Source organism: Callospermophilus lateralis, chromosome 2 (genome assembly GCF_048772815.1).
Source record: "Callospermophilus lateralis isolate mCalLat2 chromosome 2, mCalLat2.hap1, whole genome shotgun sequence".
NCBI classification, from domain to species: domain Eukaryota; kingdom Metazoa; phylum Chordata; class Mammalia; order Rodentia; family Sciuridae; genus Callospermophilus; species Callospermophilus lateralis.
The window spans coordinates 154,414,387-154,486,475 of NC_135306.1; the positions used below are offsets into that span (position 1 = coordinate 154,414,387).

Here is a 72,089-nt window from a genome sequence, read left to right on the forward strand (position 1 = left end):
ATAAACAAGAAAAACAAAGGGAATCAATGAAGAAATAAATCAAGAAGGAAATATAAATGGGAAAAACTTCTGACAAGGTCTTCTAGTATCCTTACAAATTATAGCTATTGTTTCTCCGTGTATACTAGAAGGAAATATTCTTTAGTAACACAAGTGTACTAAGATGAGTTTTTTATTCAAGCACCCACATTAACATAGAGTTGACTTGTAGATGAAGCCTTCCTGAATAAGATAATCACTATGACAGTTCTGGAGATGTCCAAGGAGGGTCAAAATCATCCCTACCCAAAATGAAGGAGTTAAACAGTCTGGCCAAAACTGCACAAGGTGGACTCAGTTCTCAAGGTAAATATCAAACAGCAATAAATTTGAAAGTAACATAGTTTCCTTTATCAATCTTTGCTCAGAGACAACCCACTTTCTCTTGGGAGTGCTCTTGAGTTTTATTTTATTTTCACTACACTTTTACTCATAACCAAATTTTCTTTTTGGATTTTCATTTCTGACTTTATTATTATTTATTATTCTTAAGATTAATTCTTATTGTCATTTTGTCAGAACATAAGAACTGAGGTTTGGAACTTCAATTCCCCTCTCTCCTGTAACAGCAAATGTGGTGCCATAGCTCGGATTAATACCGCCATCTACAGGACAGACTTTTGAACTTCACCTTCTTCATCTCCCAGCGTTAATGGAGATGGTATCTAATTAAGCTTCCAATATCTTCTGATTTGGACTTCTCTATGTAATATTTCCTTTGTAAAAATTTTCTCCATCTCATACCCATATTCTGTATACCTTGTGTCAGCTTGCTGCACTTGTTCCACTTTTCTTGCAGTCAATAACTACATAAGCACCATGGATTTTCTGGCTGGCACACTTATGCTCTCTTCTTGTGGGTGTGTTTGTGGCATCTTTTTCAGCAAGGTTACTAAGGTCACAGCAGTGGCAATGACAACAACTCTATCATTGTGCCTGTTGTCTTATGGCATATACCTGACTCACATCAGGAAGGGCATTAGAACATATCCTTTAGAGAATCAAGAATTGGGAGGGTAATTAAATCACCATTTTTTTTCTACTTATGAATCAACTCACTGGACACTAGAGAGTTTAAGATATCGCAGAGCTAATAAATCGTTTCTTAGTTTTTTATTCTTCTCTTCACCAAAAGTTTAGTTTTTGTTGTAGCTGTATAGCAACCCTGCATGGCCACTATGTTCCCTCATGTCTCTCATTTAAAGAAAAAGCTGAATGACACTATAATCCTTGTTCCTTTTTTATGGCATTTATTCAATTGTTATTTTCAGACTTGCTATGTTTCCAACATAGTGACCCCAAATCCTCTACTCCCCTTCACATTTCAACATCAGGATTATGCTACTCCTAAAATTCTGTACAAAAATAATTGAGGGTCCCTTTCTCAGGTTATATCAATTTTCTGTTATAAAGATATTAAAGATGTTTCTTACTGTAAATAATAAACTTGAATAATAAAGCTTTCAACAAATAAGTCATGAGTTGTGGAACTTGGACTATTATGATAGAATGAGTTCTCAGGAACCATGTAGGGATATCTCCTGGTTCTGGGTTTAAAATGGAATAAATGGGAGGGATGCCTTCATACATTCATTATTCTTATTCATAAGTATTACTGAGGGAGCCCCTGGGGGCTCACCTCTGACTTAATTTGTTTTATAAATGGGAAATCAACTACTAGATAATATTTAAAAATTGGCAACAGGCACAGGGACTTCTTGAGATGATCTACTCCAGGTAGTCTCCCAGGTTTTTATAACTGAGACCTGGAGAAAATTTCAGGTATCAGTGAAAGTAGTTAAAGAGGGATAAGACACAGGTGCAATTATTGGCTGTGACTCTCAAGGTTTACCCCTTTCCTCCTCAGAACCCTGGATCCCCTGAAGACATTTTTTATTGTGCAAACAGCCATGGCATTGGAAGAATGATTGCTCAAATAAGGGAAGGACCACAAATATTCTTTTTTATTTAATGTGGCAGAGTGGCCATTGGAGAAATCAATGCCCCAAAGGCCATGGGGGCCTTAGATCAGATGTTCTCTAAATGGTGGCTCAAGAATTAGGAGGACTTCAGAATCAGCTGGAGCCCCAAACAGTCACCATTGGTGGGGCTGAATGGAGGGTAATTCTGGAAGTAGGAAATAGTGCTATTAAATTCCTTCTGGGTGCCAACTATAGTGTTTTGCCACCATTTCCTGGACCTTTTTCTGCTAATTCCTGTTCATTATGGGAGTGAGCAGAATACCCAAACTAAGGTAGTTTTCTCTTCACCTATGTGTAGTTAGAAAGATATAATGTTCACTCATTTCTTTTGGGGGTGATGGATGAATGTCCAACTCCATTATTGGGTCATGATATCTTAACAAAGATAGGAATTTTTCTAAATTCTCTACTCAACACACCTAGTTCTTCCCTTTTAATAGTGGCAGAAGCAGTTGAACAATAAGAACAATTGATTGATGCTATCTTGTTGGGTATTCCCCTGCAAGGGAATGACCGCATAGAGTAAAATTACAATGCTTAATACTAGAACAAAGGAAGAGATGTACTCATTACAAATCACCACCTTTGAAGATTCTCGATCGATCCTGTGTGGTTGGTGGAATTTGGGTTCCCTCTACGTGAAGTCGGCTGGCTGCGAAATAAAGCTAAGAAAAAGAAGGTGAGAGAAAAACGACATGACATTTGAAAGCAAGGGCAGGACAGCTCTTCAACACTAGGAGTCGAGCTTCCACACTGGAAAGAGAGTGAGAGCCTGGGTTTGCTTTATTTATATGTAGGAAACATCAAAGACTTTCTACAGAAGTCCTTAGCCAATTAAAATAGGAGGTGGGCTGTCCAGTTTTCAATTCCAGAACAATGAGATTAGTTTTCCTAGCTGAGCAAAGACAAGAGATCACGTGCATTGCTCAATCCCATTAAGTGGGAAGAGCCACAAGATAGCTTGCAATGCCAAACCAAAAATCTCCTTGGCTCACGGCTGAGTGAAGATGTTAAATAGCTCAGGAGTGGCTTCCCACAGATGATGTTACCTTATGGCCTATGATTGTGACTTTATTACACCTTGGTTATTGGAAAAATGTAAATTACCTTTCAAGTTTTCATAGACATTAGGTTATAGTTGAGTTCATCTACTCCTCATTTTCCATAGTTAATGACAGAATGTCAAAGACATAAAATTATTTACTATCAAATTTGGGATAAATACATATGTCTTCCATCCACTACAGGACATGTAAATCATAGAGCTCCAATCTATTGGGAGCAATGTAAGCACACATGATAAATGGACTAATTCAGATATAAAATAAGGATGGACTCCAGAATATTTTTTTTCTCTCCAGAATCTTAATATCAACATAATTGTGATTTTACAGACTAATGGTTGGCTTGGAACTAATTGGTTCTTTTAACCTGGAATTAGATGCCCACACCTAATGGGACACAGTGGTTCTGTGGGACCAAATTATGGCCCTGTCTTCTATCAGGCTGGTTGGGAAGAAGTATTATAGGGTTTCCATGAATGCAAATAAGATGGACACAAAATATAGCAAAACTTGCATATCTCCAGAATTTCAAGCATAGATGGGGATGTCTGCTTTTCATTGGTATGATCATTTAACTTCACTGTTTATTCCACAAGTTGGTCAAGAGGTTGCAATTTGGCATGTAGAAGCTCTGACCAATTATACTCAAAGAGCTCTCAATGACACCGTGAAACCTATTTCTGTCCTTAACACAGATGTAGCATTCAGAAGAAATACTGTTTTACCAAAGCAAATGGCTTCAGATGTTCTCATATCAGCACAGAATTTTACTTGTGTCATCACAGACTAAACGTCATATTTACATTCCTGATAATGTGATTCAAGTCTTCAAAGATTTGCACTCTCAAATCAATGCTAATTTTCACTAGCTTTGTTATGGGGACAGCTTTTCAGTTCATGGCTTTCTGCTTCTTCCTGGTGGAAAAAAATTACTGGTATCTATAATCATTATCATACTCATTGGTAAATTTAGATGTTGCTGCATCTATTATTGCATTAATCTTAAATATTTTTGCTCATAGGACATCCATTGTCCAGATAGCTTTCAATCTGTTTCTCCTGAATCAGAGATTCACTATGACCCTTTCCATAGGCCTTGTCATAATAAAAACATTTTTCTCACACATCACAAGAACTGGATATCCCACCTTATAGACCTACATCCCTCATCAACAGGAAAGAGTTAATGATTTAATTTGTTTGCTCTTTTTCCCCTATATGATTTAGGATCTCCAATTATTGAGGGGGAGAAATGTTAGGTAGTAGTTACTAATGAGCAGTGAAATGTGAACCAATAACATAGCAGGTTCATGTGGTTTATTTGAATTGCCTGTGATGAACAATCAAGTAGCCTGTAGAACAACAGGTGTACTAATTCTGAGAATAAACATATGGAAATGAAGGGTCTCCATTGATATACATTAAGTAGGAAAGATGAATGGGTCTAACTTCTTTCAGGGTCTACTGATGTCATTGTAAAGTTAATATTTATGGCAAAAAAAATTCTCAATATATTTCTGAAGGAAATGTCATTAATAGTGCAGGCACACTAAGATGCTGTTTGCCTGATCATTGACCCCAGCACCCATATGAATAGAATTGACTTGCAGATGCAGTCTCCCTAATTAAGATGGTCACCATGACAGGTTCAGAGAAAATCTACTCAGGTAAAAAACTTTCCTATCTTATGTGAAGGAGGAGTTGAACATCTGATTGGTGAAGACTGAGGAAGGTGGATTCACATTATAAAGTCAAAAATCAAAAGCAACAACACTGTAAGTATCGTGTGTATTTTGTCTTCTCTGCTCAAAGATGACCCACACTCTCTCCTTAGACTATTTGTTGCTTGAAACTTACTGTCCTTTCACTATATTTTCACTCAAAATAACATTCTCTTGCTTTTCTTTTCATGTCTGGCTTTAAATTTTCTTTGTTGGGACAAAAGAACCAAACTTCAGTTCCGCAATCTTCTGTGAAAAATAAATAAATATATCCCCCACAAACAAAAACCACAATAAAGTTCAAAAAGAATGAAAGTGGAAGTACATGAACTTTTTTAGTGATTTGCTGTGATGCTTTTTCACTTTTTATTTCATTTTGCTTAGTAAGACAATCAGCTGTTTAAACTGGTCATTAGCTGAAAGGTTTAATTTCACTGTATGTGCTGAGCAGGACTTTAAAGCTTCCATTTTGTGTCTAAGATTAGAGACAGCATTTAGGCATATCTAGATGACTTATATTTTATTTATGTGGTTTGGGGCAGTTGGCCTGAGGGTATATGCACACCAGGGCTTCCATTTTTATGTCTCTTTAACAATCATTAGTATATAAATAAAGAATAAAACTATAAAGTTTGGAAGATAATATAGAATAATAATTCGTGGCAGCTGAATATTACTTAGAACACATACATAAAAAATATACCATAAACATGACAAATCAGACTTTAAATACATGTATGTACACTGAAGAGATTTATGAAAATGAAAAGTCCTTCCACAAATGTGGAGAAAGTCAAAGAGGTACTGAACATACTTTAGTGTTTTAGAGAAGAGAATGTTATTATCTTTAAATCTTTGTAATGTTTAGCTTTTACAGTGTCCTAAGCCCCAGGAATCCTTTGGAGGAGTGTTATAGAGATCAATTTCCTAGACCACAACACAATAATTTTGGGTGACTTTAACACACCTCTTTTATCACTAGGTAGATCTTCCCAAAAAAGCTGAACAAAGAAACTATAGAACTCAATAATACAATCAATATATCAAACCATCTATATTTGCAAATATCTTCTCCCTCTTGTCTTATATTGGATGACTGGTTCCATTCTTCTTACCATAGACCTTGACAGTGAACTATGGAAGGCCATTCTCATCACCCCTCCTTAACTAAAGAAAACATGTGCTCTCATTGATCAAGTTCTCTCCACACTGGTTGCTGTCTTTTCTCTCTAGTAGTTAATATCTGCCTCTGTGTGTGCATCATTTTCTTCAATTGTAAAAAAGTCAAGCTCTTGAAATCTAATTTTATTCTTTAAATTTACACTTTTATTTTTAACTGTTGAATCTTGATCATGTGTGTTGGTTTTAGAATGTGATATTTTCATGTATCTTCACGTAGTACAATGATCACATCAAGTAATTAACATATCTGTAAGCTTATATATATAGTTTATTTTTACAGTGAGAGCATTTAAAATCTATTTTTTCCAGCAATTTTTAAAAATCAAAAATATGATTATTGACCATGATCACATTGTTGTATAATAGGTCCAGAAAACATATTTCTCCTGGCCAACCAAAATGTGGAACACTTTTTGTCAACACCTGTGTATTTCTCACACCACTCTTAACCCTAGCCTGTGGGAACTATTCTACTTTTCACTTCAAACAACTTTAAACCCTAAGAATTTTTCCAACTTGGGTTTTATATTCTTTTGCCTGGGTAAATTTCCCCCAAAATTTTCACCTGCACTAATTTTTCTATTTTATAACTATTGACTTATTCTTTAACTCATCCTACTATGACTTTGGCTGATGTACTACAAAAGTCAATTATTCTTTCCAAAAATTAGCTATAACCTCCAAGAAACTTAATCTATAAAAAATTGTGCCCATCTTCTTTGATTTGTGAACAGTGTTTCCTTTCTGAATCAGTTACATCTGGGTTTTAAATGTAGGATATGACTGGTACTAGGTGCTCTTTCCCCTTCTTCTTCTCACCATCTTCACTTGCTAGGAAATCTGTGCCAATAATATTATCTCCAATGATTTCAAAATCAGATACAGATGACTTCATTTATTGTCAGTTTGTTCCTGGCTCTCTAGAACTCTCTTTCCTCTTGTCCCCATTGTTCACTTGTTCAAGTCACATACTTCATGGTCAAAATAACTAATCTGTACTTACTCTCTTCTACACCTAATCCTTCTATAGGTATACGAATAACATCTCATTCCATTTCACTGAATATTCCAGGACCTTAGGATTATTTTTATGGCATAAGTATCATCAATTTCACCTATAAATGTGTTCTAAACCCATCCACCTTTAGTTTTCATCTTTCACTGTCCTTTTGCTTCAATCCAGATGTAGCCCTCTCTCCCTTGATGAATTACTCTCACAGCTCCCTATCCAACTTATACTTAGTTTTGTCACATTAAATGTGTTTCCCACATTGTTGCTATGCCTAAATTACGTGTGAAATCTTCCAGTGTCACCATATTATTTCACATAGATTTGTTAAAATTCTCAGGCTCCTGTTATCTCAAGAACATCATCTCACCACCATAGCCCATTTCCCCCCATATCTTGGGGGTTTCAGCAACCCTTGTTATCTTTTTTGCATCAACTGTGCCATGCCACCTCTCATGTTAGCATTTTTAAGTTCTCAGAATACTTTCATTTCTCCCCCCTCAAACATAATGATACCTAAATCCTACTCAAGCCTTTAGTCTCTGATAAGATGGTATTACTTCAGGAAATCCTGACAGTAAGATTAATTTCCTTCATTATATGCTTTCACATTAGAGGCACTTTTGTTTAAAGCACTTATCTCAGTCTAAAATTCTGTCTGCTTGCTTTTATATTAGTAGAGAATAAAATACTCTTTTGATAAAGAATAATACTCTCTTTCTCCCCTACTAGATCATGATTTCCAGGAGATCAGCAATGGTAACTTTATCAATTACTTTAAAAAACTCTACCATGTTCTTCTACAGTAGAAGCTCTCCTTCCACTTTCTTCTCTAAAAAGATTTAAACAGTCACTCTAACCACAGGATTTTAAATATTCTGAATTTTTATCCATAACAACAATTCAAAATTTCTCACCTATAATAGGAATACCTTGGTTTCATGAGTGGAACTATTCTATTTAAGGAGGTTCTTAGGTCATTTTAATAAAAACATATCTCTGAGCTAAACTCCTTTGCACCTTTGGGATTTAACATCTTAGGGATTCCCTTTCTCTGTGGGCCTTTCTCTCTTCATACTTCCAAAGGAGACCTATTACCCTAAGATCACTCAACTGTTTACTTCTTGCCATAAATTCTGGACATAATGTGTGCATCATATCTCTTTTGAGAATACATCTAGAATCACACCTAAGAGTGCCCTCTACACAATGAAAGTGCTTGCGTTTTATTTCAATGAAAGAGTATAAGCATGAATAATGTTAAGCAAAAGAATATCAGTTTTAAAAAGAGCAGAATGCAGGGAGAACTGTGAAGATATGAGAATCCATTGTGATGAGGCAGGTTACAGAAGCAGTAGACCTGTAGAGGAGGGTACAAATGAGTGAAGTGAAGGAAGAAATCCCCAGGATGAGGAAGCAATTCAATGTGGAAAATGCATCTGGTTTGCAGGATTCAGGCTGGACTTGTTCCGTGAGCATACAGGATAAAACAAAAAGGAAAAACAAAGATTTTGAGGACATATAATGAGTGTAATTTGGAACATGATTCTGAGCATCCCCTGATACTTCCCTCAATATCTGGAGGAGTCATTCTTGCTTGCTAGGCAGAACAAAATTCCAATTAAGTGATTATGAAGTTTCAGTTATACAGAATAACTTCTAGAGACCTTCTGTAAAACATTGTACCTGTTGTTAACAATACTATATTATGTGCTTAAAATTTTAGGAGGGTAAATATATTCAGTTTCCTGAACACAATAACTTAGAAAAAAATGTAATGCTAGTGCCAAATACTGTCTTTTGTAGCTATTTAGGACTCAACTAGGGAAAAAAGTGCTAAGGTAGGGGTCCATCATATGACTCTTAACTTGAAATATTTAGCTACCATTACTTAATTTTCTGTCAAGCTATTCTTTTGCAACCACCTTAGAAATACAGACAAATAATTACAAAATAGGATAAAAGGAAATATTTCTATCCTCACTCTGCACTGTATTTTGTTTCTGAAAATCCTTTGAAATTTATTATAACAAATTTTGGTAGGCTATAATAAAACATCAGTGGATATCTATATCAACTTGGAATTAATGGAGTGGCTAAAAAATTCAAACTTTTATAATTCCACACTAACAAATCTAGTTATTGTTAGTTGGTAATCATTTCCATCAGGAACATTGGGAAAATATGAAGAGAACAAGCACATCTACTTGCTTCCAAAATTTTTTGAAAAAAAGAAAAGAAGTTTGAGAAAACTAGAATCTTGTTTATGTGGTTGTTCCAGCTTGGGGTAATTGAGTATGATACAAATGAAGATTTGACATTCATGTTGAATTTTCCCTATATAGTTAAACATTATAATTGCCTTTTTTTGGGGGGGGGGCAGTAATGGGAACAGAACCCAGGGCCGCATGCATGCTAGGGAAGAGCTTTAAAACTTACCTGCATCTCAGTTAAAACAGTTGTGACTTTTAAGCTTCCCTTCCTTGGATAAAATCCTGGAACTTTCTTGTTATTCATCTTAAATTACAATAAGATGAACCACAAAATTAATTTTGTTATGGACCCAATCTGTATGAAGAAAGTTAAAAAATAATGCTTAATAATAATTATGCCCAGAGATAGCAACACTATTATTTTTTTCTCCTAGGAAAATATGTCTGCATCTTTCAAGGACTCCAATAACTCCAAATTCTAGGTCTCCGAGTTCATTCTGATGGGATTCCCAGGCATTCACAGCTGGCAGCACTGGCTCTCCTTGCCTTTGGCATTGCTCTATCTCTCCACAATTGGTGCAAACATCTTCATCTTCACCGCCATCTACCAGGACTTTTCTCTGAAGCAGCCTATGTACCTTTTCTTAGGCATCCTCTCTGTGGTGGACATGGGTCTGTCCACCACCATCATGCCTAAGATCCTGGCCATCTTCTGGTTTGATGCCAAGGCCATTTGCCTCCCAGAGTGCTTTGCTCAGATTTATGCCATTCACTGCTTTCTAGGCATGGAGTCTGGTATCTTCCTCTGCATGGCTTTTGATAGATATGTAGCTATTTGTCATCCTCTTCGATACCCATTGATTGTCACCAATTCCTTCATCACCAAATCTACCCTGTTCATGGTTCTTAGAAATGGCTTGTTTGTCATTCCAGTGCCTGTACTTGCAGCCCAGCATCATTATTGTTCCAGCAATGAAATTGAACATTGTCTGTGCTCTAATCTTGGAGTCACAAGCCTGGCTTGTGATGATAGGAGGCCCAATAGTATTTGTCAATTGGTTGTGGCATGGCTTATAATGGGCAGTGATCTAAGTCTTATTGTACTGTCCTATGCCCTGATTCTGAGCTCCATCTTTAGGCTGAACTCTGTTGAAACTGTCTCCAAGGCTCTGAGCACTTGCAGCTCCCATCTCATCCTCATCTTCTTCTTCTACACGGCTGTTGTATTGGTTTCAGTAACTCACCTGGCAGAGACTAAGAATGCTTTGATTCCAGTTCTACTCAACGTGCTGCACAACACCATCCCTCCTTCCCTCAACCCTGTTGTTTATGCACTTAGAAACAGAGAACTCAGAGAAGGCTTCCAGAAGGTGTTTTGCTTAGATTTACAAAAGAAGTAAGACACTAGAAATCTTCTCCTTGGTGTACATGAACTTTAGCTTCTTCTATACTGTTTATTAGACTTCCAAAGAGAAAGAAGGAGTGAATGAATGTCTTTCAGATCCCTTTTCATCTGTTTACCTAAATAATTGTGAACACAATTATTTACCAAAGGGTAAGAAAAACTGTTACCATCATTCTAAAATTGTCAAAAGTAATTGTATGTAAGAATATGGAAGAGCCGTCTGCTAAACCAATCAAATGGATTTAATAAAATCTAAGTGGTTATTCATATTCATTCCACAAAATAAAAATAAATACAATCACAAATATATATTCACACACTCAACCTAGGCAATAAGTTACTAGGATATAAACTACTGGGGTATGATTCACATCGTATTCTCAGAATATTATCAGTACCCCTTCTTCATAATCTTCAAACAAGAGATAAGAAGAAGTAAAGAACAATACAATTTATCTTTCATTTCAATCTGGTCCATGATGCTTTACCTTATACTCTAATCTTACCTGCTTTCTTCTAGGTCCAGGATCAGAACATATCATAAAATATCTGGTGTGTTTTATAGGATAAATCTTGAAATATGAATAGTAATTGGTGCTCAGATCTACCAGTACTAGAAGTCTATCACACAATGTGTACTGTGACTCTCCTTCAGTTTAATTTAAAAAAGGTATTTCTGTTGGGGTCTTAGGTATAAATAAAATAATTTGAACTGCCTTTTCTATTAGTCTGACTAGTAGATTCGTTTGACTTGAATTGGTTTTATGCAAAGACGATGAAGAGAAAACATACAATGTTTATGGATTCATGAAACCATTTATTTTAATGGCATTATATTTCCTGACATATAGTTGAAAAAATGTGTATAATTATATAAGCAGGGACTTCAGTAAAATAGAACAGAGATGACAGTTTTTTTCTCTATTTTTTGATTGAAACATTATAGTCAGACATAATAGTTGGGTTCATTTTGACAAAACCCTTTGTACAAGGAAATTGATTTCAACCTCGGTTCCCCCACTAAATACCTTCCTTCCCTATTTTTCTTCCTCTCCTCTACTGATCTTCCTTTTACTCATTTATTCATTTTTTATTGGTGCTTTCTTCATATACATAAAGGTGAAATCCCTTTGGCACATTTATATGTGCAAATAAAGTTATTTTGTTAAATTCACCCAAATTTCCTCCCATTTCCAATTCTTCCTTCTTCTCTCTCATGCTCCACCTTCTATTCCACAGATCTTCCCTCTATCCTACTGGTCTTCCTTCTATTTATATACAGTGTTTATTTTTAAATTGGTGCTTTATACATGCACATCAATGTGAAATTCACTGTAATGTTTTTAGATGTTCACTAAATGTGTTTTGGTCAATTTCATTCCACAATTCCTCTCTTTTCCTGTCCCTTCTCCCTTGCCTTCAATTCCTTTACTCTGCTCCACTCATCTCTTTTGTTTTCCTGAGACCTTACCTTTATTTCCTTATTTTGATCTAGATTCTGCATGTGAGAAAATCATTCAACTCTTGATTTACTGATTCTGGATCATTTCATTTTCATGTTCTTCATTTCTTCCATTTACTGGCAAATGTCATTATTTCATTCTTATTTATGGCTGAGTAAAATTCCATTGTGTGTATATGCCATATTTTCTTGATCCATTAATGAGGCATCTGTGATTAATGGGTTGATTTCATTATTTGACTATTGTGCATTATGCTGCTATAAATATTGAAGTGGCTGTTTAACTATAGTATGCTAATTTTAGTTATTTTGGATAAATATGAATAAGTGGTATAGCTAGTTCATATGGTGCTTCCATTCCTAGCTTTTTGAGGAATCATCATACTGTTTTCCAGAGTGATTGCACTAAATTTCAGTCCCATCAACCATTTTTCCCCATATCCTCCCCAATATTAATTATCATTCAAGTTCTTGATAATTGCCACAGGGACAGAAGTGAGAAGAAATCTTCATGAAGTTTTGATTGCTAGAAACGTTGAATATTTTTTCATGTATTTGTTGGCCATTTGTGTTTATTCCTTTGAGAAATATGTATTTATTTTTGCCTTTTGATTAGTTAGATTGTTTGGGTTATGTTAGCATTGAGTTTTTTGTGATCTTTATATGTTCTGGATATTAATCCTGTCAGAAGAGCAATGGGGCGAAGATATATTTTTTCCATTTTATAGGCCCTCTCTTCATGCTTTTAATTATTTCCTTTGCTCTGAAGTAGGTTTTTAATTTAATAACATCACACTTACTCATTCTTGGTTTTATTTGTTGAATATTGGAGGTATTACTTATGAAGTCATTACCACACCTATATGATGGAGTGTTGACCCTGTGCTTTCTGCTAGCAGTTGCAAGTTTTCTGGTCTAATTTCTAAGTCTTTGGCCCATTTTGATTTGACTTTTGTGCTGCATGATAGGTATCTAATTTTATTCTTCTACCTATGAATTTATAGTTTTCTCAGCTCCATTTGTTAAAAAAAGAGTTTTCTACTCCAACATATATTTTTGCACCCTTGTCAAATATCATATGTCTGTAAGTGTGTGGGTTTGTTTCTTTTCCTTCTATTCTATTTCTTTGGTCTTAGGAAAGTTTGATGTTAATACCATGCCATTTTGTTATAGTAGCTCTGCAGTATAATTTGAGGTCAGGTGTTGTGATGTCTCCTGCTTCACTTTTCTTCTTCAGAATTGTCTTGACTCTTTGGGGTTCCTTACTATCCCAAATAAATTTTAGGACTGCTTTTGTTTCTAGTTCTGTGAAGAATTTCACTAGTATTTTGATTGGGATTGCACTGAATCTGTGGGTTTATTTTTGGAGTATAGCCATTTTGACAATATTATTTCTGCCCATCTAAGAGCATGAGAGGTCTTTCCATGTTCTGAGGTCTTCTTCCATTTCTTTCTTTATGTTCTACAGTTTTCATTGTAAAGCTGTGTTATCTTCTTTCTTAGATTAATTCCAGTTTTGTTTTGTTTTTTAGTTTATTTTAAATAAATGTTTCTTCTGTTTTCTTTCAGCCGAATCATTGTCAGACTGTGGAAAGCTATTGATTTATGATGTTGATCTTGTATCCTGCTACTGCTGAATTCATTTATCAGTCTAGAAGTCTCCTGGTGGAATTTTTGGGGTATTCTAGATATAAGATCTTATCATTAATAAATGGAAATACTTTGAGTTCTTCTTTTTTTAAAATATATTCCTTTAATTTTCTTCTCTTGCTTAATTGCTTTGGCTAGAATTATGATGAATATGTTGAATAGAAATGGTGATAGTGGAAATAATTTTTTTGTTCCTTACTTTAGAAAAAACAGCTTTCAGTTTTTCTCCATTCAGTATGATATTGGCTTTGGCCTGTCTTATATAGCCTTTATGATGTTGAGATAAATTCCTTCTATCCCAATTTTCTGCAGTATTTTTTTAAAACATGAATAGATAATGGATTTTATCCAAGGCCTTTTATGCATCTATTGAGGTGATTATATGATTCTCATTCTTAATTATATTTATTGATTTGCAAATGTTGAAACCACCTTGCTTTCCTGAGATGAAGCCCACTTGATCATGGTTTACTATCTTAATATGTTTTTGAGTGTGGTTTGATACCATTTTTTAAAAGATTTTTGCATCTATGTTCATCAGGAATATTGTTCTGTAGTTTTCTTTCCTAGATGTGTTTTTGTCTTATTTCAGTATCAGATGGGCTCCTTTAGTATCAGACTGGTTTCCTAGACTGTGTGTGGGACTTTTCCCTCCCTTTTCACTTCATGGAATAATTTGAGAAAGACTGGTATGATTTCTTCTTAAAAGGTCTAGTAGAACTTGGTTGAGAACCCATCAGATACTGGGATTTTATTTGTTGGAAGTCTTTTAGTTGCTATTTCAATTTAATTGCTATTTAATATTAGTCTGTTTGGATTTTCTGTATCTTCCTGGTTCAACTTGGTCAGGTCCTATACATTTAGAAATTTGTCAATGTCTTCTAGATTTTCCAGTTTTTTGGTATAAATTTTTAAAAAACTTTCTAATAATCCTCTAAATTTTAGAAGTATCTGTGATGATATCTACTTTACATCTCTAATTTTATTGATTTGGGTCTTCTCGCTCTTCCTTTTGGTTTATTTTGCTAAGGGTATATCATTCTTATTTAAATTTTTTAAAACCAACTCTTTGTTGTATTGATCCTGATTGCTCTATTTTCAGTTTTATTAACTTTTATTCTGATTTTGATTATTCCCATCCTCTATTAATTTTTGAATTAGTTTTCTCTTCCTTCCCATGGCCTTGAAGGAAGGCATAAATTGATTTATTTGGGTTCTCTGTACTATTTAACATTGGTACTAAATGCTCTAAAGTTTTTCTTAGGACTGACTTCATACAGTCCCAGAGATTTTGAAATGTTCCATCACTGATTTCATTTGTTCTAGGACTTTCTTGATTTCTTTTCTCATTTCTCCTATGGTCAATTCTTCATTTAGAAGAGTGTTATTCAATTTCCATGAATTTGTATCATTTATCTTATTCTGTTTTTTTTCCCTGTTGATTTTTATTTTGATTCCATCATGTTCTGGTAAATTCAAGAAAATTATATCATATTTTTTTGTATTTGCTGAGACTTAGATTTTGACCTAGAACATGGTCTGTTTTTGAAAAGGTTTTATGAAGTCATGAAGGTAAATTCAGGGTTTTTTTGTGTGTGAAATATTCTTTAGATATCTATTAGGTCCATTTTATTATAGTATTATCTAGGTTAAATATATCTGATTGTATACTTTGTTGAACCATTTATTGGTGATAAGGGTGTGCTGAAATAACGATTAATGTATTGGAGTCTATCTGGGATTTAATGTCAAAGAGTATTTTTAATGTAACTGGATACATTAACTTTTGGGGCGTATATATTTACAATCAATATATCTTCTCGTTGTATTGTTTTTTTTTTACCAGTATGTAATGCTCTTTGTCTCTTCTGAATAATTTTGGTTTTAATTCACCTTTGTCATATATGAGAATAGCTATACTAGCTTCTTTTTAGACTCTATTAATGTGGACATTTTCCCTATCTTTTTCCCTTCAGCCTGTGTCTTTACATATAAGATGAGTCTCTTTCAAACAGGATGGATTTAGAAAATGGTTTTGACTCATTCTCCTAATTTTTATCTTTTAATTGGGGAGTGCAGTCTAGTTATGTTCAGTGTTAACATGGATATGTGTTTGTGGTTTGCTGCTATTTTAATTTTTTATATTAATTCTGTCTTGAATCTCATTTAGATGATTAGTCTTCTAATCCATTAAGCCATTTCCACTACTGACTCTTCAATTAAAGTTAGTCTTCTTTCCTAAACTATATGTTTTCCCAGTTCCTTTTTTCTTTTTATTTTTTTTATCTGCCAATCATTTTCTCCTGTTTTTGTTTTTTTTGTTTTTGTCTGTGCCACCCTTCCTCTTTGCTACTGCCACAAAAAGGAAGCTGCAACTGAAGCTGGCACTTCTCTAATTATTATTTATATTTGAGTTTCTGACTTTCTCCCTCCTACCCTTTCTCTACACACACACACAGACACACACACACACACACACACACACATATAAATATATATACATATGTATGTATATGTATATAACACCTCAATATTAAGTTTCAGTGAGTTTCCTTAGTCACCCACATCACTGAGAATCAATCCTCCCACTTTGTAAGTCTGACAATGAGGAGCTGCTGGGAAATATGGCAATTCCTCCAATCGGCCATCTTCTCTCAGAATTCTAATTTTTTTCTTAATGCATTTATGTATTATCTACACTTCTTGCATTTGATTCTGTCATAGATTTTCATAGTATGGAATCAGAAATAACTTCTTAACCATCACTGGATTATGAGTATTTACGTTTTTCAGTCTGTCCAAATAAATAATATGTGATGAACATCTTTGCCCACAGATGTGCTCATGCACAGACACAGATGCTTTCCATAGTGGAGCTGCAGATATTTTATTTATACTATACACATAGGAGTTGGCATGGTGGGTCATAACCTATGAACATTACTGCTAGTGGGGCAGCATTTTAGCTGGTGGTCAACTTTTCAATAAACTGTGGAACCAAAAGACAATAAAATCATATTTTGAAGTGCTGAGAAAAAATTTTGTCAACTAGAATTATATATCCAATTAAAATATCTTTCAAAAAAAGATAAAATAAACACCTATTCATATAAACAAAAACTGAGAGGAAATACAAAAGTATGTTAGACAGAATAAAGAATAATAATTAGTGATATAAACATAGGAAGGCAGAAATAAGTACACTAATCAGGAAAAATATTTAATTAATTATGAATGAATTTTATAAAATGGCAGAAATAATATATAAATTCTTAACTTATGTACACATAAATTATAAAACAATTATCACAAAAAGGGGAGGGAATGAGTCAATAGAGCTAAAATGTTGTGAGGTTCTCACATTGTTAAAGTGATAAACATACTATTTTAAATAGACTTTAGTGAGTGAAGAGTGTATGTTGTAATATCTACTTTAGCTTTTGCAACATGATGAAAGGCTGAATAACAAAAAGCTACATAGGGCAAAATGCAATAATAATAGTGATTATATCTATTTTATTAGTAAAAAAAAGAATAAGAAAAAAGGATATGACTAAAGTAAACAAATAGGAACAAAAAGAACTTGGAAAAAGTTTCTTCAGTAATTAGATCAATATAAGATGATAAAGGACTAATTGAAATAAAATAATTACTCTTAATTACAAAAATTGAGAAGACAAATACTTAGAAATACAAGAAAGAGTTGGTGTGGCTATTGTAGACAAGAGAAATTTTTTACGTGCTCCAAGTTTATTCATTTTTTGTTAATAACTCAAATTCATCAGGGATTCACCACATATACAAAAGTCCCAGTAATACCTGTTTATATTCCTTATACAACATCATAAGGAGTAAACCTCATTACTTCTCCCTCTTTTTGTTACTGAAAAATTATTTTAACGAAGATGCACCATTTTTCATTTCTCAAATGCTGATATGATAGACAAACTGATACTCAGCAAAATTTTAAGGAAATAAACAAGGCATGAGGTAGTTTTTATCATGATTAAAGTTGATTCAACTTCTGCTCTATTTAGCATTCATTATTCTCCATTGGGTCCAGAGTCCATGCAGCTCATCTATGAAATAAGAGTGTGTTTTTAAAGTTTTTTTTTTTTTTCGTTTGCTGTTTTTAAATTTTTTTAAGTCTTTTTTGTTATACATGACAGTAGAATATATTTTGACATATTATATACATATGAAGTATAACTTCCCATTCTCGTGGTTGTACATCATTTGGAGTTACACTGTGCTGGGAGCCATCAGCCAAGTAGGTATGACAAATTCCTTGCCAGCTTACTCCCATGCTGTCTAGTGGAAGGACTTCTGAAAGGTGACCTTGCTCAAGGACCAGGGCAGGATCCGTGTTTAGGGTGTTCCCCCTTTAGAATAGGGCGGTTTAGCATAATAGGAGATTAGGGTGTTCCCCCTTTAGAATAGGGCAGTTTAGCATAATAGGAGATTAGGGTGTTCCCCCTTTAGAATAGGGCGTATCCTGCTGCTGAGTTCCTCTTGAGTGCTTAGGGTCAGACAGTATATTTTGGGAGACAGAAGCCCATGCGGAGTGGATTTGGGCAGAGAACGTGGATTCCCCCAGAGCGTGTTTGTAGATGGCCGGTGTGAGTTCGGGAATAAAGAATTGCTGTTTGAATCTACAAGCTGTGTGGAGACTCGTGATTTGTGCCCAGCCAGAGACTGCGGCAACACTGGTTGTGCATTCTTATATGAACGTAGGAAAGTAACAGATACCACAAGTTTTAATACAAAAAAAATAAGAGAAATAAAAAGCAACAGTTTGTATATGACACTATCAATTCCACACAAATATAAAATACCTAAACTTATCAGTGTCTAATATTACAAACTCACATATTCTTGGGCAAAGAAGAAAATGATGAGACTAGAAGGCAAAAATTGACAAGTTGGTAGTCAAATCATAGATGGATATTTTAGTATATCTTCTCAGTAACTGACAAACAAGGGGTTAGAAAAATCAAATTAATATAGAAGATCTGAGAAGATAAGCACAGAAAACAACACCCAATGGCTTTAAGTAATTTGCATTATTTTTCAAATAATGTAAAATGTTTACAAAATAAACAAAAGGAGAGTATTAGAACCACTTTTGTCAATGAACTTGAAAACTGAGAATGTAGATTAGATGAGATTCATGTTACATGTACTACAACTGATGTAAGAAATGCAAGGTGATAGTAGCTTTGCACTTATATTGAAATTGTATTAACTACTTGATACAATAATATCCATGAACTTGTATGCATACTTGTGTGCAAAGTTATCCAGGAACAATAAACTGTGGCCAAGCAAGGCTATTCCAGTAATTAAAAGTTGGTTAACAAGATTATCAATTTAAGATACTACAAAGTAAAATTATAGAGAAAAAATATCACCATAGTTAAGTAGATCAAGATAAGTATTTGTCCCAATTCAAGAATGGTTCAAGATAAAAACACACAGAAAGCTAAGATTATAAAGGGGTATCTTTAACTCATAAACCCTATGTACTATAGCAAATTTCATTATTAGAAAAATATTAAAATCTTTCTCCTAAGAATAAAAACAAAACAAAGGTGTCAACTGATGTCTCTTCATCCAACCTCATAACACAGGTCTGGGAATAAAACATACATATTAGAGAGATATGACATGATCATGCTTTGGGAGAACCAATATTTTTTTTTTTTTTGAGAGAGAGAGAGAGAGAGAGAGAGAGAGAAAATTTTTTAATATTTATTTTTAAATTTTTGGTGAACACAGCATCTTTATTTTATTTTTATGTGGTGCTGAGGATCGAACCCAGCGCCCCGCGCATGCCAGGTGAGCATGCTACTGCTTGAGCCACAACCCCAGCCCAAACCAATATTTTTGATATGCCATTTTCTCACAAATTTATCTGTAGATTAAGTGTCACCACTATGAAAATTTCAACAGACTTAAAGGAGAGATGATTGACAATAATAGCAACTAGTGATGCAAAATTATTTTTTTAAATGGAAAAAAAGAAGATAAACGTTTCCAAACGATAAGCTAGGATGAAAGGGAAAACATCAAATATCAAATATTTAACAAAAGATTTCAAGCTTTGCCAAACAATATCAAATTAGATATAATGAAGAAATTCATTGAAAACAACTTATAAATAATGCAAAAATAAATTAGAAAAGAATTATTTAAAATGGAATAGAAATTGAAAGCATAATCAAAAGTTTTCTAATGATTTCACTGGTAACTCTGAAATTTTAAAAATAACTACTATAAATCTCATCAAAGTCAGAAAAAAAAATAGTGGAGGAGAGAACACTTTTCATCACATTCACAAGACCATCCTATTGTGGATACATAGAACTTATAATTACATGGAAACAAAAAATTAAATAACAAATGTGTCATAAATGCAGAAGAATTTTTTTGCAAGAAACTATTTTAAAAATAAGATAAAGTAACTCATAAAATTATTATATCTAATGACACTGTCAACTTTATTTCAAAAAGTTGGTAAAGAAGCTGGTAAAAATTTGGAAAATCAGCTAATCTATTTATCATATTAAATGAATAAGATAAGTATACTATGATAATTTCAATAAAGACAGAAAGTTAATTAAAATTAAAACACCCACTGCTAATTCCAATAAGTAAGTAATCAAGCCAATGAGCAAAAAAACCCTTAAAACATGGAACAGAAATGTTTTCCCATAACTTGATTAATGGCAATTTAAAACCCCACATCTGGCATATATTTATTGGTAATATAACCAATGCTTTCCTTCTACCTTCATGGACTGTCAAGGAAGCCCTTACACCACTTTCTGTTTGATGCTCTACTGAAGATTCTACACAGGGTAAAAGATAAATTAAAGGCATAATGATCATGAAGTATCTAAAAATATACTTATTTGCATATGACTATATATATATATATATATATATATATATATATATATATATAATACTGAGAAACTGTTAGAATCAATAAATGATCTTAGCAAGTTAACAATACAGAAGGTCTACATTTAGCAATTATATTTTGAGTCAATGAGTGAATGATTGGATATATAAAAGTATTCTTCTTAATAGCATTATAAAATGTAAAATATGTTGTAATAAATTAACAAAATTTATATTGTGAAACTTCAAAGCACTGCTGAGATGAATTATGAAAACTTATGTAGTGTGAAATATCTTTATAGATTTAAACTTTCAATATTCTTCAGACATTTCAACATGAGAGTTTATTTGCAGATTCAGTGCAACTCAAAATAAAATTCTAGGAAGCATCTTTAGAATGTTACAAGTTGATCACACAGAAATGCAAAGTACTGAAAATAGCACAAATGAACTTGAAAAGGTTGAATGAAATTGGAGGATTTAGACTACCATAAATAAAGACCTTTATAAAGGAACAATAATGAAAAGTACAATATTGGTGTGAAAAAGATAAATGGATCAAAGTAGTCACACAAATGTCTTCAAATAGACCCATATAAATTCAGTCAATTATTTATTGCATTTAGGTGAAGAACATTCAATGAAACAAAGAAAATCTTTTCAACAAATATCATTGATAATTTGATGTTCACATGGAAAAAAATGTAAACTTCACTATCTTACCTCATGCAAAAAATCAATATTATATCCATTTATCATGGAATGAAATTAAATCATGTTAGACATATATGAAAACAAATGTTAAAATATTCATTGTTATTTTTAAAAAATCACAGATCGCAACTTGGAAAACTTCAATCTGAATGTAAGAAACTCACATTAAACTGTTCAGTAGTAGTTATTAATAAGCAATGGACTGTGAACTAATAACATAGGGGTTTATTTAAATTGCCTTTAATGAAGTAACTTGTAGAACAAGAACAGATATGCTAAGTCTGAATAAATGTATAAAAACAAGGGTGTCATCTAAGAAATTCATCAAGAAGGAAAGATCAATGGCCCTAACTCCTGACAGGGTCTTCTTATGTCATTATAAAGTTAGGATCTACGACCATAGCTTTCTCAGTATATCATAGAAGGAAATTTTCTTTAGTTGCACAGGTGCATTAAACTTAAGTCTGTGTTGTCATTGAACCCAGCACCAGCATTAACGAAGCATTGACCTGTAGATGAAGCCACTTGAATAGGATCGGCACCAAGATAATTCAGGGGAAGATCATGTAGGGTCAAAAACTGCCCCCCACCAAATGTGAAGGTTTTAACACCTGATTGGTGAAGACTGCAGAAGGTGGACCACTGTTTTTATTTTATTTTACTTTTTTTACTTATATATGACAGCAGAATGCATTACAACTCTTATTACACATATAGAGCACAATTTTTCATAGCTTTGGTTGCTACCTGTCATTATCATCCATCATGACCATCTCGAGTCAAAGAGGCCAGGATCTCTGCGTGTAGTTATAGCCCCACTTTCTGCAGAGAAAAGATGTAGGTTGTGGCTAATGTGCCCATGACCAAGTGCACCAGGCTTGTCTATTTATAATTTGCCACTCATTTCTCTGCCCTTGATTTTCTTCTTGATGACACTCATCTCTCATCAAAGCCATCTATAGGACCTATCTGTAAGCAGAACATATATTATATCAGGATTTAGAAGCTGATTCTCTGAGTCCTACATCTCTTGAGCTTTTCACAGTTTTTGGATTGTTTTGTTTTGTCTTGTGTATTTTTCAGTGGTCATGGAAAATTGATTTTTTTAAACAAGATTTTTAAAAATATGTTTCTTTTTATTTACTTATATGTGGTGCTGAGGATCAAACCGAGGGCCGCACACATGCTAGGCAAGCACTCTACTGCTGAGCCACAATCCCAGCCTGGAAAACTGATTTTTAAATAAACCTTCATAACTTTATTCCTTTCAACTAAAGGGAAAAATATATCTGGCCACATGAGGACAAAGAAGATGGAGAAATGCTGGAGCCACAGATGATGTAAGGATGGGAGGGGAGGAATGGACAGCAGAAGACACCCTGGAGAATGTCTAGGACAAAGCCACTGGCCTGGGGAAAAGGATAGAGGGGGAAAATCAGGACAAGACTAGGGACAGAAAAATTTGAGGATTCTATACTGTTTGGCTAAGATATTCTTCAACAAGGGTTGTATCTCTGATGCCTTCCTGGCATGATCACTCCAGCCAGGAATTACTTGCCTCCCTGATTCCCACATCTACACATTTGGGAATAAGAGTCTTTGGCAAATTCAATTTACTAGGCCTCAATCTAGTGCCATATTTAGACTTTGAGTTTTTTAAATAAATTTTAATGTCTATATTTAAGTGGTTATTGTAGTGAAATAGGGCTACCCATCAGTCTCACTGCCATAACAGAAGCTATGATCTACTCATTCAACAAATGTTTCATACAGCACAAGGTTATTGCCTGCAGTCCTCAGTGTTCACATTAGATCTTTCCTACTTGTTCATCTCTATTTGCAACTTTGGATCTTTTGACCTATGCCTCCACATTTCCACCCCCTACCTTGATCCTAATAATCATGATTTTATTTTCAATATATGTATTTTGACTTTTTAATAAAAGATTCTACATATAAGTGAGATCATGCAGTGTCCTTTTTTTCTGCTTCTGGATTATTTCACTTAGCATATGTCCTCGAAGTCCATTCATGTTTTAGCAAACGGCAGGATCTCCATTCTTAAGACTGAAAATACACACACACATAAACAGACACCACTTTCTTTATCTGTTCATCTTTCTATTCAGCTTTAACTGTACCTTCTCTCTCTCTCTAAGCTCCTCCAGACCTTGCAAATATTCACCATTCCCAGAATCCCTAAGATCAATCAGCCTTATCTCTTGGGAGCTCAGGGCAATCTCCAGAGTCAATGTCACACATAATAGTAATGGTGCCTTTATGTATCAGGGGAGAATCAATTCTGGGCACCCTGGGAGTCTTTGCTTTGGTTATTTAGTGGACCACAACTTGGATTCTGGGGGCGGGAAAGTAAGGAGATGCAGGGTCATGAGTTTGGTCTCCACAACCAATGTAATGTTTGCTAAAACACACATGCACACATATGTACATGCTCACCCAAGCACATTTTCAACAGGTGTCTTGGAAAAGCTGCCCACTCTCTCACTACCTCACTTTCAGGTAAGTAGTTCCAGGTAAGGGTAGACTTCAAGTTCACATTCCCATTGCCTGCTCCTTGAGCTCAACTATTGTGTAACTCATTCTTCATCACCACTACAAAATCTTCATCAAAAATATCCCCACTACCTCTGATCCTATATTTACTAAAAATGTGTATTTTTAAATGTTTGAAAACAGGATTCAACATAACTTTGAAGTTATATTAATTTTAAAAATTTGTTGCTAAGTTTCATCTTTTACTTCCTGAAAGGGGGAATTTTATTGATTTAGTTTCATGTTTCTGTTCATTTTTGTTTTGCATATATTAAGCTCTATTTCTTGGTAGAAATAGATTAAATTCTTCATTTATTCACATACATTTAATAACCAAATTTTATTAACATATAATTAATCAGTCTAGCCTTAACAAAAGATTGATCATAAAACATCCTCTTAGATACTGATGCTGTTGTACTACATTATTATTGCTATAATATTACAGTATAGTCTTATACTACATGACATACTGTCAAAATTTCAGAATCATTTTTGTGTATCTTACCATTCTAATCCTTGTTTTCCACTTTGAAGCTCTTGATTTTGTAATACTGAAGATCAGGTCGTGTCTTTATTGCTCCCCTCAGGTACTTCACCAGGGTGCTGCCATGACTACTTGCAATGTCACAGGCCACCCTTCTTTCTTCATTCTCCAAGGCATTCCTGGGATGGAAGACAAACACAAATGGATATCTATTCCCTTCTCCTCCATGTACTTCATCACCGTGCTCGGAAACTGCACCATCCTCTTCACCATTTCCACAGAGCGCTCCTTGCATAAGCCCATGTTCCTACTCCTGTGCTTATTGGCCCTCACAGACCTGGGCATGTCGACAACCACCATTCCTAAGGTACTGTGCATCTTCTGGTTTGGCCAGAGTGAGATCAGCTATGAAGGCTGCCTGGTCCAACTGTTCTTCATCCACTCCATCTCTGCCATGCAGTCAGCCATCCTAATGACCATGGCTTTTGACCGCTATGTGGCCATTTGCAAGCCCCTGCACTATGCCACCATCCTTTCCAATAATCGCATTGGGGTCATTGGCCTAGTGAGTTTGGTGAGAGCCATCCTCTTTATTCTCCCCATGCCCATCCTCCTCCAGCATATGCCCTTTCATGCCAACCGTATCATCCCCACCACCTACTGTGAGCACATGGCTGTGGTAAAGATGGTATGTGTGGACACCACAGTCAACCGGATATATGGTTTGGTGGTGGCCCTGCTGGTTGCTGGATTAGACATCTCTGCGATAGCCTCATCTTACGTGCTAATCATCCAAGCTATATTGCGCCTCTCTTCTAAGGAAGCCCACCACAAAGCAGTCAACACCTGCACCACACATATCTGTGTCATGCTTATTTCTTACACGCCTTCTCTCTTCTCTTTTCTTACGCACCGCTTTGGCAGAGGTATTCCACCCCACGTCCACACCATTCTTGGCAATCTTTACTTCCTTGTACCTCCAATGCTCAACCCAATTATTTATGGAGTAAAAACCAAGGAATTTCGGGATAAAGTAACTAAATACGGTTGTTGGAGGAAGGAGCCTATAACCATTGCCCACAGGCAGAAACTTGTTTGATAATCCAGCAGTTGTGGGTTCACGGAAAAAAAAAAATGTTAAATGAATGCCATGTAGGGGGCAATTGACTAGAGATAGAAACATGTTATGCCAGTAGATTAGCTGATGGGATGTTTATATTTGGACAGAGGGCTAAGGGGCAAGACAATTTCTTATTCTCATTAACTCCAAACAAGGCAATTAAGCCCTGTGAAATAAAATAATGACACCTGCTTTCCATACCTGATAATGCTTGAGCAAGTTATACCTGATAATATGTGCAAAAAGCATGTTGAACACAAACACACACAAAATACATGTAAGATGGGGTGGAATGTTTTCATATGGAGAGAACATAAGAGCAGAAAATAATTTGCCCATCACTGATGAATAGTATTCTGTCTGCCAAGGCAAGGCCGAGGTGCATGTAGACATGGGTGAGTGTTTGTATTTGTGTGTGAAGGAGAGGGTGGGACGTGGAGAAGTTTGTCTGAAGGGAGTGAGAAGGGACAAGGAAAGTTTGAAATTGAAGTTAGAGTCACTATTTTATTGCCCCTACTGAAGAAGTATTACATCTGGGCAACTGGACTTGCCACTTCCTTGTAGACCTAGGGAATGTATACAGGAAACACAATATCCAATTTCCAGAGAAACATCTGAGGAAAGTGGATAAATAGGAAGCTCTTAGAATGAAAATGTTGATATTCATTTTAACTAAATTCATAGTTGTGCAGACTCCTAGAGTCAGTTCTTCTGCTTGTCTCTACTAATTCCAGCATCTGAGAAGAATCTTCTTTGAAGACACAACTCTGAGAACATTCTGTTAAGGGTTACAGTTATGTAACTATGAATTGGAAATTATTATGAAGTGGTATATAAGAATTGTCTAATTTAACAATCAATGTGACTGAGCACAGACCTAAGACTTCCTTTGGGATCAATAAAGGGTTCACCTTTTGAGCCCACTCCACAGATTTTTTTCTTAATTTTCCAACTTTTAGTACCAAAATATCTATTTTTATTAAGAAAAATAAGTTTTTGCAACTACAGTTATTTCAGGTAGCTTTAGAAGATATTCTTTTTTTTTGAGAGAGAGAATTTTTTAAATATTTATTTTTTAATTTTCGGCGGACACAACATATTTGTATGTGGTGCTGAGGATTGAACCTGGGCCACACGCATGCCAGGCAAGCGTGTTCTACCGCTTGAGCCACATCCCCAGCCCTAGAAGATATTCTTTAAAAATACATTTAAAAGACGCCTGGTAGAAAAAGAACTTCTGCAGGTATGCATAGTTCCAAAACTTTACTTCTCCGTGAGTCTTACTTTTCACAGAGAACTAAATAAGAATGTTACTACTACTACTATTATTTTGCTATCTATTTTTTGCACTGTTGTTAATGACATATGTGTATTTGGCAAAGCATTCAAATGTGGTAGGATATACACTAGAATGAAAAAGTCTCTGTTTACACAGAGTTATATTTTATGGTTCTACAGGAAAACTACAAACCTCGTTCTTTTAAAAATGTGAGTAGTACAGAGGATAGAAATTGAATTTGTTCAGGTCAATTCAATTTGTTAACAGAAGAGGATGGAGAGTAACCAAATATCTTTGACTGCAATATAAGAAAACCTCATCAGAAGCAACGCAAACCTTATCAGACCTTAGAGGAGTTGACCAGGAACGGCGGTCTGTTGATATCGGTTACAATGTGGCAGAGCTATCTCAAAGGTAGTCTGTTTTTAAGGAAATTCCTGCTTTGGATTGCTGAAATATACCTACAATTTAATTAGAGGATGTTTAAGCAATGGTTGACAAATTAAAAGTGAAAAAAGATTTCATATGGTAGCAGGTCTTCTCCCACCCCATTCTATTTATTGTCTGCCACCTGCTTCAATATAGTATTAATGGGAATTAATATTGTTTCTATATGTTCTTAAAAAGCTATTTTATTTTTAATACAAAATTTTTTTTAAATAAATTTTTAAATATTTTTAAAAAATATTTTGGAGGTTATGGAAACAAGGTCTGTCACCATTAAGATAATCAGATCTTCTTGTTTACATAAACCCCAAATCCTAAAAACTCAGACTGGGGCATTCATATGTGGATAGATGACACAGATTGGGTCATTATAAATTTGGTATTTGTGTAGTTTAACTTTTAGCTACTTACTAAGTGTGAACTTAAGAAAAAATACATATTTTATGTAGGATAACATTCGTATTTACAGGTATTCTGTTTAACATGATATACAGTGAAAATAAACAAATAATATCTGTGGGAAAAAATTGAATTATACTGTACAATTTACACAAAGGCAAATATGTTATTAGAAGGCTTTTGTTTATTTAATGCTTTTAGTGATTATTCTATATAAGCATAATAAGCCTATTTTATTACTTCTCAAATATTTATATTCTTCCTTTGCATATTTGTGAGCATTCATTGAAGTAGTCGCCTGCTTATAGACAGATGTTTGTTTCTAGACTTTTGCTTTTTAAAAAAAAAACTACCTGAGAACCTTGCTATATTGACTGTTTATTCATTTTTTGCACAAAATAAGTATTACTAAAACTAAATATATAAAATAGCTACTACATAAAAGAATATGTGCACTTTAAATTTTCACTCATAGCAATTTTTGCCTGATCATCTAATTCATAGCATAAAATGTAAACATCAAAATATAACTGGCAGAAGGTAAACATGCTCCCAGATAATGAGTGGTAATATTTCATCATGTGCATTTCTTTCTCAGAGCTGATATAATAAACTGCCACAAACTGGGTAGACTTTTCTTTCTCTTACCGTTCTGGAGGTACAAGGCCAAAGTAGATTTGTCAGCAGGATCACTCTCTCTCTGAAGGCTCTTGGGGAGGCTCTTTCTCTGCCTCTCTTCTGTTTTTGATGGTTGCTGTCAATCCTTAGCATTCCTTGCCTTGAAACACATCACTAACATCTGTCAGTCATCTCATGGTGTCTTCCCTGTGTACTTCTCCATATCATCCTCTTGTGTCCTCCTTCCTGTGTCCATAGATCCCTCTTCTCATAGGACACCAGTCATTAAATTACATCCCACCATATCCCAGTATAATTTTATTTCAACTTTATTACATCTGCAAAGACTTTATTTCCAAACAAGGCCACATTCTGGGTTGATGTGATTTTTGAAGGGTATGTTACTCAAACCAGTAAAACACATGTCCATTCAGACATATTTATTATGTAAACACAATTCTCTAAGTGTTATTATTACAAAAGGGAAACAGCATGTTTATACACATTATAATATATTATTTACTCTAATATTATTGATATAAACCCATTATAGTATATATAGATTTACTTTTTAAAAACTGTTTCATGGGCTTTTTAATCCTATATATTAGACATTTTGGTTAATCCCAATTATTTGTTTTTGAAAGCAATGATGTAGCTGTGGAGCAGAACTTGAAAAATTATGGACTAAGAGCTAAATTCAGTCTACCACCTATTTTTATAAATGGCCAAAACTATTTGTTTATATATCATATATGACTGCTTTTGCACTATAGTGATAGTGTTGCTTTATTGTGTCTTTAATACCATTTCTTGAAAATTCAAAAGTATTAAATATATGAAATGTTACAGGAAAAATTTACTGACCATTGCCTTAAAGGAATACAGGAGGGTGGGGGAGAGGAAGATTTACTCATAATTTTCTTTTATCTGACTTAAAAAAAATTAACAGTCAATTTAAAATATGGAGAACATATATTTTAAAATGTTGTGGGCATTTCATTAGGTCCTGTGAAGAGAGAAAGTGAAACACGCATGACATTAGCACTTTTGCTCTTGTGATGTGTATTCTTATAGCCTATAGGTCTTTTGGGCCATGTGGTAAAGTCCCTTATTTTGATAAGCACCTCAACTCCCAAGAAAAATAGCAACAGCCCCCAAAAGCTAAAAGGCAGGACTCTAATTTTCATATTCAGTCTTGAACTTCACAGTTACGAAGTTCATCCTCAAACAGAAATTCTTCAAAAAACGTAATCTGGCTTGTAGTTTTTCCAACTCTAATTCTATCATAGGTGCAACCTTTAATTTAAGGGATTCTTCAAGTACGGTTCCAATTTGTTGTGTAGGTCCACTCATATGGTTTACTAATGTCTTTGGAGTTGTCACCCTCAGTCTGGCTTTCCAGCTAGTCTTCAGCACTGCTGCTTCACAAATTCCTTTTAGTTGTTTACCTATCTTAACCATTTGTAGCTTTGAACTCAATCCCAGAGCCAGAGCCATGCTGGACTCTGAAAATATTTTGTCTCCAAATATTGCCTCAAGGGAAGAGGCATATGCACTTCCTCATCTGACTTCACTTTCACTTTATGACGTGGGTCTTGGCTGCTGTCATCCTCCAGCACCCAGATCATGACTACTCTAGAAGTCCCACATGATCATAACGGAGGCAAAGCTGACAGGGGCCACACAGAACAGATGAAACAACAGTGTGGCCAAAGAACATCGGTAGCATTTGCCTCCCTCCTCCCAGGCCCCTTGGCTTTAGGGCAGTTACTACACTCAGCGCCACCTTGCCCAGTTGGGATCATTTGTTTGACAGCAACAGATAAGGTATGACCATCTGTCCATTAGCTTTCTATAATGATCTGGGTTCTGCCAGACCTGCTACATTATGAAGTTAGAACCGTGAATTTAAAAAATCAGTAGCCTGTCATGGTAGGTGGGACTTGAGCCTGAGCAGGACCACAGAGTACAAGCAAATTACAGGAACAAGAAGTCCAGGTTGCTTTGTTAGTCACCAGATTTGCACCAGTGTCGTTTCACTACATGCACCTATGCATGGGTTGTGGGACCTGGCATGAATAATTAAGGAATGGGGAAATGTATAGTACAGTTCATAGATTGTCCAACTTGATAAGTGGGTGCAAGCAGAAAGTGGATGGAGGCTGCATTGTAGCCATTCAGGCATAGTCCAAAGAGACAGGTGAAGAAGATAATATTTTAAATAAATGGAATTGTGAGCAGTGCAATAGCCATCTACTTTAAAAGAAAGGAGAATTAATCTATGGTGAGGTACAAAATGTTGGGGCAATGTCCACTGGCCTTGCAATCAGGTTGGGTTCATGGAAACAAAGAGAATGAAGGATTAGTGCCAGGAAATCTAGGTGAAAGGCATGTGAAGTGGCAAATAGGAATAGACACAAAATTTGATGACTTTATATCACATAATAATTCTACCAAAATACCAAAATTCATCCAAATCCAAAGATATACTGACAAAATAACTTAGTCAATTTATGTTACCAGGCTTCATTATCAGCCATTGTAGGACAGGTGCAGAGCATCACAATGGTGGCAAAGAAAAAAGCTGCATTTGGATCCAACCACATAGACTTCCACTGAATACCCAACAGCAGAGACTAATAATGACTTCCCCATATAGATATTCCAGCATACAGTGAATCACACTGAATAACTCTCTCTTTTTTTCTCTCTGTCTCCCCACTCATTTTCTTTTACATAGGAGTTTCTTAAATATATGTGTGTGTACACACACACACACACACACACACACACACACATTTAATTTTGTTTACTATTATCTCCTTTGAGGACCCAGACTAACATGGCTCTCTTTGGCAAACCTAATCAGAAGCGAGCTGACAATGGAGACTGGGTGATGCACTCCATCCAAACTAACTTATAGGGATACAATACGTCTCAGAAGAGTGGAGATTGGGTGGAAGTGGGGCAGTGCATTAAATGTAACTGGTAAAGGAAGATGTTTTCAATTCTCCACACAGTTTGTAACTGTTTATACAAAAGTATATCTTAAATTAACTTGTGATGTTAGGTAGGAGGTACTCATGTAATTTTTGCCACATTTTTTATGATTGAAGCCACTCCTACCAAGTTTTCCACTTAACCTTGCTCCATGCCTTTCCTGGTTATCTCCAACCAGGCGACATGGACATAGCAAAATTGGAAGAAGCTATGATCAGATAGATCAGGATTTGAATCATATGTAACTACACATTGTGTGTATGACTATGGGAATGGTATATAAAAAATCACACCTTCATAACTTAATATGCAAAACATACTATTACACAAGTTGAATTATAGTTGAATGATTTAATAAACTATTATTTATAAAATACCTAGCATAACTAGCGGGACTGCCTTAAAAGATGATTCTTCTGATGAGGTATATAAAGTAGGACCCTTCCATTAACTCCTGTTCTAGGAAATAAATACTCCAACCTTAGTTGTTGCTCTGAACTCTTCTTAGGATTTCTTATTACCCAGTATATTCTTCTGTTCATCCAAAGTTTTAATACTATAATTCTCCATTAGTAAGTTAATACCTAGTAACTTATTCTCTGTTTTGAACAGTGTCACACTGATTATGCTAGTGGCCAAAAGTCAGTGTCAGGCATAAATCCTCGCTCCATTCTCTGAGCTTCAACAGGATAAACTAAAAAGTCATGAAGAAGCCACCATAACTTCATGATCTGACTCTCTCGCTTTTCTCACTATACCAAGTTTCCTAATGTATATTTCATAAAAAACAATTTCTTAGTTAAGAATGACTTGGGGTATTTCTTTCCTGAGCAAATTAACAGAACTGGCTGGAGTAAATGTTTTTTTTTTTTCCTCTTCTTTTATACAAGTAATAGGAGGATTTTATTTTTATTCTGTTTGTAGGCATCTTCTAACTCCAAATATGAGGCAGGACCAGGTGCAATCCAATAGCAAGGACTATCCAATACAGAAAGCCCTTTTTCTTCACAATAATTAGAGAGATTCTCAGAATGCATAGTTTGTTCAGTCCACTGAAGTGAATAGTAAGTTAGGACTAGTCAAGGGCCATGGCTAGGGATAGAGTGGTTACATTACCTTATCCTTCATATCATTACCCTTTTAAGAATTTCAAGAACAATAACAGATTTGTAGGGAGTTGGGTTATGTAGGATCTTTTTTCATAATTTTAAATTCAATAATCACATGCTTGATTTTAAATTATATTAAAACTGTGATTATAAATTTTCTCAACATTTTTTATGCATTGTATTTTCATATTGTTTAACATTTTTTTAGAAAGGGATCCTTTCTGTTTAACCATCTAATCTTGCATTTGCTATTTTACATTGTGCAATTGATCTGTTGATAACCATATATTTAAATAAGTCAATAGAAATGTCACTCATTACAATGATTTAAAACATGTCAACAATTAATGGACAAGTAAAAGGAAGTGTCATAGAGTAGAGAAAGGAGAAGGAGAGAAGGGAGGGAGAACCAGAGGGAAAAGGGGAGATCAAGAACAGAAATCAGTTTCTATGCAGGTATGAGTTTGTCATAATAAACCTAACTACTATGTCTAATCATAAATCTATAATAACAACAACATCAAAAACAACCATATCAATTAGGCATTCATCATCACAACAATACAAGTTTCGATTTTATGCATGATGCACATCACTCTAGATCACTTCAAGTAAAGGAATATCATTTCGGATACAGGTAGCTTCCTTATTACACATGCTTTTAAATATGTACTTCCAGTCTCAGAAATCTTTTCAATTATGCATTCCGATACATGTTTTTCCTTGCAATAAAATCTTTTATAATATGTATTTCACCAGGAAGGAAAACGAAGAAAGGGAGGGAGGAAAGAAAGCAGACTTCCATGGACCGTCCTTTCCACTCATTTGGAAATACAATGGAGTCTTAGATGGTTGGACAAAAGCAATGTCAGTTGTCCTAATTGTTCATTTACTAGCAGGATTAGTTTTGGACCTGCATCCTATTTGGATCCTCTGCACAGGCATTTGGTTACCTTGACCCTTATTTCCTTCATCTTCATACCATAGATGATGGGGTTGAGCACTGAGGGTAGGAGAAGGTAGAGATTGGAGAGGAGAATATGGGCATGAGGTGGGATATTTTGACCAATACGGTGGGTGACAGAAGAAAAGAGTGCAGGCACATAAGTGACCAGGATGACAAAGAGGTGAGCTGAACAGGTGTTGAGGGCTTTGAAGGTGGCATCTCGAGAGTTGAGGCGTACTACAGCCTGCAGGATCAGGGCATAAGAGAAGCCAATAAGCAGCAGATCAAGTCCTACCACGAGCAAGATCACAAAGAGTCCATAAATTCGATTGGGTCTAGTGTGGCTACAGGCCATTTTCACCACAGCCATGTGGTCACAGTATGTGTGAGGAATGACCCTGTGGCAGAAAGTTAACCTTTGAAGTAGAAAAGGCATGGGCAGGATGAGAATCACTCCCTTGGCTACAGCCAGCAGTCCCAGGCGTCCAACTAGAGAATGGCTCAGAATTGTGTTGTAGTGTAATGGCTCACACACAGCCACAAAACGGTCAAAAGCCATTGCAACAAGGAGGGCTGATCGTACCACGGATGCTCCATGGATGAAGAACATCTGGGTGAAACAGGCACTGGAAGCTATGTCTCTATCATTGAACCAGAAGAGACACAGGACCTTGGGCATCAGAGTTAAAGTAGATATGAGGTCAGTCACCATCAGCAGGGCCAGGAACAGGTACATTGGTGTGTGAAGTGTGGGCTCTGTGATCACGAGGAAGAGGACAGCACTGTTGCCAATGAGGATAGCCAAAAACATGGAGAAGAAAGGAAGAGATAGCCACAAATGCTGTGACTCTAAGCCAGGTATGCCCATCAGAGTGAAGGTCATGAAGCCGGAATGGTTGAAGAGTAGCATGATGGAAACTTGTTGGTGATTGTTTAAAACAAAGTTTAGACACCTGCCAATGAGATATGCATGGCAGGTTGTTTTTATTTGTTTAGGTTCTTTTTTTAAAACTTTATTTTCATTGCTAGGTTTTTTTAATTAAATTTTTAAAAAATAAATGACAGCGGAACACATGACAATTCTTATTACACATATACAGCACAATTTTTCATATCTCTGGTTGTATATAAAGTATGTTGACACCAATTGCTGTCTTCATATGTACTTTGGATAATGATGTCCATCACATTCCACCATCCTTGCTAAACCCCTGCCCCTTCCCTTTCCCTCCCACCCCTCTGCCCTATCTAGAGTTCGTCTATTCCTCCCATGCTTCCCCTCCCTACTCCATTATGAATCAGCCTCCTTATATCAGAGAAAACATTTGTCATTTGTTTTTTTTGAGATTGGCTAATTCCACTTAGCATTATCTACTCCAATGCCATACACTTACCTGCAAATGCGATGATTTTATTCTCTTTTATTGCTAAGTAAAATTCCATTGTGTATATATGCCACAATTTTTTATCCATTCATCTAGTGAAGGGCATCTAGATTGGCCCCACAGTTTAGCTATTGTGAATTGTGCTGCTATAAACATGGATGTGGCTGTGTCCCTGTAGTATACTGATTTTAAGTCCTTTGGGTATAAACCGAGGAGTAGGATAGCTGGGACAAATGATGGTTCCATTCCCAGTTTTACAAGGAATCTTCACACTGCTTTCCATATTGGCTGCACCAATTTGCAGTGCCACCAGTAATGTATGATTCTAATATCTTGCTGAGTTGGGGGCCAGAGAAAGATTGTAGGAATTCCTAAAGCCAAAATCTGGTTTCAGTTCTATGTCTCAATACCTTTATTATCCCACAGTGAATTCTCTATGGGGATTTGGCTTCTTTTCTGCATAATACATGATGTAGCAGACCTTTATTTTCTCCCCTCTCAGTTCAGCAATCCTATACTTAATTTTTTTTCTGAAATTTTGAGTAAGGATCAGAGAAAATATTTTTATTCTTGAGGAAATAAAGGAAGAACATGATAGAATAGCCACAGTATTTTCATTGGGAATATTCCAATTCATAAAATGAGAAATATGCTTTCTCACCCCTTGTTCCAGGAATGTTGAACTGTTGAGGTTATTTATATATTTTTATTTTTATTTTTAGTTGTAGATGGATGCATACCTTTATTATTTATTTTTTTATGTGGTGCTAGGCAACAAACCCAGGGCCCCACCCATGCAAGGCAAGCACTCTACCACTGAGCCCCAACCCCAGCCCGAGTTGTTGAGCTTCTTAAATCTCACGTGTTGTCCTTCTTTTAGAATTCTACCCTCTGATAATAAAAACTTTTCTTTCCCTTGGGCCCTCTCTTTTCGGGGGACAAAATATGGAAGACATATATACAAATAAGGACATTATTAGGTGATGTATTCCAACATCTCCTAAGCTATGCACATATGCACTTACTGGACAGCCCTTTGAGATTTTGACCTGTTTTATGCATCTCTTTGGGTTCTGCTTTTACTGGACTTCATGTGTAGATTGTATTACCTTCAATCATGAAGCATTATCTTTAATCAAACTATTCTTCCACTGGGCTACTTAAGAGTACTCATTTTTATTCAACTCCTGTTTATACCAAGTAAAATTTCCTTTCCTTGTAGGGATGTATGGGCACTATAAGCAGTAATCAAATTAAGGAGGCTTTCTGCTAATAAACACCTGTATTCCATCATTCACACATTGTCCATTGTATCTATGATTATTAGGACATTGATACTTAATTTAATTTATGGCTAATAGCCTCTTCTTATGGATCTAGATGTTAGGAAACAAGGTCATGGTATTTAAAATGATATTTAGAAATCCTTTTAGCTGCTGGGTCACGAGGATGATTGTTTATTCTTATAAGAAATATGTATATATTAATATGTAGGCAAAATGAAGGAAATCAGTATTCCACTTGGACTTCTAGAAAGAAGCTAATATTTGCAGGGATTACTGGTATAGTATAGTGCAGAATATTGGACAAAAGGACCAATAACAGAGGAAAATCATTACTTGAATAAATGAAAAAATATTGTCACCAATACTTTGAAGGACAGATTAAAGGAAACAATCCTCCGTATAAAAGTGATTCAATTTGAAGGGACCTTGCACTTGTGCCCAAAAAGACACTAAGAATGGTTGGTTCTGGAGAAGGCAAGCAACATCCAAAATGAGGTTTGCCAAAAAGGATCTGTATATCCTGTACAACACAAGGAGAAGTGCTGAAGATGAAAACATTTATGTAGTCACGTGGCTTGGATCTCCTTAGTTATGTAAGAAGACCACTGTAAATAATACCCTGACTTTTTCATAACTTGGTGACATAATTTCATGAATCACTAAGTTCATTAATATTATTCCAGAATATAATTACTACCATAAAACGTAGGGACAATACTGGGATATTTAAGTTTCTCTTTTAGAACCTTATAATTTCATAACTATTTGTTTCAGGTTACCTGTAGTGCATTAAAATGACTTCTGTCTAACTTAAACAAAATGCACCACACACAGGACCATTGTAAATTACATGCATGTAGTAGAATTATAAATATTAAATTTATTTATGCTAAGTATTTTCTGCATATTCTTTGTCTTTTTAAAAACAATCATACTTCAATATGGTTCATATTATAGAATCTGAATTCACTCTTAATTATCACTTTTCTTGTTTTTATTCATTCTTCAGCTAAAAATCCCTTTGCTTTTTTTTAAATAGTGATATGACCTTCACCCCCTATTACAAACTAAAACTCTCAGTGAGCACCACTATTTATATATTACTCTTCCAGACAACTAAAATTTGGCACTCATAAATTTAATACCTTTGGTAATGTTGCTATAGGAGTACACAGAATTTAAACTTCCAGATTCTTTTTTGGGGGGGTTGGGGGGGAATGAGGATTGAACCCAAGGATGCTTAACCTATGAGTCAATCCTCAGCCCTTATTATTTTTTATTTTGATACAGGGTCTCACCAAATTTTTAGAGCCTCACTAATTTGCTGAGGCTGATCTTGAATGTGGAACCCTCCTGCTCAGCCAACCAAGTCACTCAGATTACAGGGGTGCACCACCATACTTGGCTGAGCTACCAGATTCTTTTGCTTTCTTAAAGCAGATCTGCATTCACAAAGTATCTGGATTAGGTTAAGGCGAAGCATTTAGCCACGAAAATAATTGATGGGGTATTGATGAGTTTCTTTATTGATTCTGAATCTAATGACACATGAACAGAATGGGAATGAAAATATGAATAGGGACATGAATGGCACTACTAAAGCAACAGAGCAATTATAGATCATGCTTTTGTACTTCATCATTCCTGCCTTACTTCTGGGTCAGTTAAATATTGAGGCAGATGAAGTGATTTCACAATTCAGTGTCTATCACCATCCCTGAACACACTCACATCCTTCCAACCTTCAAACTTACCCTGCCAATAATCTATTTCTTATGGTATAAAGATTTCTGTCCTCTTGTTCTTTACATTACTTAACTCTAAATCAGTGCACTGACTTTTTTAATATCTACAAAATAGTGCACAATTCCAAAAGATCTAATCATCCATTTATACTTAGTCATTCTGAATTGAGCTCTAAAATACCAATCATTATTTTTCATATAACATTGATTTCAAAACTCATTGCCTTTCATAATAGCTACCATCTCACATTTATCTTTCAAATGCTCTCAGACAGCAGCATTTGTCACAAACATAAAAAAGCAAGGGGATTTTTAGCTGAAGAATGAATAAAAAACAAGAAGAGTGATAATTAAGAGTGAATTCAGATTCTAGAATATGAACCATAATGAAGTATGTTTGTTTTAAAAAAGATAAAGAATATGCAGAAAATACTTAGCATAAATAAATAAAACACTTGAAAGAAATAAACTTGTCAGAATTTGAATTGTGGCTTAGAAAGAATTATAAGTTACATTATCTCCTGGAAAAATTGCTGTAATTCCACACATTGATATCAGCCTCTGTAACATCCAGAGAAGTCATGTACGGGGCCCGTACGGGGATCCAACCCACGACCTTGGCGTTATCAGCACCAAGACTGATAGTGTCCTGAAATAAACACAGTCCACAATGGGAGTTAGAGGAGACGACAGATCTCCTTATGCTTTTGTTAAACCAAAACTCATCCCCCAATGTACCCTTCCTCCACTGTCAACACACAGCACTCCCTGTCCCCTTTGCCAAAACAACCTATCTATAGGGGGTACCACAAAAGTATATAATTTGGATCTGAACAAAAGAATGTGTTAGGTTTGGACATCCGTCTTCCCCTCAGATGGTTTCAGAATTAATCTCACCATATCTTACTTCCTTATTTCCTGTTTCCATTTGAAGAAAATCTAGGTTCACAGTTAGGTTTATCATCAATGTTCCTTCCTATTTTTTTTTAAATTGGTGCATTATAATTATACACAATAGCAGGATTTATTATGGCATATTTTTTCATGGATATAATATTATTTTATCAATCTCATTCCCTGGTTTATTATCTCTTATCACTTAGTTATGGATTCTCCTAATTATATTCAATGCTCTCATTACCCATGCCTTCCAAATTCTTTACATTGTGCACTTCAGTTTCCTTTTTGGTTACTGCTACAACTCCTCACTGGTCTTTCTGCTTATCTTTCTGCCTCCACACTGCTTGTTGCCCAGTCAGCATCCATATTATCTTTAATGTATATAAATACAAATAATAGGACATCATAACCTTCAGTGGCTTCCTGTTATAGTAGAAAGAAATCAGACCTGTACCATGACGCATGAGGCCCTCTGATACACTCTGTCATGAATGCTGTGATGCTCGTGATGAGCAAGGCAGCGTCCGGCTTCAGCTCACCCCTTCAGTTTCAGCATCTATCACTCTCCCCTGACTCACTTTGTTCTTGGCTCTTTAACTCTTCTTGAAAGAAAGCTTTGTCTGGATCACAGAGATGGCCCATGCTTTACTGTTCCCAGAAAACTTCACATGACTCCCTTTTTGTACCTTAGACTGTGAAAATTCCATTGCTTCTTAAATTTATGATTTATCCATACTAAACCATTTACCATCTATTAAAATGACCTTTGTTTCCAAACACCTTTATACTTCATGGAATCTAGGAGTGATTCTCAGTTCTGGCTGCACACAAGAAGCACTGAGGAGTTTTAACAATTGTGATAACTGGGTTCCTCGAATTCAATTCAGAAAGCACAGAATCAGAGCCCAGCAAATTCTTGAAAGTGCTTTCCTGGGTGGCCTCATTGAGAAGGGCCAGCCCCACACAAGCCAAATTCCAATCAGTGCATGCCCCTGCGTTCGCCTCACTCTCTCTGCCTTCTTTTGTCCCATTGCCCCTCATCCTCCTTCATCACTCTTTGTTCCAGAGACAAACTTTCAGTAGTGACAGCACAGTTTAACAAATGCTACAAGTTGGGATATAAAGGAGTTTATGGAGTATGAAGGAACTCTTCCTTCCCAGGGGTAAAAAAATTTTTGAAGAAGTAATGTTTGTTGTAGCCTGAAACAATAACAAGATCTATTCAAATGGAGAAGTAGGGGAGAACATTCTGGATAAAGGAAAGAAGAAAAAAAGATACATTATCAGAAAATGTAGGTGTATGGAGGAAATTGAGAAATTCAACGTGCTGTGTCAATGAGAGTCCTGAGGACAACGTCAGAAACAGACCCTTGACTGCCATCTTTTTGGAATAGGATGCTTTCCTCATCCCTCTACTCAAACATTTCTTCACTCTTGCTCTGGCTCACATCATGGCTTTGCCTGTATCCATGCTGCTGTTGTCAAGTGCTTAGGCTAAGTTTCTTTTCTTTAAGCAGTTCCTCTCATTTAACTGCTGTTTATTAACTGCTGTCTATGAGACAGGATTTGTAAACTAACTCCATCTTGCCATAATTTATAACATCCCATAATAATAATAATAGTTATTATTATTATTATTATTATTATTATTATTATTATTATTTTGGCCATAGCCAGGGTACTCTACCACTCAGTTACATACCCAGCCAATTTTTTTTTTTTTTTTGAGACAGGCTGGCCTCCAAGTTTCACCCCTGCTTCCTTAGCCTCCTGAGCAGCTGGGATTACAGTACATGCATGTGCCAGTGTTTGTAGCTTCTTTCTTCATTATTTTAAAGCCCTATGGTCTTGAAACTTAATTCCTTGACTCCTTAAAACTTTTATATCCTTGCTTAACTTTCAGAAGGGAGACAGTCATTTAGGTATCTACAGTAGAATTGCTGGGAAGCTAGGGAATAAGTAGGGGCTACAGAGAGAAAAAATTGAGAGAAAACAATATGATGGGAAGAAGGGGATGCAGGGGAGTGGTTTTAATTATTTAAATCAGAACTTACCTGGAAATGATCTACTATATTCTGTTTAACAACTTCTTCACTTCCAATAGCCAGAGCATTTTTACTTGAAAGTCACAACTTGGATCTGCCTATCCCGTAATAGAATGTGCTTCTCTTTTTTGCTAACCTTGGAAAGCACGAGTGGAGGAGCTTTCTGCCAACACTGGTGCTCCTCCTGTCTTTATTTCTTGCAACACAACACTTAAGTTTCCTTGGAATGGTGGGCGGAAACTCTCACACTACAGAAGGGAAATTTTGAACTCTATGATTTCATCTTCCAAGAATCTGGGCACAGCTGACTCTTAGGAGACCAAGAAAAGAGGGCGGGTACAAGAAGTAGTTCATTAGGAGATCCCTTTGGGCCATTTATTCAAGGGGCAATAAGACCTGAAAAGCAGTTCCCAGAGTAAAAGTTATAGTATTTTTTTGTTGTTGCTTTTCTTTTTTCTGGAACAAAATAAATTGTACTTTTATTGTGACTATCATTTTTTTTAAAGATGGACACAATATCTTTATTTATTTATTTGTTTTGTTTATTTTTTATGTGGTGCTGAGGATTGAACCCAGTACCTCAGAAGTGCAAGGCAAGCACTCTACAGCTGAGCTATAATCCCATCCCCATAATTCTCATTTAAATTTTTTTTATTTGTTCTAATTAGTTATAGATGACAGGAGAATGCATTTTGATTCATTGTGCACAAATGGAGCAAAACTTTTCAATTCCCTGGTTGAACACAACGTGGAGTCAAACCATTTGTGCAATCATATATGTACCTAGGTAATGATGTCCATCTCATTCTACCATCTTTCCTACCCTATACCTCCTCCTATCCCCACACTCCCCTCTGCCTAATCTAATGTTCTTCCAATCTTCCTATGATCTGCCCCCACCCATTATTCTCCAATTCCATCCATTTACCCACAAATGCCATAATTTCACTTTCTTTTAATGTTGAGTAATATTCCATTCTGTATGTATACCATTCATCTACTGAAGGACATCTAGGTTAGTTTCATAGTTTAGCTATTGTGACTTGAGCTTCTATGTACATTGATGCAGCTGTGTCACTGTAGTATGCTGATTTTAAGTGGTAGAGAAATAGTTTGACCAGTCCCAGTTTTCATGTAATTTTTAAGTCTTCTTTTGCTTGAGTGGTTGCATTATTTTCACTATTGTCACAATATGACCAGCTGCTGGATGATGGTTTTACCCTACAAAGCCAGGAGTTTCTTTAATAAAAATATGAACTTTGCAATTAAACTTTCTTCCCCTTTGATGAAATGATAAACAGTATTGTTATTCATATTCATTTTTAAATGGTATGTGATAATTATAATTTTTGTGAAAATCTAGATGGCACTGATACAATTTTTCTGCTTTTTGTTAATTTGTGGTTCTTCTCTTCTCAAATCCAGTGTGCTAGTGATTAAGTGATTCTTAATTAGGAATCTATATGCATAATCTACTTATTATGGCATAAATCTATTTACTATTCTAACTAACATATAAAAGCAATAAAAATAGTTCACAATATATTTAACAACTGTATGTACAATGCATATAATGCACACATAAATATATATGTATCTATAATACATGCAAAAAAGACAAGTTATTTTTTTTCAAAAAGTGATCTGAGACATGATAAGAATAGAAAACTAATTAAGAAGTCAGAACTTAATCTCTAGAAATAGGTAGATGGTGATTCGAGCCATGGTACCATGTTAGATGTCACAGGAGAGTGGGGAATTGAAGTTCTAAACCTCAGTTTTTGTGTTCTGACAAGATAATCATTATTATTAAAATTAATAATAATAATAATAAAGTAAGATATGAAAATCCCAGTTCTTTTTTGATATTGTCAGAAGTTGAACAATTAGAACAATTGATTGATGCTACCTTCTTGGGCATTTCCTACAAAGGAATGACTGAATAGAATAGAATTACAATGCTTAATGCTAGAAAAAAAGGAAAAGGTCTGCTCATTGCAAATCACTATCTTTGGAGTTATGTTATGGCCTATAAATGTGACCTTGTTACACCCAGGTCATTGGAAAAGTTTGACATTAAAGTAAATTACCTTTTCAGTTTTCATAGATATTAAGGCATAATTGAGTTATTTTCCTTATTTTCCATAGTTAATGACAGAATGTCAAAGACATGAAAATATTTAGTATCAAATTTGATGAATATGTATGGCTCATATCCACCACAGGACATGTAAATCACAGAGCTCCAATCTGTTGGAAGCAACGTAGGCACATTTAATCATAAATGGACTAATTCGGTTATGGAGTAAGGATGGACTCCAGAATCTCTTTTCCAGAATCCTTTTTTTTTTTTAAAGAGATTCCTTTAAATGGGCCTTTACATTGTTCATTTATTTATATGCTGTGCTGAGAATCAAACCCAGTGCCTCACACATGCCAGGCAAGTGCTCTACCTCTGAGCCACAACCCCAGCTCATTTCAAGAATCTTAATGTCAATATAATTGTGATTTTACAGAGTAATGATGGGCTTGGGAATAATTGATTCTTTTTGTCCAGAATTAGATGGCCTACTGCTAATGGGGCACAATGGTTATTTGGAACCAATTTATGGCCCCAGCATATACAAGGTTGCTTGGGAAGATGTATTATAGGGTCCCCATGAATGCAAATGAGATGGACACAAAAAATAGCAAAACATGTAAACCTCCACAATTTCAAGTATAGATGGGGATATCTGTTTTTCATTGGTATGGTCATTTAACTTCACTGTTTATCCCACAAATTGGTCAAGAGGTTGCAAGTTGCCATGTGGAATCTCTGACCAATTATGCCATAGTCCAGCTGCAGCAAACTAAGGGGGGGCGGGGGGAGTGTGACGAGGAACTTGTGTACATTGATACAGCAGGAGCAGGAGCCCTTTATTGTAGAACAAGAGAGGTATATATACATTCCACACAGCTTATATTAATTAAAATAAACTAGATACAGCAGTCAACCAATCAGGAATCTCCACACTTAATGGCTCACTTTTGTTACTTCACAAACCACTCCCTCCCCGGCATCTTGACTTGTTTACAGACCCTAACATTTCCCCCTTTTGTTTAATTTAATTGACAACCATAGTGGTTTTTACACAAACACCATAAATAATTTGCTACAAGCAGAAGGGGAGGATACAAAATGCCACAATACCAAGCCAATTGATGGCTCCATGCAAGAAGCCCTTGGAAAAATTATACCAGCAATGACACCATTAGCAAAGATACCGAGTTACAATTTATTGTAGATTACAGTTTGTTCTCTCAGTCCAGGTAAAGCAGTGTCTCAATAGATTAAATCACAGTCCAGGTAAGTTCTGCAGGCAGCTAGCTTGATCTGAAGTCTCGTCTGGTTCTTAGCTGAAGTTTCGTCCGGTTTTCAGCAACACTGGAAATTCTTCCATCCTCTTCCTCACCAGCACTGGGATGAAGGCAGGAACTCTGGCAATGCTGGCTAAAGAAAATCCTGTAGCATTCCACTAAGAAAACAACCTTCTGAACAATTGAGTACATTATCTCAAGGTTTTTTACATTTGAAATAAGCCTTAATAGTGCTCATTACTCATTAGCTTCCAGGTATGGGAGAACCTGTTAGAGTCTGTAAACAAGTCAGGATGACACCTGGCAATGTAAGGGTCTGGCGAAACGTCGGAGGAAGAGACCACCAAGAGACTGACTCATGCAATTGCAGAAGGGGGTTTATTGGGGATCCATTCCAACGCGCTGGGGTTCCCGGCCCACTCAAGAAGGGTGAGCAGCCAAGAGCCCCAAGCAGGGGTTGAGCAGAGCTTAAGTACACTTCTTGGGGAGGGCGGGGGCTTTGCATACATCAGAACAAATCAGCATGAGGCGCGGGAAAATTGAACAACAAATCTGAGACATGATTAGTACATTCATTAGCGGGAACAGATTGGGCAGGGGTGATTGGTTATTCCTAAGCAGGTACACATTCAAACTGATTGGTTCGGGCCCTGTATGCTCTAGGCTATGAATCAGCAAAATAGCCTAGTAGGGCGTTGTCTTAACTGCCTCAGGGTGTAGCAGAGGAATTTAACAATACCTGGTCCTTCACTTTTTAACTTCAATTTCTTTTACTCTTACAGCATTTTGTCAGAGAAATGTTAGAGTCTGTAAACAAGTCTGGATGGCACCTGGCAAAATGCCAGAGGGAGTGGTTTGTGAAGTAACAAAAGTGAGCCATTAAGTGTGGAGATTCCTGATTGGTTTGAAAAACCAGCCTCTACCTCAGAGCAAAGCCTGTCCAAGGAATGGACATGACCTTTGTCCTTGGAAAAACCCACAGAGCGCTCCTAGGTACATTCCCACCCTGCTAAGTTGTTTATCTACAGGAGAGATCTGCTGCACCAGGTTTCCCTGACTCAGTCAGGCTAGGTGGGGATGAAAGACCTAAGCAATTTCGTTCTGCTTGGGATCTTATTTTGCTCTGAAACTTAACCTCTGACTTATTGTAATCCTAAAGTCAAGAAAAAACCTACAGAAAAGCTCTGTGGAAACAGTTTAGTTCTCGGAAAAGCTGGAAAAGCCGCAGATAGGCCAAGATAACTACATATCTGAAATTCCAGATGGCTTCCACCTAGGTGTGGTGCCAATATCTAAACTAGAAGCCCTGTAGTTTGGCATGTACTCCCCTTGCGACATCCTCCCGGTTTAAACCAATCAGTTTAAATGAATCCCCCTCTTGTAGTGACCAATCCCTCCTACCCAAGTTGTTCCCGCCAGTGAATGTGCTAATCATGTTTTAGAATTGTTATTTGATTTTCCCGCAGTGTGTGATAATTTGCTAAGAGATGCTATGATGTATGTGGGGGGTCCCTGCCTTCTCCAAAGAATGTATAAAACTGCTGCAAAACCTGGGCTCGGGGCCTCTCAGCGTCACCAGTTGCTGTGTGTGCATGTGGGGGACAGAGCTAGCTCGCAATAAACACCTCTTTGCTGCTTACATCGATCTTGGGTCTCTGGTGGTCTTTTGGAGGTCCCGAATTCGAGCATAACAGGTTGACTGCTGTATCTAGTTTATGTTAATTAAGATAAGCTGTGTGGAATGTATATATACTGCTCCTGTCCTACAGTAAAGGGCTCCTACTCCTGCTGTATCAATGTACACAAGTTGCTTGTCACCCCGCCCCGTTATTTTGCTGCAGCCGGACTGCGGCAAGAACTATTGTATTTACTGGCCTTGGAAATGATCAAACTTCAGGGATGCAGGCCATCTTCCACCTGCAGCGTCCGGACAGCCCCAGATGGCCCCGGGGAGAGTCCGGGGAGTGTTTGGTACTCAAACTGCCATTGGGCACAGGGAGCAAGAGCCTGCGAGACTGTGCCTCCAGGTCAGGTTTGGATTTGGGCTCTTGCAGTGGCGTCCTGGTCCCCGGGCGGGGGATGGGGGCGGGGAAGAGCCCGCTGCCACCACTTGGAAAGTCCTTGCTGCACCATAACCGGCTTGCTAATGTGGCAGCTGCCACGTCAATTCACGCACCCTCTGGTAACGAAAAGTATTTAGTAATAGCCTTTTGCTGCAACTTTTTTCCTGATAATCCTTCTTCTTCTGAACTTTCTTCTTCCTGACTAGAGTTCCTGGGCTTCTATCAACACATGTCCTAACTATTCTTGGTTCCATTGGGGATGCCTCTTTCCCTTATCAATTTACTTCTCACCCCTTCCATATTTTTATCACAAAGACAATACAATACACTGAGACAAAACAAGACACAAACATACTGTATCAATCCTCTCCATTTTCTCAAAATAGCCATTTTTTCTTTTGCCCTATCTGCCTAGGGATGAGCAGATTTGCTCCCCTCCTATCTAGGGACTGGCAGCCTTTTTTTTTTTTTTTCATCACTTACCCCCGAGTGTCCTGGGGCTCCCCAGATGGGCCACCATCTGCTGCAGTCCGGCTGCAGCAAACTAACGAGGGGGGGGGCGGGGAGTGACAAGGAACTTGTGTACATTGATACAGCAGGAGTGGAAGCTGTTTATTGTAGGACAAGAGGGGTATATATACATTCCACACAGCTGATCTTAATTGACAAAAAATATATACAGCAGTCAACCAATAAGGAATCTCCACACTTAATGGCTCGCTGGCATTACTTCACAAACCACTCCCTCTGGCAAAATGCCAGGCACCATCTTGACTTGTTTACAGACCCTAACAAATTAGACTGAAAGAGCTCTCAATGTCACTGTGAAAGGTATTTCTGTCCTGAACAGAGAGGTGACAAGCAGAAGAAAAGCTATTTTACCAAAGCAAATGGCTTCAGATGTTCTCACAACAGTACAGAATTGTACTTGTGCGATCACTCAGACTAGACATCATATTTACATTCCTGATAATGTGATTCAAATTTTCGAAGATTTATACTCCCAAATTTTCACCAGCTTTATTTTGGGGACAGCTATATTTTTACCAGCTTTATTATGGGGACAGCTTTTCAGTTCATGGCTTTCCACTTCTTCCTGGTGGAAAAAAAATGCTGATATGCATAATCTGATGTTGTTGTGTATATTTTTGCATTAATCTTAAATATTTGTGCTCAGAGGACATCCATTGCCCAGATAGATTTTCAGTCTACTTCTATTGAATCTTACATAGATTTACCATGAACCCTCAGTAGACCTTGTCATAATCAAAGCATTTCACTTAAACATAGCAAGAATTACACATCCCACTTTATAGGTCTATATCCACAATCACCAGGAAATAGTTAATGATTTAATTTTATTATTTGATGTAATAGAAGAAAAGGCCTTTTTGAACCTCACAAACTGTTGTCTAAATCTCAGAGTGTTAGTTTTTCATCTTCTACTTGATTAAAGTATCTTTCCCAATGTCAAACTTTCTTCCTGATTAAAGTATCTTTCCCAATGTCAAACTTTCTTCCTGATCTTTGTCCAAAAATTTCCCAGAACATTAAATGAATAGTAACTCTTATTTTCTTCTATCCAAGTATGACAAAATATATGAAACCACCTATATTTGTACGTATCTTCTTTCTCTTGTCTTATGTTGGATGACTGGTGCCATTCTTCTTACCATTGACCCAGGGGGTGAGCTGTGGAAGGTCATTCTTATCACCCCTCCTTGCTAAGCAAGCAGATACTCTCATTGATCCAGTTCTCTCTGCACTGTGGCTTGTATTTTCTCTCTAATAACTGATATCAGTGTCTATGTGTGCATCATTTTCTTCAAATGTAAAACAACTCATGCTCTTGAAATTTAGTTTCACTTTTTAAATTTACACTTTTAGTTTTAGTGAATCTTGATCATGTGTGTTGGTTTCAGAGTGTGATATTTTCAAGTATTTGCATATTGTAGGATGATCACATTGAGTAATTAACATATCCATCACCTTATACACATAGTTTATTTTTATTGTGAGAAGATTTAAAATCTATTAGTTTAGCAATTTTTACAAATAAAAAATGATTATTGACTGTGACTGTGTTGTTGTATAATGGATCTGAAAAAAATATGCCTTCTGATCAACTGAAACTTGAAACCCTTTTGTTAAAACTTGTGCATTTCTCACATCATTTTACCTCCACCTGTGGGAACTATTCTACTTCTATTTCAAACAATTTTAAACCATGAGAATTTTTTCAACATAGATTTTATATTGTTTTGCTTGAGTACATTTCCCCCAAATTTTCATATGCACCAATTTTTCTATTTTATAATTTCTGACTTCTCTCTAACTTATCCTAGTATGACTTTTGCTTATGAACTACAAAAGTCAATTATTCTTCCCAAAAAGTTATCTATAGTCCCCAAGAAATTAATCTATAAGAAAAATTTTCCCTACTATTGGATTTGTGAGCAGAGTAACATTATGAATCCATTTGCTTGCTGTGTTTTGTTTCTGCATCAGTTACATTTGAGTTTCCTTTTCTCTCAACATTTTGGCAGATTTTAAATGTAGGAGATTATATGTACTAGCTGCTCTTTCTTCCTCTTCTCACCATCCTCACTTGCTAGGAAATCTGTGCCAATAATATTATCTCCAATGATTTCAAAATAAGATACCGATCACTTCATTTTTTGTCAGTTTGCTCTTTGCTCTCTAAGCTATCTTCCCACTTGTTCCCATTGTTCACTTGTTCAAGTCATACACCTCATGTTCGCCATAACCTCGTCTGCACTTAGTCTCTTCTACAACCTGTCCTTCTCTAATCACACCTAGGTATATAAATAACATCTCATTCCATCCCATTGCATATTCCAGGACCTTAGGATTATTTTGGGGTCATAAGTATTATTGATGTCACCCATATATGTCTTCTAAATCCATCCACCTTTACTTTTTGTCTTTCCCTGTCCCGCTTTATTCCAGATGTAGCCCTCTCTCCCTTGGATTAAAGCTCTTGCAGCTGCCTATCCAACTTATCCTTAGTCTTATCACAGTGTGTTTTCCACATTGTTGCTATGCCTTAATTACCTGTGAAAACTTTCAGTGGCGCCATATTATTTGACATAGATTTATTTAAAAATCTCTGGCTCCCTGACCTCAAGAACATCATCTCACACCATAGCCTATTTCCCCCCAACATCTTGTTTGTTCCACACTTATCTTTTATTGCACTAAATGTTCCATGCCACCTCTCATTTTAGCATTTTTATGTTGTCAGAATACTTTCTCTTCTCACCCCTCAAACATAATACTGAAATCCTACTCAAGTCTTTGGCATTTGATAAATATTTTCCTTATTTCACAAAATCCTGGCAATGAGATACATTCCATTCATAATATGCTTTCATGTTTCGTTTAAAGCACCATCTCAGTCTATAATTCTCTATTTGTTTGCTTTTTATTAGTAGAGAAGAGAATACTCTTTGTAAATTTTTTTATGTTTGTTTTTGGTTGTAGTTGGACACAATACCTTTCTTTTTATTTATTTATATGTGGTGCTAAGGATCCAACCCAGGGCCTCGCACACACTAGGCAAGCGCTCTACCACTGAGCCACAACCCCAGCGCACAGTATTCTTTTATTAAAGAAAATAATCTCTCTTTTTTTCCCTCCTAGACCATAATTTCCAGGAGACCAGCAACAATTACTTTATCAATTACTTTGAAAAACTCTACCATGTTCTCCAACAGTAGAAATTTTACCTCTGTTTTTGAATGAATAAATACTTTCTTTTAAAAAATATATAAAGAAACTTCCTAACCACATAATTTTAAATTCTCTGAATTTTTATCACAAGAACAATTCAAAATTTTCCACCTGTCATAGGAATACTTTGAATTCATGAATGACATATTTTTCTAAATAGAAAATGTAGGTTCTCAGATTGCATTGATGAAAAAACATTTCTGAGCTAACCTTCTTGTTGCTATTTTGGGATTTAACATCTTAGGAATTCCCTTTGTCTGTGGGCCTTTTTCTCCTTATGCCTTAAAAGGAGGCCTATTGCCCTTACATCACTTAGCTGTTTACTCCTTCCCATAAATTCTTGATGTTCATAATTTGTTTGTCATATATCTTTTGAGAATACATCTTGATCTCATAATAAAGCTTTTCTCAAAATGCTGTTTGCCTAGTAAGAAACTGTTTCCATTGTGAAGACATCAGACTATGTCTTTGCTCATAACCACAGTAAGTTCTAAATCATATCAAGGGCACACTGACTAAACCTTATCATTTGTGGTCTCATTCTAAACAGAATGTTGTATTGCTAATGTCCTGGAAGAGATCGACCTTGCTCTCTGCCCTAGCAGAATACAGATTCTTGTAAAGCTCTGCAAAAGGCGCTAAGTGTAAAATAAGAAAATATGAGGATCATATTGTATAAGAGAATTTACCTGTCTGTAAAAGAACATAGTATTAGGATTTATAGAATATTAAATGCTTTCATAACAAAATCACATTTTATATTATGTTAGAATCTAATTGTTAAAGACATTATTATTGCAGTATATATACGTGACTCTATGACCAATGTGATTCTGCAACCTGTACAATCAGAAAAATGAGAAATGATACCCCATTTGATTCAAATGTACGAAATGTCAAGATCATTATATTGTCATATATAACTATTAAAAAATAATAAAAAGGGTTGGGAATAAAAAAAGTGACAAGCAATGCTTTTTCTGTAAGCTCAGATTCATTCTTTCTCTTAATTGGATCACTAGGGAGAAACAAATGTCAAGCAGGAAGAAACATTTAGAAGAATATGGTGAAAACTAAACATGGCATTCCTCTATGATCCAGCAGTCCCTATTCTGGGTATGTACACAAACGGTTTTAAGTCAACATTTCAAAGAGATATCTGAATATTCATGTTTATTTCCACATTATTTATAATTGCCAAGTTATGGATTCAATCTAAGTGCCCATCAAGAGAAGTCCAAATAAAGAGGAGTGATATATACAAACAAATAGTACTTCAACTTCAAGAAGAAAATCTGCCTTTTGTGACATTAATGGAGTTAGAGAACATTATGCTAAGTAAAATAAGCCAAACACAGAAAGACAAATACTGCAAACTCTCTCATGTGGAATCTAAAACAATGGAACTCCTAAAAGCAGAGAGAATAAACATATTTACAAGAATCTGCAGGTTAGGGAAATGGGCAGCTGAGGGCAAAAGGGGACAAGACTTCTGTTAGATAGGAGAAATATTTCTGATTTTTAGGTCAATTAAACAGAATCCTGAATATAACTAATAATTGATTACTGAACATTTCAATCACTGAGAATAAATTTGTAAATAATATTACAAATTTATTTAATAGTATATATTAAATATTTTGGGTGATGAATACATTAATATGTTTAACTTAATCTTTTCACAATGTATTAAAAATTTTAACACCACTTTGTGCCCCACATATAAATACAACTACAACTTGTCTATAGTGAGTAAATAAACTAAATAGATAAAACATGTAGCTTAAAAAAAGAAAACAAATGGGAATACATAAAGAGAAAAGGCTATGCAACATGAAGCTATAAAGTGATAAATAAGCATTTCACAGAAGTAGCAGGTTTTGCATAACCAAATGATTCCAATTCCAGTTCTCTTTTGGAATTCTCATCTAATTTCTGGAAAAGAAAAAGAAGACTGCTTTATCTCAAAACCTGTTTCAGACTTGACTGGTTGGGTGACCTTACAAGATAAAGACAATATGAAAAGCAAGAATTTTTGAGGAAAGACAATAAGTCTAATTTTGATAATAAGTCTAGTTATTTAATTTTTAACAATTCTGAGAATCCCCTGACAGTTTTCTCAATATGATAGATAAGTCATCTTGCTAGATAGGATAAAATTCCTACTCAGTGGTTACAAATCTCAGAGACCTTTTGTTCAACATTATACCTATCATCAACAATTCTGTATCATGCACTAAAAATATTAAGATGGTGGAAATCATAGTTAGTGTTCTTAACACAATGATTTTTTTTTAAAAAAAATCATATTGCTTACACTTAATCCCACTTTTCAAAGTTCTTTAGGACTCAACTAGGGGAAAAAGTGCTAAGATCTGTGCCATTATGTGATTCTTATTTGAAATATTCATCTACCATCACTTAATTTCCTGTCAAGCAATTCTTTTGTGATCTTCTTAGATGGGCACACAAAATAGTATAAAAGGAAATATTACTAAGCCCAATCTGTGACATAGTTTATTTTTGCAAGTCACTGAAGTTTATTATTACAAAATTTTGGTAAACTAGAATAAAACATCAATGGAATCAACTTGTAATGAAATGGCCAAAAAATTTCATCACTCATTTATAAAAGTCTAGTTATTATTAGTTGATAAACACCTGAGTCAAGGAAACTTGGGATAAATATGAAGAAAACAAGAACATCCACTTAATTGCAAAAGTCTTGGAAAAAATAAAAAAGTTTGAGAAATGCTAGAATCATTACATAAATATTCCATCATTCGATAATTGAATATGATACAGAAGGATATTTGAAATTCTCTAGATAGTTAACATAATGATTGTCTTTGTTGTTGTTGTTGTTGTCTTTGCAGTGTTGGGGATTGAACCCAGAGGCTCATGCATGCTGGGCAATAACTCTGCCACCAAGTTGCACACCCAGTCCCAAAACTGTGACTTTTAAGTTTCCTTTCTTGCTAAAATCCTAGAACTTTCTTATAATTCACCTTAAATTACTGTAAGAGATAGACTGTAACAGTCATTTTGTCATAGCCCCAATCTATACAGAGAGAGTTCAAAAATAATGTTTAATAATGATAATATTCAGAGATAACAATGCTGAATTTTTTTTTCCTTTTCTTATAGAAAAATATGTTTGCATCTTTCAAGGGCTCCAATAGCTCCAAATTCCAGGTCTCTGAGTTCATTCTGATGGGATTCCCAGGCATTCACAGCTGGCAGCACTGGCTCTCCTTGCCTTTGGCACTGCTCTATCTCTCCACAATTGGTGCAAACATCCTCATCCTCACCACCATCTACCAGGAACCCTTCTCTGAAGCAGCCTATGTACCTTTTCCTGGGCATCCTCTCTGTGGTGGACATGGGCCTGTCCACCACCATCATGCCAAAGATCCTGGCCATCTTCTGGTTTGATGCCAAGGCCATTAGCCTCCCAGAGTGCTTGCTCAGATTTATGCCATTCACTGCTTTCTAGGCATGGAGTCTGGTGTCTTCCTCTGCATGGCTTTTGATTGATATGTAGCTATTTGTCATCCTCTTTGCTACCCACTGATTGTCACCAATTCCTTTATCATCAAAGTTACTCTCTTTATGGTGCTTAGAAATGGCTTGTCATTCCAGTGCCTGTACTTGCAGTCCAGGTTCATTATTGTTCCAGGAAGGAAATTGAACATTGCCTGTGCTCTAATCTCGGGGTCACAAGCCTGGCTTGTGATGATAGGAGGCCCAATAGTATTTGTCAATTGGTTCTGGCATGGCTTGGAATGGGGAGTGATCCAAGTCTTATTATACTGTCCTATGCTTGATCCTGTGCTCTGTCTTTAGGCTGAAGTCTGCTGAAGCTGTCTCCAAGGCTCTGAGCACTTGCAGCTCCCATCTTCATCCTCATCTTCTTCTTCTACACGGCTGTTATGGTGGTTTCAGTAACTCACTTGGCACAGACTAAGAATGCTTTGATTCCAGTTGTACTCAAAGTGCTGCACAACAACATCCCTCTTTCCCTCAACAATATTGTTTATGCGATAAACAAAGAGCTTAGGAATCAATTCACAAAAGTGTTTTGCTTAAGTTTAAGAAAGAAGTAAGACACTAGAAACCTTCTCCTTGATGAACAAGAACTTTAGCTTATTCTAACTGTATAGTAGAATTTCAAGAGGACAGAGGAGTGAGTGCATGCCTTGGAGATCCTTTTTGTTCATGTTTTTACATAAATAACTGTGAAAGTTTCTGAAAAGGCAAGAAAGAAAAGTGCACATAGTCAACCTAAGAAATAAGTGACAGGAGCATGAATTACATGTCATACTCTCAGATGTTATTGTATCTCTTTTTATAATCTTAAAACTAGTGAAGAAAAGAAATAAGGTATAACATGTTTTATCTTATATTTCAATCTAACCTGTGTTGCTTTGCTTTGGACTTTGATCTTGTCTGCTTTCTTTTGGATATAGACTCAGAGTCTATCATGAAGTAGCTGGGATATTTTACAAGGTATATATTGAAATATGAATATTAATTTGGTGTTCAGGTCTACTAGTAGCTAGAAAATCTATCATATATTATGTACTGTCACTCTCCTTTCAGTTAGATTAAAAAGGGTCATTCTACTTGGGTCTCAGGTATGATAAAAATAATTTGAAGAGTTTCCTTTAATAGCCTGAATCTATTTCTTTGTGAGACCTGAATATTTTTTCAGGTAATACAATAGAGACAAAAGACATGACATTTTATGGATCCATAAAACCATTTTTTTTAATGACAATGTATTTCAAGGCATCACGATAATTTAAGAAAACATGTGTTTGATATTTTCAGTTTCTCCCAAATAAGCATTACCACGATAAATACGGGAACTAAAGGAAATAAATAAAACAGAGATGACAGATTTTCTCTGTATTTTTATTTGTACATTATAACAAAATATGCCATGATATCCCAGTACAAAATGTACACACTACAGTCCAGAATAATCAAAACTATCATGAATATAAGCAAGGGCCTATAAAATGCTGCAAAGCATAAAGAAAATGAAGAGAACATTGTGAGAAGAGGTAAGGAGTGTAAACCATGGATTTCAAAAGTAAGTCATGATGTTGTTACAGAAAAGAAAACCAAGCAAAAGGCACCCCAGTGTTTGTTTAATGTGGATGCAGATTGAAGAGCATTTATTCTACACCACTGTCCTGAGTGTTGAAATCAAGAGGCTTCTCTGGTTTAAGGAACAGCATCTCATTTCATCCCACATCAGCCAAAAGTATATAACCTAATACAGGATATAGAGGTTTACCACAGAACCCAGGGAGAGTGCAACTCATTTTTTTTTGATTTGGCAGTTTGAAATTTATAAGAACTAACTTACATCCAGTCCCCTTAAGCTACATGATCTAACTTTTAGTGTATGGGGCTGTGTGTATATGTGTGTGTTTCTATGTGCATACATGTGTCTCTGTGTGAGAGAGGTGGAGTAGGGAGAGAATTGTTCTCTTCTCACATGGACTGGTTTTCCCTGTTTCCCTGTAGACTGCCAGGTTCAGATCCAGGTCTTCTAGAGTTGAAGTGTATTCAAATTGAAGGACTTTCTTTAGAAAATAAGAATTAGAAAATAAACAGCTATTTATTTTAAATGAAGAAAGAATACAACATTAGAAGCTGCCAGCAGATATCACAGAATCCTGAACAAAACACAACATTTTAAATAATTTATTTTCTGGTATATTATCTATAACATAATTTAAATTGTTTATATTTTGATGTTATTTTAAGTTAATGGAAATGTAAAACTAGAAAAAAATCATGCATACTCTTTATAGATATTCATCTAATATTTACATTTTGCTCCATTACTTTATGATTTTCTCTTTATTTCCATGTGTACATCTATATATGTGTTTATGCACCATTTTTATTAACTAATTGAAAGTAAGTCATAGACACTCTACCTGTTCACTCAAAGAATTCACTGTGTATTTACAATAATGAAGACATTGATCAATATATCCATAAAATGAAAAAAAAATTACACTGATACTATAGTACAAACTAATCCATAGGACACATCTGTATTTTACAAAATCTCTATAATATCCTTATGGCAATTACGTCCATGTTTGAGATTTTATGCAAGACTAAATGTTTTATTTAGTTATCATGTCTTTTTTAAATATGATCTTTAATCTTGATTTTTCCCCCAGCTTTACTGAAGTATGATCAGTCAATAAACTTTTATATATTTACATAAGAAATTTATGTCAGACTCATTCCCTTGTTATTTGTACACTACTTTGAATCTCAACATCATGTTCATGCATAAGATAGGGATCCTAATTAGAATTAGCATAAGACAGGGATCCTAATTAGAATAATACAAGCATATTCCTTGCTTGTATCAGTACATCAAAATAGATTCTACTAAAAAGAACAACAAAAAAAGCCCTTGCATATAAAACAACAACAAAAAGCCCATTTCACAACTAATAGGTGAAACAAAATATTACATTGCATAAGGTATATAGCCACAGTATCTTTTTCTGCACCTTAACCTATTAGTTATAAAGTGATCACAGGAATATGGTGGTTAACATTTCCATGTCTGTATAGATAAGATGTACTTTTGTCAAGCATATATAAAACATTAAGACAATCAGATCATATTCTTATTACTGAAATTACCCAATTACCATCAAGTCCCCAAAGAAGAAATGATAAAAGCAACTTCCATCACAATGCATTAAATTTGGTTATATAATTTTTATTTCCAGTACTGGGTTTTAACCCAGGGGCATTTTATTTTGAAGACAGGGTCATTACATTCTTCCGAACTTTCCATCTTCCTGCTTCATCCCTGCAATTTGCTGGGATTATAGGCATGTGACACTGAGCTCAGCTAGCAATATAAAATTTTAAAATTGTATTTTTATTCAGCAATCAGTAGCATTATTAAATGATGATTATAGTTTATTATCAATTTGGCAGATATCTATTGGCATGAAAGAAAGGAAGGAGAATCTAATACACTATAGAAATTTATTTTGAGAAATAATTAAATCAGAAATGTCATAAAAGTTTCACAGTGATGCTCATTTATCATAACATTACTTCTCAAAATGTTTGTATCTATATATGCCATGTATAAATAAATTGTACACATATGCCATCACAAGAATCCTTTTTTGGAATGTACCACTTAAATAACTTTAAATCAATATAGTAGTCATTATATTGTAAAACAGTAGCATCATATTTTGTTAAAACAATAAATGCATATCAATACATACATATACTTATTAATGTAGAAATATACCTAACCATTTTCTTTAATAATAATATATTTCAGGACATTAAGATAATTTAAGAAAATATGCATTTGATAATTTCAGTTTTGATGATGTTTAAGATCACTATAGTATTGATCTTTCATTTTTCTTACATGAAAGAAAACTTTTTAACAAGGAACCGTGTTCACACAATCCCTAGCCTAGCTCAGAAAGTAAAAAAAAAACAAACTCCATAATCATTAATTAAGTGGATAAAGTGCTACATTAATAATGAAAGAAATTTAATAAATGAATTATGGTATCAATGCATAAAACATACTCTGCTTAAGTACTTTTGATCTGTTTTACATAAATTATGCAGTGCATAAGAAGCAAACACATATCTGCCATAGGATTAAATCTCACTAAAGTAACGTACATTTTTTATTTTCTTCCTTTCTTGTGTATATTTCCTAAGAGACAAAACACACACAGGATATTATTTCCTTTCTTATCATAATGTGGGCACTATGAATTCAAAGTCTCATTATTTTTCTCTCCCCATAGAACTTGATTTCCATAGTTGATTTCCATAGCAGCATCTGTGTCTCTGATATTCTGAAATAGTCTCTTGGGGACACATGGCATACAGAATCCTTTCAAGGATCCATTCAATAGTACAGATATAAAAGAATTCAGAGTTTAACATCTGTGCATGCACATTTATTCTAGGATTGTGTTTTCCTTCAACCAAGACCCTGAACACCTGGGCTAGATTATATTCAGGTATTGCCCAACACAAAAATTAAGGTATTCAAAACTATAAAAGAGGTGATAAAGACAAGATTGTTTTCTGTAAGCTGTATGGTAAAGTGGAGAGGAGTGTTGGATATAAAACGAATTGCTTATTATTTTTCCAGAATTAAATCTGATTATATTCACATAATTTGAAAGCGACAATGTTGTGTGAGGTTGGATTGTCTTGGAAAATATTTGTGTTCCCAAATCCAGCACTAAAATTCAGTTGCCTTTGGGTGATGATGATAATCCATGTTATTTCTATATCCAAATAGGAAATACTGATTTGGTAGTGATGGATGTCAGGTGTGGATCATTCCCATGAAATGAAGAAATAAAAAAAAAAAACCTAGACAACAGTTCTGTTGCTTACTTTTTACCTGTTGTTCCCTTATTCTTTGAAATCAGAGTCTAATTTTTCTTGATTATTTTCTGGAAAGACTGAGCAATGTCTTTGTTTTGTGTAGCAAAAGCTAGATAGAACAAGCAACCTCATATGAAAAGAAGAATGACACAAATAAGTGAAGATGGTTTAATAGAAAAAAAGTATTACCTAGAGAGTTTAAGAATGAGGACAAATAGCAGATAACATCAAAGTTATATTTTAGATGGTGATACTCATGCATAAATATTACAAATTCAGTTTTTCTGCCCACACCTTAGCATAGCTGAATCAATTTCTCTGCAGAAGAAATGAAATAATGATGTGTTGAAATTGTTTTAGGTCTGTTTTACAAAGGCAACTGCTTACATTTGTAGTTAATACTAGAGTTTTTAATTTCAATCTTGGAGAGCTTTGTGAATGTATTGAAGATGGAACTAACTTGTGTAAGCAAAAGACCAGTTATAGTGACAAAGCCATACACATAACAAGTAAATATGAGAAAATGTTTATCTAGTATTTTAAAAGTACTTCAGAAAAGTGGACAAGTAATCAAAAATATTTTCTGTTTAGGAGTTATTTATTATTTTATTATTCCATTTGTGTTTATGTGTGTGGCATCAGAGATTGAACCCAGTACCAATTGCACCACTTAGCTACACACTAATGCCAGTTTTATTTTTTGAGACAGGGTCTCACTAAGTTGATCATGCTCCTGCTTCAGCCTCCTGAGAGTCTTGGAGATAACAGTTTTGCACCACCAACCAGAAATTCCCCTTAGTTTTTCTGTCTGCTTCTGATACATGGATACATATTTAAAGTGTAATAGAACTACCTGCTCATACTTGGATACATGTAGGTCAGTATATAGCCACAGTATCTTTCTCTCCCCCTAGGCAATTACTCTTTCTGCACAACTATAATTAAAACAATAATCTAACATTTTGCACACTTTAAATAAAGTACTTTAGCTCCAAGAGAAGCTGTGAATGTGCTTTGTGCAATGATATTTACAGTGCAATGTATATCTTGAAGCAAGTACTGAACTTTACAGTTAAGAGGTACTGTTCAATGTATTAAAGTGGTATAGAGGGAGGAAAGAATAGTGACCCTATTGACTAGTTCATACTAAATAGTTATAAATTATTGAAACATAATTTTATAAACTTATTATGGCAACCTTAATTAAATGCATATTACTTATATGTTTCTGTGAATATATACATACATGTACACATGTACAGACTATACATGTTTAACCTAATAATATATGTGTAAGAGTCCTGAAAATATGTTGAATAAAAATATAATTTACAAATTTACTGAGTTGTAAGGAGAAAACCTTGTTTGTAAATTTGGTGTTTAAAAGAAAGCCTTTCTTATGTTGAAAAGGCCAAATTTTATGCTTTATTCTAAAAAAAAAATTAATACACTCCTTGAAATTCCAAAGCTAACATTTTAGCTTATGACTAATCCACTCATCTTAAATAGAACATTAAGAGTGGTTTATAAGAAGTCAATATTTTAACTTTCCTTCTGTGTTCACAAAATAAGAATGTGAATGTGTCCTTCATCAATTGTATTATGAAAATAAGTTATAAGGCCTGGAAATCAAACATGTTGATATAATTAGCTTTAATTTCAAAATGTCAAGCATTTTATTTCTCCAAAGTGCTCTTGACCCAAGTGTTTTTCCTTTGAATTCTCTTTGTCTAACATTAATATAATCTCCCTGATATTTTGGGATACTGTTTATTTAAAAAATATCTGTATACATTTTTAAACCTTTGTGCTTTGTTTTTATTCTATGCACTCGTTCAAGCTGCATAAGTAATTTAAAAGCAATTATAATCGTGTTTTGTAATGGGAAATTTGAATGATTTGTATTTCTTGCCCAAAGTAACATAAAAATATTATAATATAAATATATATATTTGTCATTTTATGTTTTCTTTTTCTCTGTACTTTATGACAATGATGATTTATTTATTTATCTTTCCCAATAATCTTAAGGAATATAATCTGCAGTTTTCTTTCTTTTAGTGTCTTTTATGCACTCTAAGTGATAATACTTAGATTATAATTTTAGTAATTCTCAAAGTGAATTTCAACATGTCATGCATTCATTGCTCATCTATTTTTTACATTAAAGATACCTTTATAAATATGTATTATGTGTGATTTGATTTGATAGACACTGGTGATAGTTTGTTGGACACTGTCCTTAACATACATGATTTTATTAAACTGTGAAGAATTCCTAAATATGAATTCATTTTTATGGTATCATCAGATAAGGAGAACTAAAGAGAATAATTTTTGAACTGACGGATTTCTTACCATTCATCACAGCTGTTGGTAACTGCATTATTTTTTGGAGTATTTAGAGGATGAATCAGTATCAAGTCTTAAGGACATCTAAGTCTTCCTGTTGATGGTTTTGCTTGAATAATGAGTAGAAATTTGTCACACTTGAGGAGGATAGGCAAAGGAAACACCAAATGAGAGAGGATTGTCCATCACTCACAAAACCAAGAATATCAGTTTATGTAAGTAGGAAAAATAGCAAATAGGAAAGAATACGATCCCCACCATTTTGATGTCAGGATTGTCATAATGCTTCAGGTCTACAGCATTTGCCCATTTCACTAAAAGGTCCTCTTGAGACTAGGTTAAATACACAGGTGCTCCTTTGACACCGGAATAGCTCTAAGACTTTGTCATAGCCTAAAATTATGCCCTTGAAAAGTGTATTAATTAATATGTACAACCTGTGTTTTTTTTTCCAGTTTTTGAAAGAAGTTGCCTTGTGATTTATCTCACTTATCTTCCAGATGTTGCTTTATAACACGAAAATACAAATATGCGTCCTGAGAAATTAAATTATGGCAGTATACTTTAACAAATTCTTTAATTTTCCACAGCAATATGATTTTATTTATTTTATACTTTATATTTTAAAAATTCTTTGGTAGTTGTAGATGGACAGTATGCCTTAATTTTATTTGTTATGTGGTGTTAAGGCTCCAACCCAGTGCCTCACCTGTGCTAGGCAAGCACTCTGCCACTGAGCCAAACCCATCCCCATGATTGTATTTTTAATAAATTATTATCAATGGTCAATGCCTGACCATAATACATGAAGATGTTTAGAAACAATAAAAGAAATTATCTGTTACCATTCATAGATTTTATTAATTTTTAATAAAGTCATTTATGTTAAGCACCTTTAGCAACTTTCAATTATGAGTAGAAATTTAATTTGAGAAAACATTTAGGAATGCACATAGACTAGATGTGGGAAAGGACAAGAAGCATGCATCATAAAAAGTGAGAAGACTAAATCAAGCATTTCACTGGCTTGTGAGATCCTAGGATCCTTTGAGAAATGCCATTTAATAATTCTAGAATGCTTTGAACAGTGCTTGGTAACCAACAATAAATGTCAGTCATTAATTTTAATTTTATTTTGGTACTAGGGATTGAACCTAGGAACACTTAACTACTGAGCTACATTCCAAGCCCTTTTTATATACTATTTTGAGACAAAGTCTCACTAACTTGCTTAGGGTCTCACTAAATTGTGGAGGTTGGCCTCAAACTTGTGATTCTCCTGTCTCCCTGAATTGCTAGGATTACTTGGTTCACACCACAATGTCTGGCATCAGTCATTATGTTTTGTGGCCATCAGTGAGGTGATCAAAGCAATCTGCTTTAAGATCACATTCACAGTGAGTGTACACAATAATTAACAGTTAAGTCAGGTAGTCTAACAAAAATTTTTATCATACTTGGTTACAAATTATGTAATGTGAATCAGTCTCTAAAATAATTAATGTAGATTCATTGTTGGTGATAAAAACAGACTTCATAATAAGAATTTACTGAATGAATCAATGAATTAACAACAAATAACAAGCAAACAAAGCTGTTCCTTGGCCACACAAAAAAAAATTTGGCTTATGATAAGAAAATATAACTATGCATCCTGAGCACTTAAATGATGGCAGTATGCTTTAACAAAGTCTTTTATTTTCCCCAGCAATATGATTTTATTTGTTTATTTTTTATATTAAAAAAATTCTTTGGTAGTTGTTGATGGATAGAATAGCATCATTAAAATATATAATTTTAAAAAGTGTGGTTGATGGGAGACAGTAACCTTAACCTATGCTTTCTGTACTTTTTCCTATTTCAGCAAAACTTCCATAACTTTAAGCTGATTCATGACCATACTAGCTTGATCATGCTGATCTTGAATAAAACAGATCTGACCCCAGCTTCATTCATTCTTAATGGGATCCCAGGACTGGAGGACATGCAAATCTGGATTTCCTTCCCATTCTGCTCCATGTATGTAGTGGCTGTGGTTGGGAATTGTGGACTCCTCTACCTCATCCGCTATGAGGACTCCCTGCACAGACCCATGTACTACTTCTTGGCCATGCTTTCTCTCACTGACCTTGTCATGTGCTCAAGCACAATCCCTAAAGCCCTCTGCATCTTCTGGTTTCACCTCAAGGAAATTGGATTTGATGAATGCCTGGTCCAGATGTTCTTCATCCATACCTTCACAGGGATGGAGTCTGGGGTGCTCATGCTTATGGCCCTGGACCGCTATGTGGCCATCTGCTACCCTCTGCGCTACTCAGTCATCCTCACCAATGATGTCATTGGGAAGGCTGGGCTTGCCACCTTCCTAAGAGGGGTGTTGCTCATTACTCCTTTCACTTTCCTCACCAAGCGTCTTCCCTACTGCAGAGGCAATGTCATCCCTCATACATACTGTGACCACATGTCTGTAGCTAAATTATCCTGTGGCAATGTCAAGGTCAACGCCATCTATGGTTTAATGGTAGCCCTCCTTATCGGAGGTTTTGACATCCTGTGCATCACAGTCTCCTACACCATGATCCTCCGGGCCGTGGTCAGCCTCTCCTCAGCAGATGCTCGGCAAAAGGCCTTTAGCACCTGCACCGCCCACATCTGTGCCATCGTCTTCTCCTACAGTCCTGCTTTCTTCTCCTTCTTTTCCCATCGCTTTGGGGGCCACACAATCCCTCCATCTTGCCACATCATCGTGGCCAATATTTATCTGCTTTTGCCTCCCACCATGAACCCTGTTGTCTATGGGGTGAAAACTAAGCAGATACGAGACTGTGTCATGAGGATCCTTTCAGGGTTTAAAGAAACCAAATCACACAACATAAATAAATAAGCATGTGCAAGTGGAAGAGAAGAAAATAATTATATCTAAAATTTGCCGGTTTTTTTTAAGGACATGATAAATTCCTTAGCTGTGTAAGATAATACATCTGTTTTAACCACACATACACATACAGATGGAGCTTGTAGAATTGTGCATTTTCCAAAAGTGCCTTGATGATTTTTAAGTCACTGGCATGTCCAGCAATTTTCTTTGAATTTCACCTTCTGATATCTTTGAAAAAGTTGTCTAATAAGTATATCAAGTTTCCCTTAAAAAAAACCTCAGGAAAAATGAGCAAAGTGGAGTAAGGTAATCTGAGTCTTATTTTTAATAGTAATTGATGTTGAGAGCCACAGCCTAAGGGGCCCCAGCAAACTTTCAGACTGCCAGCTGATGAGCTGAAGGGGCCCCAGCAAACTTTCAGACTGCCAGCTGATGATTGGCTCACAGCGGCCCCAGCAACATCTAGCTGATTGGCTCCTCTGCGGTGATGCTCATTGGGCTGTTTCCCTGCCCGTTCAGACCACGGAGCTGCTCATTGGGGGACTTTTTTGGCTCCACCCATGCGACCCAGCCAATCAGCCTCAAGAGCAGGAGGATTTTGGGAGGAGGAGGTTGTTGGGGTGTGTGGCTTGTGGGAAGCTGGTGGTGGCAGTTGGGCTCTGAGGGTTTTTTCCTGAGGAGCTGTTTTGTTTATCGTGTGTGGTTCTAAAAATAAAGTTAGTTTCTTTTGACAAGTGGCTCCTGAATTGTGCCCAGCCAGACCGTGGCAGTAATTTCCAGATTAATGGCCAGTAGTTACATTCTTCTGGAAATATGTGCTACATATTTCTTCTCTTTTTTTGGGGGGGGTGCAGGGATAGGGGTTGAACTTTGCCACTGAGCCATATCCCCAGCCCTTTTTTATTTTGGGGGGACAGAATCTCACTACGTTTCTGAGACTGGCATTGAACTTGTGCTTCAGTCTCTCTCCTGAGGTTATAGACATGCACCACCATGCCCGTCTACATACTTCTTCCTTTTTTTTTTTTTGTTTTTGGATTTTAGTTATATATAACATTATGATTCATTTTGGCATAATTATACAATCATGTAATATAATTTGCTCTAATTCAATCCCCAGTACTTCTCTTTTCCTAACATCTACCCTTCCCTTGTTACCAACCTCTAGTATACTGATCGTTCTTCTATATTTTTATAGTTTTTTAAAAATGTCTTTCTTCAGTGACTTCTTACTGAAGAAGAAGATAGAATACACCCCATGAAGTCATTACTATTATGAGTTTCAAGTCTTTCAGCATCTTGCTAGAGTCATAATTTTAGTCTGACTAGGTGTTCCCTTGTCCGGCCACACGCATAGTTATTTCACAACAGAATAATTGGACATTTAGTTTCCTTCAACAGACCTTTAAAAAGCACACTCTGGAAAGAGATGTATTTTTTTTAAAACCAAATTTAAGGTAAATATAATATATGTTTGGTAGGAACCACAGGGAAGTTATCAAAATCCATTTCTTTTAGCTTATTTCCAGTTGTGAACACTATAAGGAAGTTAGAAACTGGATAAAATTTTCGTATTTATTGCTTATTAACTAAACCAATTAGAGAAGGAATATAGAGTAAACTGAATTTTAAACTTTTTATTTGTTTTATTTAATTTTACATAACTGTGGTATTCATTATATCATATTTGTACATGCACATAACATAATTTTCCAATCTCTTCCTGAATACCTTTATTTTCCTCTTTTTCTCCGTCTCCCTGATCACTTGCCCTACTTTACTGGTCTCCCTTCTATTATTATTATTATTATTATTATTATTATTATTATTATTATTTTCAATTAGTACATTATATACATATTTGTGGATAAACTGTGATATAATTGTACATGAACAGCATAATTTGGCAGATTTCTGTTTTCTGTCATATTCAGAAGTGAGAGAGAGAGAAAAAGGAAATTTAAAAAGGGGTATTGGGTGTGGTGGTACAACCTGTAATCCCAGCAACTCTGGAGACTGAGGCAGGAGGATCATAAGTATGAGGTCAGTCTCACCAACTTAGCAAGACCCTATCTCAAAATAAAAAATAAAAGGGATTGGGAATGTACTCAGTGGTAAACTGACCCTGGATTAAATTCCAAATACTTTGTTATTCTAAAGACTTGAACCTATTCCTTACATTCCCACTGAGCAGATTAATATATGTTTTCTCTTGGTATGTATTTTTCATATTTACTGACTAGTAACATTAATTTACATTTGTTTCAAAACTAATAAGGCTAGATACAACTTCTGTTGAAACATGTGTCTCCTAACTTGGCAACAGAAAAATTCAGTTGTATTTGTATACACTAAACAAATAGTCAAAAAGAAAATCAAGAAAACAACCTCTTTTTTAATGATATAGAAGTGAATAAAATCCATGGAAATAAGTTTACCCAAGCAAGCAAAATATTTGTGCAATGAAAACAAAATCAAACTGAAAATATTAAAGATGACACAAAAAATTGGAATGATGTTCCATACTTTTGAATTAGAAGACTTGCTATTGTTAAAATGCTATTGTAAAACATACTTATTACTCAAGGTGACCTATAGACACATCACAATATATAGGTAACAATAATTTTTTATAGAAATAGAAAAATATCATAATATTCATATGGAACCACAAAGAAGTTTGAATATCCAAAATGAGTTTGAGAAAGAAGAATAAAGTTGGAGACTAAGATTTATTACTTCAAAACACCTTATAAAACTCCACTCATTAAAACAATATAGTAAATTCGAACAGTGTGAGACATAAATAGACATAGACCTATGGGAGAAAACAGAGAACTGAGAAATAAACTCTCACTTGTAGGGTCAACTAACCTTCAACAAGGGGGAAAGAATAAACAACAGGGAAAGAATGGTCTCTTCAATAAAAGATTTTGGTGAAACAGAATGTCCATATGCAAATGAAAAAAGTGGATGCTTATTAATTTGTAATTTTTATTATATTTATAAATAAAATGGAAATTTTTGTGATACATTCCAGCAGGCACAACACATATTTGGCATATCTATCTCCCTGACCCCACGTCCTTTTCTCTTTCCTTCTCTGATCCCCAATTCCTAGTCTACTGGTCTCCCTTATATTTTCATGAGGTCTCCTTTCTTTCCTTTTTTATCTCTAGAGAGAAAACATATGACCCGTGACTGAGTCTGATTAATCTCACTTGGCATAATGTTCTTCAGTTCCATCTGTTTTTATGTGAATTGGTTCATTTTTTTTTCTTTATGGCTTAACAAAACTCTATTGTGTTCTATACTACATCTTTTTCTATTCATTCATCGGTTGTCAGACACTTAGGTTTGTTCCATAACTTGACTATTGCAAATTGTTGCTGCTAGAAAAATTGAAAAGCAGATATCACTATTGTATGCTGACTTTAATTCTTTAGAATAAATATCAAGGAGTAGCATAGCTGTGAGCACTTCTAACACACAAAAAAAAGTGACTCGAAGTGGTTTATAGTCTTAAATATAAGACCTAAAACCTTAAAACTGTTAGAATAGATCATAGTGAGATCATGCACCCTGAGATCCCAGTATCTTCTCTTACTTCAACAGCTTTTGTATGAAACAGACCCAGGGACTCCCTCTCTCATGCCCTCCAATCATCTTCACGTCTCCTGACCTATCACAACCACTAGGAACACACCTCTGCTTCCGGGAAAGCTATGTTTTTGCTTCTTTGTTGCTAATTTTTTTGTGTGTTTAGTTCCTTATTGCTGACAAAAGCTGTCAGAATTGGCTTTTTCAGAATTCTTGACACTAATGAAAAGCCTTTAGAAATTTTAGAGAAATGGTTAATCAAGAAAAAAACAGCTGAAAGAGATTTTGGTGTTCTTTTAACAATTATAGTAAAAGTCATATAATGTAGAATTTATTTCAAAGGCTTTTAGTCCATTAACACTACTAAGGCCTTTAACACTATATAATTCCCAAAATGTTTTATTCCACCCCCCGAAAAAAAAATCATACATTTTTTAAAATTTTTTTATTAGCTACACATGACATTACAATGATCTTTGCACTTCATACATTTGAATCAATTGGGGTACAATTTCTCATTTTTCTGATTGTACAGATTGCAGAATCACATTGGTCATACAGTCACCTATATACATACAGCAATCATAATGTCTATTCTATTCTGCTGCCCTTCCTATCCCCCTTCCTCTCCCCTCCACTCCCATCACTTCTCTCTATCCAATCTAATGTGACACACTTTTTTTTTCTTTTTCTCCTCACAACATCATACATGTATTCTGTACAACGATGAGGGTCTCCTACCATCTGTGCAACTCCCCTTCTTCCTCTTTTTCCCTCCCACCACTCTTCCCTATTTAGTGGTAATCTTCTTCTCATGCTCTTCCTCCCTATCCCATTTTGAGACACTACCCCCCCCTTATATCAGAGAAGACATCAGCATTTGTTTTTTAGGGATTGGCTAACCTCACTTAGCATAATCTGCTCTAATGCCATCCATTTCCCTGCAAATGACATGATCTTGTTATTTTTTGGTGCTGAGTAATATTCAATTGGGTATAAATGCCACATTTTTTAAAATCCATTCATCTATTGTAGGACATCTAGGTTGGTTCCACAGTCTAGCTATTGTGAATTGACATTGAATAAACATTGATGTGGCTGTGTCCCTGTAGTATGCTCTTTTTAGGTCTTTTGAGTATAGTCCAAGAAGGGGAATAGCTGGGTCAAATGGTGGTTCCATTCCCAGCTTTCCTAGGAATCTCCATACTGCTTTCCAAATTGGCTAAACCAATTTGCAGTCCCACCAGCAATGTTTGTGTGTACATTTTTCCCTGCATCCTCTCCAGCACTTATTGTTGTATGGCTTCATAGTGGCTCCCATTCTTATTGGAGTGAGATGGAATCTTAGAGTAGTTTTAATTTGCATTTCTCTGATTGCTAGAGATAGTGAGCATTTTTTCATGTATTTGTTGATTGATTGTGTACACTCTTCTGAGAAGTGTCTGTTCAGGTCCTTGGCCCATTTGTTGATTGGGTTATTTATTTTTTTTTTGAATGTCACTTCCTTCTTGTAGTTCCTGGTAACCACAATTTCTTCCAAATCTATGAATCTACCTATTCTGCATATTTCACATGAATGGAATAATATAATACCTGCTAATGTCTGTCTTTTTAGATGTAACATACAGCTTCCAAGTTTTGTCCATGTTGTAGCATGTTTCTGTATTTCATTCCCTCTTATGACTGAATAATAGTTCATTGTATGAATATGCTACATTTGTTTATCTATTCATCAATATAACAGATTTATCTTCTTTCTAACTTTCAGCTATTGTGCATAATGCTGAAATTACAATTTTTGTAAAAATTTTAACAGAACTATGTTTTCAATTGTTTTGGATTTACAGTTGTCAATGGAATTTCTGGGTGGTGCAATAATTCTTTAACTTTTTGAAGAAATTCCAAACTATTTTCCACAGTCACTGAATCATTTTTACATCTTTACCAGCAACATACAAAGATTTTAATACTTTCATATCATCTCAAACATTTGTTGTTTGGGATATTTTTGAAAATTTATATGCAGCCATCCTAGTGTGTATGAAGTAGAATTTCTTGTAGGCATTTATTGGGTTTTTTCATTTTGTTTTGTGTGTACTGGTGACTGAACTGAAGGGCACTTCAGCACTGAGCTACATCTTAGTTATTTTTATTTTTTAATTTTGAGACAGATTCTCTAAGTTGCTAAGGGTCTTGCTAAGTTGTTGAGGCTGACCTTAAACTTGGGATGGTCCTGCTTAACTTCCTAAGTTATGGAGATTACATGAGTGCTCCACCATGACCCAGTTCATTATAGTTTTAATTTGCATTCCCCTAATGACTAGTGTTTTTTGATGATCTTTTCATACATGCCTTGCCCATTTGTGTATTTTCTTTGGAGAAATGTCTTTTAAAATACTTTGCGCATTTTTTAATTGCATTGTCTTCATTGTTGAGTTGTGAGAATTTGTTATGTTTTCTTGATACTAGATTCTCCTAATACCTGTGATTAACAAATATTCTTTCACATTTTGTCAGCTGTTTTTCACTTTGGATAATATACTGTTATGCACAAAATTTTCTTTTGTTTACATTTTTATGAAGTCCAATTTATTTGTCACCTCCTCTCCAACCCCACATTGCCACCATGATCATTCTTTTGGAGACATATCTAAAGAAGCATGGGCCAATTAAAGGCATGAAAATTTTTCATCATTTTTTTCTAAGAGTTTTAAGATTGTAACTTTTATGTTTATACAGCTAATTCATTTTGAGCTAACTTTTGTGTATGATCTGAGATAGAAGCCTTTTCTCCTACCCCTCATCCTCATTTCTCCTCCTCTTCTTCTTCACATACTGATATTCATGCTTTTCATTGCCATCAAAATGTTTCATTTTTTCAAATTAATAAAACATCCCTTTTTTTAATTATCAAATTAAAGAAATGTAAAATTAAAATTAATCATTTTAATATTGCATTTGTCACTACTGAGTTATTATTACAAGGTTTAACATCTAATTATTTATAGTTTAATATGCATGCATAACAAACCTTAATTTTACATTATTTTTACTTTAAGGATAGTTGTCCATATCCCCAGAATAAAGTGAGTTAATTTTATTAACAATTAAATTATGATGTATTGAAATCTTTTAATTTGTTTTTAGGTCAGTGTTATATTACTTTGGTTTAAGTGTGGATTTTTTAGTGGTAGTTTTGCAAATGATCTCAACATAATTTAATATGTATTCATAATAATCTCAAACTTATACAATGATGTAACAACTATCACCAACCTCACTAGAAATTAAACTGCACTAAAACAAGAGCCCATATTTTCTGATCTATTTAATAGCTCCTAACCTGATTTAGGGAGTACTAAGAGTTCAATGATGTGATTTAAATGTAGAAATGTAAAAACAAATGAATACAAGAACACCTGAAGCTTTGCTTACAAGTGATTGAAACATTCTGTACTTACTGCTTTTAATTTGCTCACCACTAGGCTTTTTGCAGAAACACAACTCAGCACCAAATGTTAAAAATATGTAATTTATTAAAGATAGCTTGTGTTCATTCTTATCTCCCACCAACTGTGTACATGCTATGACACAAACACACAGATACAGGCACACATGAATAGAGTGATATCCTTATTTATGTATCATGCATTCTTTTTCCCCCTCCCATGGTGTTGATTCCCACACCAGTACCCGTGTTTCTGACACAGGATCTGAAGTATTCCCTTGGGATATTTAACAAATTTTCCTTTAAAGGCTCAGTTCAACAGTAGTTATCAAGGTGTTTAAATATACATATATTGTAGAGATGTGATTTTTTTTAGGAAAACCCTGAATACCCTGACCAGACTACGTTCAATGTTTTGCTGACCAAAAACTAGGTATTAAAAGGCATACAAAGGTGGGCTAGTGGCAGGACATTTTTTTAGGCAGTAAGATGCATTGGAGAGAGGCTTTGGTTGCATATAAGTTGACTGTTGTATTTTCAGAAATACAGTTAATGATTCCATTCATCATGTTTGAAAGCAGAAATGTTATGAAAGATTGGGTTTTCTTGGAAAATGTTTTTATTTTTATGTTATCTTTATATATTTTATTGGCTCATTCTAGTTGTACATAATGGTGTGGTTTCTGATACATGTTCATATATGTACACAATATAACCATATAATTTGGCCAACATCATTCCCCAGTATTATCCCTTTCAAAAATGTTTTTGAAAAGAATTATCAGGCTACAATTCAGTTAAACTTTTCATTATGGTTACAATTGTTATTTCCCTGATGAAACAGAAATAGTTGGTTCCCCTATAATGTAAGTCAGATAAAAACAAAAAAAACTACTCCTGACTGAAAGAAATGGGACTAGCTAGAGAATAGTGACTAGTATTTCATCATAATCAGAACACTTTGCCTCTCCCTGCCATTCTTTCATTTTTCAGAATGGGAAAATAATTTTTTTGGTTCATTTCAAGAAGGGCTTGGTTATGACTGTGTTTCATCCACTTAGGTATCAGGAGGGACTCCTGTCATGTTCAGAGAAAGAGTATGGATCCTAAAGATGATCTATGGGGAAACAAATTCATTATCTATGAGATTTGTGAAGAAAAATAGACATCAGATGATATCTGTGTTATACTTTATAAATGATGGTATTTGTGTACTAATGTCACCATTTCCATACAGCTGTCTACATCCATGGAATAATATGAGTTAATTTTCCTTGAAAGGACAATTACATTTTGATGCATTGAAACTATTAGAAATTGAGTTGGGGGAAAATTCTGAATTATTTTGACATTAATATCATAGTATTTTGGTATAAATATGGATTTCTTACTGACAATTTTCCAAATATACTTAACATAGGAAAAAAGATTCAAGTAACATTTAAGTCAGCTTTAATAATTAAAGCTACAGTTACAAAAACAAAAGATCTAAAGGTATTTATTTATATTGTATTTAGGAAAGATGTTCTTCAA

The 72,089-nt window shown here is 35.1% G+C and overlaps 2 protein-coding genes and 3 pseudogenes across 2 annotated transcripts; 4 read left to right on the plus strand and 1 right to left on the minus strand.

The window, feature by feature from the left end:
• Nucleotides 1–9,650: 9,650 nt before the first annotated feature.
• Nucleotides 9,651–10,610, plus strand: LOC143391425 (olfactory receptor 56B1-like; annotated as a pseudogene).
• A 13,125-nt stretch (nucleotides 10,611–23,735) lies between these two features.
• LOC143389005 (olfactory receptor 52P1-like) lies at nucleotides 23,736–25,486 on the plus strand (annotated as a pseudogene).
• Nucleotides 25,487–33,282: 7,796 nt separating this feature from the next.
• On the minus strand, nucleotides 33,283–34,218 carry LOC143389015 (olfactory receptor 52P1-like). Its single transcript, XM_076842375.2, has one exon. It carries the CDS (start codon nucleotides 34,216–34,218, stop codon nucleotides 33,283–33,285), a length of 936 nt encoding a protein of 311 aa, XP_076698490.2.
• An 18,780-nt stretch (nucleotides 34,219–52,998) lies between these two features.
• Nucleotides 52,999–53,951, plus strand: LOC143391426 (olfactory receptor 56B1-like; annotated as a pseudogene).
• An 8,591-nt stretch (nucleotides 53,952–62,542) lies between these two features.
• LOC143389026 (olfactory receptor 52N4) lies at nucleotides 62,543–63,514 on the plus strand. The gene has a single exon (XM_076842378.2). The coding sequence runs from the start codon at nucleotides 62,543–62,545 to the stop codon at nucleotides 63,512–63,514; it is 972 nt and encodes a 323-aa protein (XP_076698493.2).
• Nucleotides 63,515–72,089: the final 8,575 nt, after the last annotated feature.

Bases quoted from the DNA above. Each gene is read 5' to 3' on its own strand.
- LOC143389015 (XM_076842375.2), bottom strand. From the start codon at position 34,218: ATGCTACTCTTCAACCATTCCGGCTTCATGACCTTCACTCTGATGGGC.
- LOC143389026 (XM_076842378.2), top strand. From the start codon at position 62,543: ATGCTGATCTTGAATAAAACAGATCTGACCCCAGCTTCATTCATTCTT.